Below are 72089 nucleotides of genomic sequence, written 5' to 3'. Positions count from 1 at the left end.
CTCAAAGGGGCATAGCTGTGTCCTATGCTGCAAGAGGGTAAGAGGTAAATTCAGCCATGCTGGGATGAAAATACAAATGATGATTTCAAGTTGTGTTGATATCCATCTTCCTCTTTCTGTAGAGATGCTCATCTCTAGACTTACCCTATGGCAGCAGGTCTAGATCAACAAATGCAGTATAACTATATAGTCTTCGTATGACAATCATTTGAATGTTCTGTTATAGACCTGGGATTGCAAACTTTTTTCTATAAAGGACCAGATGGTCAACATTTTCAGCTTTGCAAGAAGTATGGTATCTGTTGCAACTATTCAGATCTATGGTTGAAGTATGAAAGGAGCATAGGCCATACAGAAATGAATGGACATAGCCTAATTCCAATAAAGACCTATTAACAAAAATAGGTGTCAAGCTGGATTTCATCCATAGGTCATAGTTTGCCGAATCCCATTGGCATATTGTAGTTCAAGGGGTTGCAAAAAGTCGGACACAGCTTAGTGACTGAACAACTGTAGAAAATGGAAGTAAATATATATTCCTAGCAACCTCTCTGTCCAGTGAGAAATATTTTGCTTTGACCTCTCTCTGAACACTCCTTTTCATAACTAGAACTCTTTCTCTTTTAAAGAGAATAATAGGAATAAAAATAATGCCTACCTCATAGGGTTGTTATGAGGATTAAAGAGTTCAGTGTTTGTAGAGTCCTTTGAACAGGATCTGCAACATAGTAAAATTCTGTGCTGTGCTTAGTCACTCAGTTGTGTCCACCTCTTTACGACCCCATGGACTGTAGCCTGCCAGGCTCCTCTATTCATGGGGACTCTCCAGGCAAGAATACTGGAGTGGGTTTCCATTTCTTTCTCCAGGGGATCTTCCTTACGCAGGGATCAAACCTGGGTCTCCTGCATTGCTAGTGAATTCTTTACAACTGAGCCACCAGGGAAACCAGGTTAGGGGAATATTTGAGGAGATAACACCTGAGCAAAGATCTGAAGGAGACAAGAAACAAACAGGATGGCCCTGAGATGGAAATTTTCTTGATGTGTTTGAGAAGATGGCTTAAGTAAAGTGCAAGAGGATAAGAATGGTGTAAAATGGTATAAAATAAGAGCAGAGAGGTCACTGGACTCCAATTGACAACTGGAGGATGATCATTCAGCACTGGGTCTAGATTTCACTCCAGGACTTAACAGACATTGTTGGCTGCCAAACAATGCATACGCCATCTAATTCTAGTACTATCTTTGAATGCAGATAAACATTGCCAAAATCCTTCTACTTACAGACAAATATTGATTTAAGGATGCACATGGAGTCAGATTTAACCAAATTTGTGGTGAAGTCTCACTGAGATCTTCTCTGGAAATGTCCCTCTTTTTTGAAAAGAACTAAATAAGTCTCTCTTCTTCCACGGGATACCTGGGATAGTGGCAGCCATCCTGTGACCAAGGAGGGAGCTAATCTAAGGATAAAAGTAGACCCACCAAGATGGCTGATTAGAAAGGCAGAAATAACCTGGGCTCTAATGAGGTCATTGAACCGCTGAAGTAACCAATCCTACCTTGCAATTCCTTTACCATAAAACAACACAAATGTCCATAGATTGTAAGGCTAACTAAGCTGCTGTGTTTTCAGTTCAGTTCAGCTCACTTCAGTTGCTCAGTCGTGTCCGACTCTTTGTGACCCCAGGGACTGCAGCACGCCAGGCCTCCCTGTCCATCACCAACTCCCAGAGTTTACTCAAACTCATGTGCATTGAGTCGGTGATGCCATCCAACCATCTCATTTTCTGTCAGCCCCTTCTCCTCCCCCTTTCAATCTTTCCCAGCATCAGGGTCTTCTCAAATGAGTCAGTTCTTCACATCAGGTGGCCAAAATATAGGAGTTTCTGCTTCAGCATTAGTCCTTGCAATGAATATTCAGGACTCATTTCCTTTAGGATGGACTGGTTAGATCTCCTTTCTGTCCAAGGGACTCTCAAGAGTCTTTTCCAACACCACCGTTCAAAAGCATCAATTCTTTGACACTCAGCTTTCTTTAGAGTCCAATTCTCACATCCATACATAACCACTGGAAAAACCATAGCTTTGGCTAGACAGACCTTTGTTGACAAAGTAATGTCTCTGCTTTTTAATGTGCTTTTTAGGTTGATCATACCTTTTCTTCCAAGGAGCAAGCGTCTTTTAATTTCATGGCTGCAGTCACCGTCTGCAGTGATTTTGGAGCCCCTCAAAATAACGTCTGTCACTGTTTCCATTGTTTCCCCATCTATTTCCCATGAAGTGATGGGACCAGAGGCCATGATCTTAGTTTTCTGAATGCTGAGTTTTAATATATATAAAACCAATACCAAAAGTAATATAAAGTCACAATGTTATTAAGAAGGCAAGTGTGAATAGAGAAAGAGCATCTGAAACTGAACAAAATCACAATGTAGAATTATACTCACTCATAGAGAGAAACCTAATTCCTGACTTTCCAGTCCAATCCCTGCTTATTAACTCCACTTTAGGATTTGTCCTTGGATGCTTGTGTACTTTCTTATTGTATCCTGTTTGTAAATTCCCTTTTACTTGAATATGCAGAGGATTAGATACCTTCTGGCTGAGAGTCTTAATTTCACTTTTAAACAGGCTGAGTTTGATGGACCTGTGTGTCTGTCAAAGAGGCAATGTCTAATTTGAAGTTAAATATTCACATCTCAGTGAGAGATGCTCGTAAGAGAATCATTAATAGATCTAGGTGCAGAAACTGATGGAATCATCCTGTTAGGATTTGACACATGGAAGGAAAGACAGCTAGCAACATACTAGAGTACTGGAGTTGAAGGTAATATTTGAGAGGATGGTCCCCAGTGTGTGTCATGAGGGAATTAGCATAAAAAACACTTGTAGGGATTTTTTTTCCCCCAAAACACATACTGCAACCCATTGGGGCATTCTGGCCTACTCACAGGAGTAGTGGATACCCGCATGCAACTGGTGGGCAGAATGAGTAGATAAAAATATTGAGAAGAAAAAAATCAAAGGAGAAGAAGCTCTTTACCCCTCTCAATTCACTCATCTGAAACAGAGATTTTCTCATAGTTCATGAATTCTTTATTTAATAAAAATATGATTGATTTATAACATTACGTTAGTTTCATATATAAAGCAGAATGATTCAATATTTTTATAGATTATATTCCATTTAAAGTTATTATGAAATGTTAGCTATATTCTCTGTGTTGTACAATATATCCTTTCTTTTTTCACCTTTTGTGATTGGCTTTTTTTCTACTTTGATTGTATTTATTTTTTAATTGAAGGATAATTGCTTTAAAGAATTTTGTTGGTTTCTGTCAAATATCAACATGAATCAGCCGTGTTTTTCATTCAGTCGTGTCTGACACTTTTTGACCCCATGGACTACAGCATGACAGGCCTCCCTGTCCTTCACCATCTCCAGGAGTTTGCTCAAACTCATGTCCATTGAATCAGTGATGCCATCCAATCATCTCTTCTTATGTCATCCACTTCCCCTCCTGCCTTCAATCTTTCCCAGCATCAGGGTCTTTTCTAATGAATTGGCTATTCGCATCATGGGGTCGCAAAGAGTCAGACACAACTGAGTGACCAACACAACAGGTAAGTCTGAAGTAAAAAAATATGTGTAAGCTAGTACTAGCTCACTGGTAGGTGAAGCTATGTCCCAGGATCTTTGGCTGTAGAAATCTGAGGATCCCAAAACTGGTGTTGGCTCACTAGTAGGCATAGCCAGACCTCAGGGCCACTGGCCGAGGGTCCAAAAATCTCCCAGAGATGGAGCTGGCCTGCTGTAGGCAGAGCCAGGACCCAGGGGTTCTCAGGTCTGTTGACGGTCTGCTGGTTGGTGGGCTGGGTCCTGACCTGCCAGGCTGTGGTGTTGTGATGGCCCTGAGGCTGGTGTCCACCCAGCAGGATGGGCCAGGCCTGTTGCCTACTCAGCAGTGAGTGAAGCTGGATCCTGGCATCTCTGGCTGCAAGGCCCAGAGGCCCTATGTCAGCACACTGGCAGGCAGGACTGAGGCCCAGGAGGTCTCAGAACCAGTGCCAGCTCATTGGTAAGCAGAGCCAGGTCTCTGGTTGCAGAGCCACGGGCATCTTGGAGGTACTGTCACGGCTTATCAATGTGGTGGGCCAGAGCCCGGGAATTTCAGGGCTGATGCCTGGCTCAGTAATGGGTGAGGCTGGTCCTGGGACTAAGGCCACTCCACTGGTGGGCAGAGCTGATCCCAGGGTCTCTGCCTGCAGGGCTCTGGGAGATCTGGGACATGTGTGTTTGCAGTGGGTTATGGAGCCGTGTTCTGGACGTCCTGGTGGACAGGACTGTGCCCTGGGGTGGCCATGAGTTCAGAAGATCTTATGGCAGCAGGACTGCTGGTGGGTGAGGCTGTGTCTCCACGTGACTAGTTGCTTGGTGTCAGGTGTTTCCAATACTGGCACTGAGCGCTGGCTGGGAGGAGTTGGGTCCTGGTGTTCATAGGCTGGAGAGAGAATTCCAAAATGGTGCTTGCTAACACTAGTGTCCACATAGAACAAGGTTCCCAAATGGCCACCCCCAGTGTCTATGTCCCCAGGGTAAGCTTCAGCTGCCTCCCCTCTCAGCAGGCTCTCTAAGATCAGCAGGCGAGTCTGACTCAGGGTACCTTCAAATTGCTATTGATACTTCTTCCCTGTGTCCCAGAGCATGTGAGATTTTATGTGAACCCTTTAAGAGTGGAATCCTCTGAATGTGACTTTTCAAAATTTTTAATAGGGAAGAATAAGAATTCAGGAAGGGGCCTTATCAGATATAGGAAGTTTAGCTTTTCCATTTCAAGAAAGTAAGAAATGATTCTTGCACCTTTATTTATGTTCGGTTTCTTCAAAAAATGCTATCATTATGTTTTCAAACGTATCATTTTATCTCTGAGTCTTAAAGTGAAACAGTCTCCAGCTGAAAATCAGAACACTTAGCTCTTAGTCTCATTTAGTCAGAAGTACATTTTGTTTCATATACTTCTGTTTCTTTAGCTGGAAAACAGGGTTGGGAATCACTCTATGCTTTACAGGAAAGGACCATTCATTGAGAGGATAAAATAAGACAACTTGTTACATGCTAAAGAGAAATCCTCTATAAACTCAACCTCTTATAGTTACTTAATATGAGCTCTTCTCTGGAGGCTGTCTTCACAGATTATTTGCCAGATCAGTCTTAAAAATGTCAGGCATCATGGAAAGGGAAACCTATAAATGAGAAAGTTGGCCACAGTCAGTCCCAAGGGCCTCTCTAGCACTGGCACTGTGGGAACTCTGTGTAATCAGCTGAACCTTTGCAGAGGAAACAGGCTCTCCCTCAGCTGCATCCACCGGCATCACAGAGGTCTGGAGCATGAAGCCAACGCTCCCTGCTGAGCAGCAAAATGTTTGTGTCACCTGCCATCCTGAAGAAAACGGTCATGCTGCTGGAGGACATAATCAATGGAAAGGAAGCCCAGTCACTGCTCCTTCATGCCCTCCTTCTGCCTGCAGATATAAATGTCAACTACTGAGACATCAGAGTGAAAATCTTTAGTAGCACTGTGGTGTTCCAGATAAGTAGAATGACCTGCAACAATAGAGTTTTAGCAAGGATGGCTGATGGTGTTACCTGTTCAGTAAGAAAAGTAAAATATTTTATATTAACTCCAGCTCTCATTTTTGTTTTCTCATAAAAATTCAGGGAAACAGTCATTGTCTGTGATGTTCCAGGCACTGTTCTAGATGACAGAAGTAATCAGAATTGAATCAGAAATATTTGCTCTCCAAGAGTTTATTATCCAGTAAAAGAGAGAGAAGACAAGTACAACATAAAGTCATTACAATATAATGATGATTGGAATATTTGTGTATTTATATATATGTGAAAGTGAATAAAATCTTGGGGCTATTTTTATTCAAAAGCATCTTGGGGTACTATGAGATGTAAAGAGAAGGGCCTATGCATTTAGATTTACTAATGACTTAAGGCAAGGCAATTGCAGTTCTCAGTTGTTAGATTCTTTGTCAGGTAAGATCTACAAACACTGCAATAGAATCTAGGGATAACAGAGGGAGAAAAACGGACAAAATTCCACATTCTTTTTTTTAATTTTAGAGATTTAAATTTTCTTTTAATAAGAAAGATCTGTGAGGAAAATTAAAGGAATCAGGACAATCTGATTCATGTATTAACAGTACTACCTTTGAACTAAAACAGGAGATTATTTCAGCTGAACAAATTGCTGATTCACACATTTTTTTTTTTAAATCACTGAATTAGATAATTGAGTCAAGTGAAATATTATTTGGCTAATTTCATCATTTTGTTGTTGAAGAATAGTTGCAATTCTTCTTTCTGCCCCTGTGGAGATTCATGCATACTCTAGTCTTAATAAACAAAAGTTGATGCTTAGGGAATGTTAATATTCAGTTTAACAGGTTTCAATTCAGCAAAAGTTTATCAAACAGAATTACACATTATGAAGCTTACATGTGAGACACGTACAGGGCAGAGAGAGAGAGCAGTAGTGAGTGGATCTAGGGCAGCCAACAGAGAAATCACTGATCTACCTTGTTTTTTATGAAAAAGAAGCAAATGTAGAGATCAGAGTGACAGGGACTGAGATTCAAAAAGGATGTGATTGTGTAAAATTATTTTGAAAAATTCCAGATTTTCAAGCTTCTGAATATTTTGATTGATTTTAGAGCTGAGAGATCATGGAGGCCTCGAAATAAAACTGATATATTTGATTATACCATTAATTACTTAAAATTGCAATCATGTATACAGCAGTGTTTTGAGCTGTTGCAATAAAAATATGCCTTTGTGATTTATGCAAACAATATACATCAGCAAAATACACATATGAATTCTTATAGCTCTTTAGCAAGCTCCCTTATAGTTTCTACTCCCTATTACCTCCAAGGATAAATTATTATACATACACATTAAGACATAGAAGTATGTCAATAGATTAAAGATGATATAATGTTCAGAGATGGTACCTCTCTGGATCAGAATGACCAATTAATATTTCTCTGGAGGGCCTCTTGAGGGCTTTGAAGTCTCTTATGACATCTGGTCAACTGCTAGTTGGTGAGCAAGGGATATGGGAAGGAAAAGTGTCCTTCCCTGGAGTACCACAGAATTAGAACATGTTGGGCTTTTTCCTGCCAGAGTGCTCTGCCCCGGTGTTCCTTATATCTGGAGCTCTCCTTCCTCCGTTTCCTCATTCGGGCTATTCTACCATGTCCTTTAGTTTTCAGCTGAGTTATTCTTCCCTCTGGAAGCTCTTCCTGACAAAGGCTTTCCCTTTGAACAATGTTCAGTCTTCCTGTCACAGCTCCTACAGCTCCTGTAGTCACTGAGTCAATGGCTACCTTCCTGTCAAACTGTACGTGGGAAAGGATACTGACTTTATTTTGAGCATCGTGTCTGTCTGGCACACAGCGATGCTACTTTTAGGCTTTGTGACTGGCCAGTAAGCTTCCTGCTACAGCGCTCCACTGCCTTCCGAGAAAGGCGAGGGCTGATAAGCAAAGGACTGTGCTTTGCGCTAGGGTGGATGTGAAAATGTCAGTCTGAGGAAGGAGCTAGCAATGTGTTAGGTGGCTTTGTTCAAGGGAACTGGCAGGGTTGAGGAGACTTTGGAAAGAGGAGTAAAACCAGCAAATGTGAGTGCTACACTGAGGTAAGAATCGGGGGCCATCGACCCCTCTTTGTAGTAACTGTGTGTAGAAGGATGATTGTAAGCAGCTTGCTGTGGTGCTTCCAGTGTAAATCTTCTCTTCCATCTCTACAGTGAAATCATCAGTAAACTCTAAATTGCCCACTAATCCTTTTGAGAGGGTCTGGTATTGATGGTGACTCAGAGAGGGAATAAATGCTGCAACTGTTCAGTCAAGAGTAAAGACTAATATGGGGATGTGATGGTAGTGTTCCTTGAAAGGAAAATGAAAAATAGAGAGGTGGTAAAGAGAGAGACCAAATAAAACCCCGAAGCCCTTGAAGTAAAGTGAAAGTCGTTCAGTCATGTCTGACTCTTTGCAACTGCGTGGACTGTTACCTGCCAGGCTCCTCTGTCCATGGGATTCTCCAGGCCAGAATCCTGCAGTGGGTAGTCATTCCTTTCTCCAGGGGATCTTCCCAACCCAGGGATCACAAACCCAGGTCTTCTGCACTGCAGGTGGCTTCTTTACCATCTGAGTCACCAGGGAAGCCCTTGAGGGAAAGGATAATATCAAATCTTTGCACTCATTTTCTCTGTTTTCTAACATCGAGAACAGAAAAAGATTCTTCAGTCAGTCAAAGGAAAAGTGACTTGATATTTGGCGTGAGAGAGAATACTGTGCTGTCCTGTCCCCCCACAAGTTTTGAAGTGTTGGCTGACCAGTCACCAATGTCTGATTGATTTGCGGGGTATTAGGGGGGAGACCGGAGAAGGCAATGGCACCCCACTCGAGTACTCTTGCTTGGAAAATCCCATGGACGGAGGAGCCTGGTAGGCTGCAATCCATGGGGTCGCTAGAGTCGGACACGACTGAGTGACTTCACTTTCACTTTTCACTTTCATGCATTGGAGAAGGAAATGGCAACCCACTCCAGTGTTCTTGCCTGGAGAATCCCAGGGATGGCTGAGCCTGGCGGGCTGGTGCACAGAGTCAGACACGACTGAAGTGACTTAGCAGCAGCAGCAGCAGCAGCAGGGGGGAGACATATAAGGTCCAGAAGCCTTCCCTTACTAAGCTGGATCCAGACTCTTCCTCACTGCTGTCCCATGGGCTCACACTGAGTGCCCTTACATATGTTTTAGACTCAAGCAAGCTGAGACCAAACCTTACTCCTGTCGTGTTTGTAGTTATGAGTCTCACAGTCAGTCATTTAATGTGTGTGTCTTGGTTTTCCCCCCGAAACAGTGTGGTTCCACAGGAGGGCTGTTAAGAAAATTAAAGGTGTTAGCATTTGGTGCCTGAGGCAAAATCGTGTTCAGCACATGCAATTTTCCTTCCCACTCTGGAAAAAGTCAATAATATGCTTTTTGAAGTTTTCTCTCTCCTAGCGTCACAAGTGGCAACAGAAGATGTTGATTCTGAGTCTGCCCTTCTTTTCTTCTAAACCTCAAGTTTGGTACCTGTCAAATCAGTCAGACCCCATTCTTCTTTAATAGTAAATCTAACATTTTTTGAGTGATAGCACATGCCAGGCACTGTTATTTACTTGAGGTTAAATAAAACCGCCACCCAGAAGACCCAGCCTCTATGTAGTACATATTATCAACACTATTTATAGTCAAGGAAATTGAGACACAGAGAAGGCAGAAAAGCTGCCCAAAGTCACATAAGAGTAAGTGACAAAATAGGGATTATAGCCAATAGAAGACTGTTGCAGAATCCAGTTTTTTTCACCTAAATAAGTGAGGAGAATGAAACATACCTTTGATCAATAATTTTAAATGCAAACTGCTATTACTCATATATGACAAGAGAATTAATTATTTCGTAAAGCCAGGCCCCACTTCTTCTAGTAACTGAGAAGCAGAAATCCTCTTGCCCTTTATTATAAGCAGAAACAGCAACAACTTGGGTATTTGTAAGAAATGTAAATTCTAGTCCCCTGTCAGACCAGATCAGAATGATTATTTTAATTAGATTTTAAGAAAAGTGAAAGTGTCAGTACCTCAGTCGTGTCCAACTCTTTGCAGCCCCAAGGACTGTAGCCCACCAAGCTCCTCCATCCATGGGATTTTCCAGGCAAGAATTCTGGAGTGGGAAGCCATTTCCTTCTCCAGGGGATCTTCTCAACCCAGGGATTGAACCCAGGTCTCCTGCGATGCAGGTAGACTCTCTACTGTCTGAGACACCAGGGAGGCCTTAAGATTTTAAGATTTCTACAAATGTTAAAGTTTAGAAAGCATGACTTTTGGTTCTCTGAACATTAATGTCCTTATCTGTAGAATGAGGAGCTTGCACTTGAGTTTCCCCAGTTCTGATCTGGAGCTTGCTTGTGGTTCTCACTCCTGGTGGGACTCATGTGTTCCATGCTGGATGGAGGAATTCATCCATTCTCTTCCATCTGCATCAATTCCCTAAAGTACTTCTTTGGAAGAACTGTAAAAATGAAGCTACAGAGACATAGAAAACAATAACAAAATCTTCATATTTTACTAAATTGAGCAGTTTAGGCAACTTCTTTAGCTGGTTTGCTCTTTGCATAAATTTTCTTTCAATCAGAAATAATTGATCAATCCTTTCTTCATATTTTTTACTGTATGTACTCATTTTAGCTGGGCTTCCCAGGTGGCTCAGTGGAGACACAGAATACAGTTCAATTCCTGGGTTGGGAAGATCCCCTGGAGGTGGAAAAGGCAACCCATTAAAGTATTCTTGCCTGGGAAATCCCATGGAGAGTGGAACCTGGTGGGCTACAGTCTATGGGATTGCAAAGAGTTGAAACAACTTAGTGACTGAGCACTTACTTTAGTTAAATATGTATCAGGGTCAATGTGGCATTATTTAAGATCATTTAGCAGATATTCCCTTCCTCCAATAGAGGATGCAAATGGCCTTTTTGCTTTTACATTCTTCATGATACCCAAGAAGGTTCCCTTTATTTTCCATTACTTAAATGTCATTTTATTACTTTTCCTTGATTTTTATGTTGGTTTGTAAATGGACATTTTGTTTTAAATGGGAGAAGAAAATTTTGATAATTTAATGTGTGTGCTTTATTTAAATAAAATAAAGTAAACTAAATAATATTCTTCAATGTTTTCTGAGCTTCTTGTGACAAACTGGATGGGTTTTTACTGGCAACTAACTGCTCAGACTGAACTTCTAAACTGTTGGACAGGAGCACAATGCCTGATGAGTGACCTGTGTCCAGGGGGCTGCGTTCACAAATTGTAATAAACAGATATAGATTGACATATCACTGGCTCAGTCTATGCACTAATAGGTGACAGATAGATGGATAGATAGGTAGAAATAGGTAGATGGATAAATGACTGTATTTTCTGCAGGTATCCTCAGTAGCTGTTCTCAGCATCATGAGCTTGCAGACCCTGTTGGAGATATGCCCATGATTCATCAGTACACTTTGATCACAATAGATCTGGATCTCTGATAGCAGAGCCTTTGGTAACACTTTGACCTTGTTTTGTCTTCTTTTTGCAGAAGAAATGCATTTCTATAATTGGATGCTTTTATTCTTTGTGTATTTCAAGTGTGATTTTTCTTTAGATGTTATTACTATCTAATTTAATATATCCTATAATTGTCATAGGGGGCTTCCCTGGAGGCTCAAATGGTAAAGAATCTGCCTGCAATGCTGGAGACCCAGGTTCCACCCCTGGGTCGTGAAGATCCCCTGGAGAAGGAAATGGCAAGCCACTCCAGTATTCTTGACAGGAGAATTTCATGGACAGAGGAGCCTGGTGGGCTACAGTCCATGGGTTCCAAGAGTCAGACATGGCTGAGGACTAACACATAACTGTCATAAGCAAAAATATAATGAGTAGAACCAAAATTTTTGCATCAAGCATTCGAGTCAGTAGTTGTGGGATTTTTATTTTTAAAAATATATTTTTTAGTATTTTCTAAGTGTTTTGCACTCTCACAGTTCTAATATTGCCAGTGAATAGGAAGCATGTTAATAATAAATAATCTTAAAATTAGTGTTCCTCATCCCCAGCTCCTCATCTCAAGGAACTGATCCACAAGATTTACTTCTCTGTTCCCTCTTTTCCAGCAAGTGGAAGGAAGAGGATATTTCTGTAAAATAGCCTCGAAGTCAGCTGTAGGCACTTGTGAAGTTGGAAAATGGCCAGTTTCACTCTGAAGTCTTCAAACTCTAATGCAGGCTGGTTTATTTCTAGTCTTTGTCTCCTATCCCCACTTAGAAAACCTTTTGGATGATACTGAGAATGATCTCTTATGATTTTAACTTTTTGACATAAATCACATAATTCATGCTTCTAATTTTCTAATTGCCCTTCCTTTCATAAATGTCATTGCATAATGAAAGAATCACAGGAATACAAAGGACCTCAAAACTTCCTAGTGCTAGAACTTCAACCTTGAACCTCCCAGAAAAAGACTAATAGTGAGCAGACAGCTTAGCCCTTAATACCTCCAGGATAACACATTCCATTAACTTCTTCCCAAGGCTAGCTATTCATCTCTGAATAGGAGAAACTTTTTGTTGGCTTGTTTGTTTTTCTCCAACAGCCAAGCATCAAAGGGTAAGAGAGCTGGTCTTCAGATTTCATCTAAATACTTCACAGACAATAAATGTCTTTTTTTTTAATTTTAGAAGATAGTATTATGCTTTACATTATGTTCATTTAAAAATATGCATACTCTAACATACATTTTACATACATTTTCTAGACAAGTTGGAAAGGTCAGATGTCACCTTGTTTATTTTGCAAATACCATGTAGGTATTCAAAAGTAGATTTATGGTTACCCAGACCCCCTGGCCCAGAACCTTCTATTCTGATCCTGCAAAATTGTTCTAGCCACTGAATTGTTCTGTCTTTCTGGGGCTGCTTTTCATACTCATTGTGAATATTAAAAACCCCTTCCTTGAGTCATTGTTCTCCCCCGGTGCAGTCAAGCGTGCTGCTTGTTCACGGCAGAACGAGCACCATGTGTGCAGAGCTTTCGGAGGTGGAGCCTCTGCACCTCCTCTACACCAACACTTGATTTGGAATCTGGAAGCTTCATGCCTGGTGGGGGTAACAGCAACCTTTCCCCCATAATTAATTTCTGTAAGCTGCAGTTCATTAGAGAGAAGAATGACAGCCTTGAGACACTGACGCTGACTTGCGTGTGACTCCAAATCTCCATCACCTTATTTAAAGGTGGAGTCAGCCATTAATGGTGGCAATAATTCCAACATCTTTTAATACTAACAGCAACTCAACCACCTTAAAATAATTCTGGTGCAAGCAAACTAAGTAATTTAAAGGCAGCTCATGTTCTCTCCAAGTTTTCCATGGCTGCTATTGGGAATACTTGATAATTTATGAAGGCTTATACCATCAAATTAATTACATTTTCCGGATGCCACATGTCTTTTTTTTTTAAATACCAGCCAGCTCTGAATTATGAGTAACAACAACTGCAGCTATTCATTCCTCCAGTTTATGGAAAATAAAACTTGAATCATCTTAGTAATGCCATTATTTCAGGCACAGTCAGTCTAAGATGGGTCAGCAATTTTTTATTCCTCATTCTATGTATTTTTGGTTAAAAATTAGAAGACAGTATTGCAGCTGGGAAGCATTTTTTTTCAGCAAAGTGTGAAAAAACATTGTTAGTCTTTCATAACTACAGAATTTGAGAGAGAAAAACAGTTAGCTGATGGATTATTTGAATTTCTTCTAGAAATGGGAATATGACTAGGTTTATGATTTCACAACACTGGAAAGTCAAAGGCATTCGTGGACAGTCAAAGCCTGATGGCAGTGAAAGTGAATTAAAACGCATATATATGAAATCTAGAAAAATAGTACTTATGAACCTATTTACAGAGAAGAAAGGAGATGCAGACAGAGAGAAAGGTCTAGTGGACATGACAGGGGAAGAAGAGGGCGGGGCAAACTGAGAAAGTAGCATCGACACGCACCCACCATGTGTGCACAGGTAACTAGTGGGGAGCTGCTGGACAACCTGGGGAGCCCAGCCTGGGACTCTGTGACGAGCTAGACGAGCGGGATGGTGGCCGGAGAAGGCTAATTCCTTCCTATGGCTAATTCACATTGATGTACTGCAGAGATCACCACAACATTGAACAGCAATTATCCTCCAAACAAAAAGCGAATTAAGGTGAGGTTCCTACAGATGAGAATCCAAATAGTGGAAAGTTGAGCCCAGAGTCTCGGTCTGTTTCTCTTAATGACTGGTCTTTCCTATTGGATATACCATTAAAGCAGAATGCAGAGGGTTAGTGATCCCAACCTGATTAATTTTTCATTTGATTTTAGTTAAGTTGAGAATAGGATTCAGAAACCCTGACCATGTGCTGAAAACACATTTTTTTTCTCTTGTAACATGAATACAATAATGGAAATTTTTATTTATTTCAACATGTATACAAGGAATCCCTTTTTCCCCTAGCCTTTTGCTTCTCTTCTATCCTCAGCTATTTGTAAAGCCTCCTCAGACAACTGCTTTGTGGTCTTTCATTTCTTTTTCTTTGGTAGGGTTTTGATCACTGCCTCCTATATAATGTTATAAACTTCTGTCCGAGTTCTTCAGGAACTCTGTCTACCAAATCTAATCCCTCAAATCTATTCATCACCTCCACCGTATAATCATAAGGAATTTGATTTAGGTCATACCAGAATGGTCTTGTGGTTTTTCCTACTTTCTTCAAATTAGGACTTAATTTTGCAATAAGGAGCTGATGACCTGAGCCACAGTCAGCTCCAAGACTTTATTTGCTGGCTGTATAGAGGTTCTCCAGCTTAGGCTAGAGAGAACACAATCAATCTGCTTTAGTTCCAGAGTTTCAGAGAATAGCAAGGAGCGGTAAGAAGGCCTTATTAAATGAACAATGCAAAGAAATAAAGAACAACTAGTGATCTCTCTAAAATGGGAATGACTAGAGATTTCCTCAGGAAAATTGGAGCTATCAAGGGAATATTTCACACAAAAGTGAAAGTGAAAGTCACTCAGTTATGTCTGACTCTTTACAACCCTGTGGACTATACAGATCATGGAATTCTCCAGGCTAGAATCCTGGAGTGGGTAACCTTTCCCTTCTCCAGGGGATCTCCCAACACAATGACTGAACCCAGGTCTCCCACATTTCATGCAAGGATGGGCACAATAAAGGACAGAAAAGGCAAGGACATAACAGAAGCAGAAGAGATTAAGGAGAGGTGACAAGAGGTGACACAGATAAACTAAACAAAAGGGGTTTTAATGACCTGGATAACCATGATGGTGTGGTCACTCACTGAGAGACAGATATTCTGGAGTTTGAAGTCAAGTGGGCCTTGGGAAACAATGTGTGTGAGTGTGTTCAGTTGCTCAGTCGTGTTCAACTCTTTGTGATCTCATGGACTGTAGCCCACCAGTCTCTTCTGTCCATGAAATTTTCCAGGCAAGAGTACTAGAGTAGGTTGCCAAGGTGTTCATTTCATGCTCCAGGGGATCTTCCTGACCCAAGAATCAAACCCACGTCTCTTGTGTCTCCTGCATTGGCAGGAGGATTCTTTACCACTGTGCTACCTGGGTAGGCCCAAGGAAGCATTACTATGAACAAAGCTAGTGGAGGTAATTGAATCCCAGGAGAGCTATTTAAAATCCTAATAGATGATGCTGTTAAAGTGCTGCACTCAATATTCCAGCAAATTTAGAAAACTCAGCAGTGGCCACAGGACTGGAAAATGTGTTTTCATTCCAATCCCAAAGAAGAATAATGCCAAAGGATGTTCAAGCTACCATAAAATTGCACTCATTTCACATGCTAGCAAGGTTTTGCTCAAAATCCTTCAAGCAAGTCTTCAGCAGTACATAAACTGAGAACTTCCACATATACAAGTGGCACTTAGAAAAGGCAGAGGAACAGAGATTAAATTGCCAACATTCACTGGATCATGAAGAGCAAAAGAATTCCAGAAAAACATTAACTTATGCTTCATCGACTACACTAAAGGCTTTGACTGTGAGGATCACAACAAACTGTGGAAAATTCTTAAAGAGATGAGAATACCACATCACCTTACCCATCTCCTGAGAAACACATATACAGGTCAAGACATGGAACACCCAACTGGTTCAAAATTGGAAAAGGAGTATGACAAGGCTGTTTATTGTCATCCTACTTATTTAGCTTATATGCGGGGTACATCATATAGAATGCTAGGATGGATGAATCACAAGCTGAAATCAATATTGCTGGGAGAAATATAAACAACCTCAGATATGCCTATGATATCAGTCTAATGGAAAAAAGTGAAGAGGAAATAAAGAGCCTCTTGATGAGGGTGGAAGAGGAGAGTTAAAAAAAAACTAGCTTGAAACTCAAGATTCAAAAAATGGAGAAGCAATGGAAACAGGGAGAGACTTTATTCTCTTGGGCTCCAAAATCACTGCAGATGGTGACTGCAGCCATGAAAATAAAAGATTCTTGATCCTTGGAAGAAAAGCTATGACAAACCTAGACAGTGTATTAAAAAGAAGAGACATTACTTGGCCAACAAAGGTCCATATAATCAAAGCTGACTTTTTCAGCAGTCATGTGTGTATGTGAGATTTGGACCATAAAGAAAGACGGTTAGATAGCATTATAAATCCAATGGACATGAATCTGAGCAAACTCTGGGAGACAGTGGAGGATAGTAGAATCTGGTGTGATGCAGTCCATAGGCTCACAAAGAGCCGTCTTACAGATCGAACAACAACAAGGCAAGGAGTCCCATTGACTTGTGCAATAATTAGAATAGCAGTTAGGAAAAGGAATTTGGGAATCTGACAAGTCTCAGAGATTTGCCTTTTGAGAGCTGTGTGACCTTGAGCAAATTATTTAATCACACTAACTATTAGTGTATCATCTAAACACTGGTTGACACACTAAGTTTCATGGACCAAATTCAGCCCACTTCCTGTTTTTGTAAATAGTTTTACTGGAATGGGGCATGCTTATTCATATACATATCTCTGCTGCTTCTACACAACAAGAGCAGAGTGGGTATCTAAACAGGACATTTTGATGCCCACAAATCTTAAAATATTTGTTGTCTTGTTCTTCACAGAAGAAATTAATCAATCTCTGATTTAAGAAACTGATGTGGTAGTGTCTACCTCATAAGATGATTGTGATGATTAAGTGGGATAATGCGTACATATTGCTTAGGACTTGTCTGGCACATGGTACATTCTCATTAACTGCTGGGTATCACTACTTGCCCTTTGTAGAATTTACACTCAATGCTGGAGGCAGTATGACAAATATGACTCAGCTCCATCCTTAATGACCTTAAACAACATAGTATGATACTGTGACAGAGTAGCACAAGATGCTCAATGGGGACATGCAGGAGCTGTATACAGTACTCACCTCTTCTTTATGTTTATTATGGGATCTATGATATAAAAAATGATGTTTAATGAGGGAGTCAGGATCAAGATGGCAGAGGAGTAGGAAGCAGAGTTCACCTCTCTCCATAGAAATATTGAAAATACATCAACAATTGGAAAGATTTATAGAAAAACAGCTGCTGAGCCCTGACAGAAGACCTCAGCTATCTTTTCATAAGAGAAAAAGAAGGGATCAGGGTGGGATCAGCACCCTGGGGAAAGAATTGTGAAGGAGGAGTTTCCCACACCTTGGGAAGTCTCCTCACTAGCAGAGAGATCATACTGGATGGAGGGGGGCGCAGTTTGGGAGCTTAAGAAGGGAGAGCAGCAATGAGTCTGTGGAAAGCAAGATGGAGAATAATCTGCCCAGAGGGCTGGCACCTCTTCCATGCACTTTTCAACCTGAGATACATCTCTGTTGGTGAGGGCAAGAGTTGAGTGCTGAATCTGACTCCCAAAGCTTAGTCCCAGGAAGAGGGCCAGGGCTGGGTGCAGAAGCAGTGTGGAGAGATCAGATCTTGAGAGATCAGCGTGGAGAGACCAGGTCTTCAGGAAGAAGCCTGAGAGATGCAAGACACCATTATTGGGAGGTGTACACAGGGGAGGGTCGGGGAACACGTAAGAACTTCTTTCCCTGTGAGCACTCAGTGCAACAGGACACTGCCTACAGGAGCTCTGGGGAAGGCTGAGGGTTGCCACCACCACCTTGGGCTCCAATGGCAGGCATTGACTGCCCCTTCCAGACCCTTGGGAAGACACCAGGATCTTCCCCAGCAGGGAAGACTCCATCCCTACTGATCAGGAAGGCACAGACAGATCCAGTCTCTAGGAATTCCACCAGCAGTCCCCAGGACCTGCACACTTTTCCAGGAGGGCACAGACAGCTTCTGCAACTAGAAAATCCTCCAGGGGGTGCTGAAACTTGTCCTGCTGTCCTGGGAGTGCTCAGATAACTCCGTTCACTAGGAAATTTCTCAGCGGGTGCCACGTCCTGACCCCACTGTCCCAGGAAGGCAAAGCTACCTCTTCACATTGAATGCACTGATACTAGGAAATCTGCCAGTGAATGTCAAGACCTGTTCCACTGTCCTAGGAGGGTACAGACAGCTTTGCCCACCAGCAGATTCTGCCAGAGGACTACAAGACCAGTCCTGCTGTCCCAGGAGTGCACTGAAATCTCTTGCTACCAGGAAATCCATCAGTGGGTGTTAGAGCCTGCCCTGTTATCCCAGGAGATGCAAATAACTCTTGCTACTAGGAAATTCACCACTGGGTGTCTGGACCTGCCATGCTGTCCTGGGGTGGTATAGATGGCTACCCCCCACCCACCAGAAAATTTGCCCAGACGAGGGGTTGAAGCCACACCTGAGACCCAAGGACTATGTAACGAATGAAGAAGAGTTAAAATCTCTCCTCACAGTTGCGTGACTGTGGAGTTAAACCTCCACCAATGGTTTCCTAAACCTGGCACTTGCGAAACACCTGCAAAGACAAGCGCTCTTGAGCCGGGAGTGGTCTGACCTTGGCAGCTGTGGGCTCTGTGGGCACGCACACCTGGGAGCTGAGCCAGACCAGAGTTTGAACTGCCTCCATAGCTCCCACAGTGTGTCCAGGGGCACGACTACTTCAGCTCTAGGGCCTGACCTCAGTGAAGCTGTGCTGGTGTCCGAGAGACAACAATGCCTGAAAGTCACCAGGTCCAATTGCAGGCATATGCCAAGCTAAGGTGGACTGAGAGCAGTGCCAACAGCAGTGCACTTTGTGAGCCCAATAAGCAAACGAAAGGGGACACAGCAGAGCACATTTACAGATGACCCTCTCTAGAGGAGAAATACTCAGTGGCTTCTGTCCAGGTGGGAGTGCTCCTTTCCCCCATACCTTGCGCTGTGGATGAGAATCTTAGCTAAGAAAAAGATCTGGAGCCTCTACTCCAACAACTGTGGAGCAGATACTTCCCCTAACAGGGCAGTGACACAGAGCAAAGGAGAGGCCCTATTCAACATCCATGACTGGCTCTGCTCACGACAACACCAATCAAACCCCCTATCAATGGGATAATGACCCAAGCCTCTGGAGCGACCTTACCTTTGGGGTCAGACACTAGAAACAAGAGGAAATATGATCCTGCAGCCTGTGAAAAGGAGACCACAAACACAATAAGCTTGACAAAATGAGATGACAACAAATTTGCAGATGAAGAAGCCAGATAGAAAGCTATAAGAACAACTGAATGAAGGGGAGATAGGCAATCTACCTTAAAAATAATTCAGAGTAATGATAGTAAACATGATCCAAGGCCTCAGAAAAAGAACAGAGGCATGGATCAAGAAGACACAAGAAAAGTTTTTTTAAAACCCAGAAGTACTAAAGAACAAACAAATGGAGATGAACAAGACAATAACTGAAGTGAAAAAATTCACTAGAGGAAATCAATAGCAGAATAACTGAGGCAGAAGAATAGATAAATTACTTGGAAGACAAAATGGTGGAAATCAATGTCATGAACAGAATAAAGAAAAGAAGAATAAAAAGGAATGAGGACAGTCTCAGAGACCTCTGGGACAATATTACATGCATCAATATTCAAATTATTCTACTCCCAGAAGGAGAAAAAGAGATGGCCTGAAAAAACATTTGGAGAGACTCTAGTCAACAAATTCCTTAACATTGGGGAAGGAAATAGTCACTCAATTCCAGGAAGAACAGAGAGTCCCATACAGTATAAACCCAAGGAGAAACACATCAAGTCACATAATAATCAAACTAACAAAAATTAAATACAAATAAAAATATTAAAAACAGTAAGATAAAAACAACAAGAAACACACAAGGGAATATGTATAAGGTTATCAGCTGATTTTTTCAGTAGAAACTCTGCAGGCCAGAAGGGACTGGCAGGATATATTTAAAATGACGAAAGGGAAAAGCCTACAACCAAGAATACTCAACCCAGTAAGACTGTCACTTAGATTTGATGGAAAAATCTAAAGCTTCATAGACAAACAAAAAATAAGAGAATTCAGCACTACAAACCAACTTTACAACAAATGCTACAGGAGCTTCCCTACATGAGAAACACAAGAGAAGAGTACACAAGACTAAGGGAAGAAAAAAGGCCTACAAAAATAAGCCTAAAGCAATGAAGAAAATGGCAATAGGAGCATACATATTAATAATCACCTTAAATGTAGATGGATTAAGGGCACCAACCAAAACACATGTACAGGCTAGGTGGATATGAAAACAAGACCTATATATATGCTGTTGCTTCAAACCTAGGGACACATACAGACTGAAAGTCAGGAGATGGAAAAAGATACTTCATAAAAAAGGGAACCAAAAGAAAGATGGAGTAACAATACCCACATCAGAAAAAAATAGACCTTAAAATAAAGACTGTTACAAGGGACAAGGAAGGACACTACATAATGATCAAAGGATCAATCAAAGAGGATAAAACAATTGTATATATTTATGCATCCAACATACGAACATCTCAAAGTGTAAGGCAAATGCTAATAGCCATAAAAGGGGAAATACAGTGGGGGAAATTAAACACCCTACTTACAGCAATGGATAGCCCATCCAGAAAGAAAATTAAGATGGAAGCACAAGCTTTAAATAACACATTTTACAAGAAGACTTTAATTGATATTTATAGGACATTTCATCTGAAAGCAGCAGAGTACACTTTCTTTTCAATGTTCAACTCTTTGTGATCTCATGGACTCTAACAAGCCCAGATCCCCTTCCTCTATTATCTCCCAGAACTTGCTCAAATTTATATCCACTGAGTCAGTGATGCTATCTAGCCATCTCATCCCCTGCCACCCCTTTTGTCTTCAATCTTTCCCAGCATCAGGATCTTTTCCCATGAGTTGGCCCTTCGCATCAGGTGGCCAAAGTGTTGGAGCTTCAGCTTCAGCAACAGTCCTTCTAGTGAATATTCAGGATTTGATTCCCTTTAGGTTTGACTCATTTGATCTCCTTGCAGTCCACAGGACTCTCAAGAGTGTTCTTCAGAAATCTCATAAGAAATCAGAAATCAATTACAGGGGAAAACCTAAAAAGCATAAACACATGGATCACTGAATAAATGAAAGAGAAAATATTTAAAAATACCTATAAAAATTAAGTGAAAACATGATGACCCCAAATCTATGGGATGCAGCAAAATTAGTTCTAAGAGGGAAGTTTATAGCAATATAATCTTATCTCAAAGAACAAAAAAAAAACTCAAATAAACAAACTAACTTTATATGTAAAGCAAGTAGAGAAAAAAGAATAAGCAAACCCAAAGTTAGTAGAAGGGATCTAATCATAAAAATTAGAGCAGAAATAAATGAAATAGAGACAAAGAAAACAATAGTAAAGATGAATGAATCTAAAAGCTAGTTCTTTGAGAAGATAAACAAAATTGATAAATCTTTTGTTGTAATTGTTCAGTCTCCAAGCCATGTTCAACTCTTTGAGATCCCATGGACTGCAGCATACCAGACTCCGCTGTCCATCACTTTTTACCTATGCTTGCTCAGATTCACGTCCATTGAGTCAGTGATTTAATCTAACCATCTCATCCTCTGCCGTTCCCTTCTCCTTTTGCCTTCAATCTTTTACCCTTTACAAACTCTTCCAAAAATTTTCAGATGAAGGAATCCTCTCAACTTCTTGCTATGAGGCTACCATCACCCTGATAGCAAAATCAGACAAAGACAACACAGAAACAGAAAATTATAGGCCAATATCACTAGTGAACATACACACAAAAATCCTCAATGAAATACTAGGAAACAGAGAACAACAACACATCAAAAGGATCATACACCATGATCAAATGAGATTTATCCCAGGGATGCAAGGATTCTTCAATATATTCAAGTCAATCAATGTGATATACCATATCAACAAATTAAAGAATCAAATCTATATGATCATCTCAATAGATGCAGAAAAATCTTTTGAAAATTTAACACCATTTTATGATTAAAACAGTTTCCAGAAAACAGGCTTAGAAGGAACTTCAGTTTAGTTCAGTTCAGTTCAGTCACTCAGTCGTGTCCGACTCTTTGCGACTCCATGAATAGCAGCACGCCAGGCCTCCCTGTCCATCACCAGCTCCCGGAGTTCACCCAGATTCACGTCCATAGAATCAGTGATGCCATCCAGCCATCTCATCCTCTGTCGTCCCCTTCTCCTCCTGCCCCCAATCCTTCCCAGCATCAGAGTCTTTTCCAATGAGTCAACTCTTCGCATGAGGTGGCCAAAGTACTGGAGTTTCAGCTTTAGCATCATTCCTTCCAAAGAAATCCCAGGGCTGATCTTCTTCACAAGGGACTAGTTTGATCTCCTTGCAGTCCAAGGGACTCTCAAGAGTCTTCTCCAACACCACAGTTCAAAAGCATCAATTCTTCAGCACTCAGCCTTCTTCACAGTCCAATTCTCACATCCATACATGACCACAGGAAAAACCATAGCCTTGACTAGACGGACCTTTGTTGGCAAGGTAATGTGTCTGCTTTTGAATATGCTATCTAGGTTGGACATAACTTTCCTTCCAAGGAGTAAGCATCTTTTAATTTCATGGCTGCAGTCACCATCTGCAGTGATTTTCGAGCCCCCCAAAATAAAGTCTGACACTGTTTCCACTGTTTCCCCATCTATTTCCCATGAAGTGATGGGACCAGATGCCATGATCTTCATTTTCTGAACGTTGAGCTTTAAGCCAACTTTTTCGCTCTCCACTTTCACTTTCATCAAGAGGCTTTTGAGCTCCTCTTCACTTTCTGCCATAATGGTGGTGTCATCTGCATATCTGAGGTTATTGATATTTCTCCCCTCAATCTTGATTCCAGCTTACCTCAACATATAAAGATCATATACAACAAACCCACAGCAAACATCATTCTCAATGCTGAAAAGCTGAAAAAAATTTCTTCTAAGCTCAGAAATAAGACCGGGATGTTCATTCTTTCCACTGTTATTCAACATAGTTTTGGAATTCTTAACCACAGCAATCAGAGAAAAAAAAGAAATACAAGGAATCCAAATCAGAAAAGAAGTAAAATTGTCACTATTTGCAGATGACATGATATTGTATGTATGTATGGATGTGAGAGTTGGACTATAAAGAAATTTGAGTGCTGAAGAATTGATACTTTTGAACTGTGGTGTTGGAGAAGACTCTTGAGACTCCCTGGGACTGCAAGGAGATCCAACCAGTCCATCCTAAAGGAAATCAGTCTTGAATATTCATTGGAAGGACTGATGCTGAAGCTGAAACTCCAACACTTTGGCCACCTGATGGAAAGAACTGACTCATTGGAAAAGACCCTGATGCTGGGAAAGATTGAAGGCGAGAGGAGAAGGGGATGACAGAGGATGACATGGTTGGATGGCATCACTGACACAATGGACATGAGTTTGAGTAGGCTCCAGGAGTTGATGATGGACAGGGAAGCCTGGTGTGCTGCAGTCCATGAGGTCACAATGAGTTGGACATGACTGAGTGACTGAACTGAATTGATGATACTGTACATAGAGAATCCTGAAGATGCTACCAGAAAATTACTAGAGCTCATCAAAGGAATTGGTAAATTTTCAGGATACAAAGTTAATACACAGAAATCTTTTCCATTCCTATATGTTAACAATGAAGGATCAGAAAGAGAAATTAAGGAAACATTATCATTTACCATTGCAACAAAAGAATAAAATACCTAGAAATAAATCTACCTAAGAAGGCAAAATTTTGTACTCAGAAAACTATAAGATATTGATGAAAGATATCAAAGATGACACCTACAGATGGAGAGATTTACCATATTCTTGGATCAGAAGAATCAATATTGTGAACATGATTATGCTACCCAAAGTAACTTACATATTTGATGCAATGCATATCAAGTTACCAATAGCATTATCCCAGAAGTAAAACCAAAAATTATTACAGTTTGTGTGAAGACACAAAAGACCTTCCATAGTCTAAACAATCTTAAGAATGAAAAACAGAGCTGGAGGAATCAGGCTCCCTGACTTGAGACAATATTACAAAGATACTGTAATACAGCATGCTACTGGCACAAAAACACAAATATAAATCAACAGAACAAGATATAAAGTCCAGAGATAAGCTTGGGCACCTATGGTCACCTAATCTATGACACAGGAGGCAAGAATATACAATAGAGAAAAGACCGTCTCTTCAATAAGTGTTGCTGGGAAAACTGGACAGGTACTTGGAAAAAATGAAATTAGGACACTCCCTAATACCACACACACACACACACACACACACCCTCAAAATGGATTAAAGAACTAACCAGACTGTAAAAAATTCTTAGTGGAAAACCTAGGCAGAATGCTCTTTGACATAAATCACAGCAAGATCTCTTTTGATCCCTCTCCTAGAATAGTAGAAATTAAATCCTAACTGGTTAGGCTATATAACCTTGATTATATATCAATGGATTGTATCTACTAATATATTATTAAGGATTTTTACATATATGTTGAACTCTAGTTATCTTTTCTTATGGTGTTTTGTCTGGCTTTGTTATTACACTAATAATGGATCACAGAATAAGTTGGGAAGTGTGACTAGTGAGCCCAGTGCCAGGTTTTGATATGGATGGTCACTTGACACCTGAATCGGTTATGACACGTGACTGGAGTAACAGCGGTGAAGGAGCATGGCATAACGAAGTAGATGGCAGAGATCCTTATTCTACAGTGATGTGTTCTTGATTTCGTTGCTTCACATGAGGCCATCCCATTCTTTATTTTGAGGGGTTCTGATTATACTATAAGGATAAGACAGATGTTGTCCAGAGCCTTGCTATTAGAAATATGCAAAAAAATATATAAGCTATATGCCAGCATCATTGACATCACCTGGGAGCTTATTAGAAACACAGATTTTTAGGCCTCAATCAGATCGGAAATATTAAAGAAGTTGTTCTAATTACAAACGTTAGGTGTTTCATGGAATTGAAAGGTCAAGAAGGAAAAAAAGGGTCCAATCAGATATAACTGTAGGTATGAGACTTTCCCCTCTTGTCATCTTGGATTTGTGGCAACTTTATCTGGATATTGAACATACAGTATTCATGAATTGTTTTCATAAAGCAACATTATTTTATACTCTCATTCTCCTTTTGTCTTTAATTACTGGTGTTAGTTTTCCATGATTGGATGAAAATCTGGCATTACCATGACCTTCTGGTCAGGCACTTTCTAGTATATTTAAATCAGAAAAGTCTCAACTCAGAAATTAGGATGTTCAGGTCCTTCACTCAAGTGCATGTCTTCCTTCTCATCCCACAACTAGGAGGGGCTCTTACAGTGAGCAGTCATCCCGGAAGAGGACAGTGTGGTCAGCTTCTTCCCTCTTTTTGGATCAACTTGTCCCCTGCTTGATAGCCGTTGATTTTTCATGAGGGAAGGTTGGGGTGAGGAGGTCAGAGGTGATATGGGAAGAGGACAGAGAAGTATAATAAAGCTTTCCTTTCCCTCGTACCATCTTGCTCCCAGTTTGGCCAAATTTCAGTTACTCTGTGCTGAGGCCTGTTTGGGCCTTTAAATATTCCTCTTGGACACAGAGTCCCTATCTCATGTGATCTTGAAAACTTTGCCTCAACAAATCATAGGGATACAGGCCACTTCTGGCTCTGCAACACATCTCAACCTGGGAGCAGCCAGCCAGCCTGTCTACCTTTATATTGAACAGGCAAAATGTGACACGAGTCCACTGTGAATGTTCCAACTGCAGGAGGCACAAATTAAGTACTTTCAGAGGTCTTGGGAAGCCCTTCTCATTAGGCCTCAGAATGATGGAATTCACAGCACACTGTATTTCATTCTAGGAGTTTATTTCTAAAATTCCTTCCAGATCTCCATGTAGCCTGGCCCAAATTGTAAAGCAGGTGAAGAGCTAATATTCATGAAACCAATTTTCAGATGTTTTCCTTTGTATATTTATATCTTATATATATATATATATGTATGTATACTTATCTTGACCTTTCAATTCCATGAAGCACCTAATGTTTGTAATTAGAACAACTTGTAATGTTGGTGACTGTCACAGAGCACACGGCTGCCATGCACGTGGGCTTGTTCATGAACCAGTAAGACCTGCCACGGCCAACAGGAGGTGTGGTAGAACAGGGGAGAAGCTGGAAGAACTGTAGCTCTCTTGAAGTAGAGATTGTGAATTAATGAAATTTTGGTACAAATGTTTGTGAGGTCTCATTTGTTACTCAAAGGATTATAAGGCCTAAAGAAAAAAAATGGGTTTGGAATTATAAGGTCAGTTTCATCAATAACTGAGTGGAGTTGATGAATATTGAGAAGAAACTCAAAAAATAGGATTTAAAGTCATCAAGAATAGGTCAAGCTTGCTAAGGAATCCAAAACTCATGAAAGAGCAAAATTTGCTCCTTTTTTTCCCCTCTGCTGTTTCTCTCATTCTGAATGGAGGAAGCACTGCAGCGATTATTTTAGTCTCAAACCACTGACATATGGTGAACAGAACACATAGAAGCTAACTTTAACCTTTTCATCTCCCAGAAATGGTTACATCTTTTTCAATGGAATTAGCATTAATGCATATGCACCTTTAAAATATCTGTTAACAACATTAACCACTCTTACTGTGACATTTCTTTCTCTATATATCGACGCCACTTTTGAATTTTCATATTTGTTCTGCCAACTTTCAAAAATTCTTAATCTCCTTCCATTCTTTGCATTTCCTTTCTCACCTTATTCACTTTTCAAAATGAAAAGGAAAGAATATTTGCGGGGAAAAAAGCATACAACTTTCTTCAAATGTTTTCCCACTAGCAAAAAATGATGTTTGCTTTACTTTTCCTTTGGACAAATATGTCATTTGAGTTAACTGCATGAAGACTCAGTCCCATGTAAATACTTTGTGTTCAGTTTAATGCCTCAGTGTCTGAATCTAAGTCTGGGAAGACAGGGAAAGTATCATCAGAGATGTTTGGGCTGTAGGCCAAAGAAGAGAATCAGACTGCCACATGAAACACCACTCAAAACTGAGAACAGGACTCATCTGTGAAACATATGTTTGGAGAAAAAAGTGCTTTTCTTCTTTGTAGTAGCATTACCTTTGATACACTCCCCATTTGGCAGTCTTGACTAATAAAATATTAAAAAAAAATCTTGTGAAATTCTTGGTTTTCATCCTTACCTGCTTTAAACCCATCAGATTCAGCAATTTTCTTTTCTGAAAATTATGATTAGTGGTCATTAACAGAGGTGTGTAGGGCACATATGTGCTGATGTGAAGTCAGGTGAAGCAGACTTAAGTGTTTCTGGAGGATGGAGAGGTTGAGGTTAGCTTCTGTCCATTTGACTAACCATATGTCAGTGGAGCATGACTGAAATAAATGGGGCACACGAGGACAGTCTTCAGTCAAACAACATGATTCAGTTTATTACCAAGGTGAAAGCAGGGACCAGTGGCCGCCATGCTGTGAAATTGCATTTTCTGCTACATTTGTGCCACCTCTCTGAACTGAGGAGCGAGGTCATGTCCTATCACCTTAAGCAGATACGCAAGTCGGTGGCGGCCTTCCAGGCAGCAGCATCTGGGTGACACTTCCCAGGACAAAAAGGGCCCCAGGAACTGAGCCTCAAACAACAGCACATCTGTTTCAGATGTGGAAATGTGGTGTTCACGTGAGCATGTCCTTGATGACTGTTTAGTTGCTGATTTCAAATTTCATCGTTTTTCAGGAGTATTGGTATAATGCTGTAATTGCTTTTTGTGAGCAGTATTCTGAAGGCTGCATGTTTCTCAGAGGGAGCGTATTTTGGGAACTGGTCAGGTAGACCCTGGATATAAAATGCGTTCTTTTGAAATACAGTATGTATATATCTTATAATTACTCAATGAACAAGCTCGTAGCATTCTCTAGTTTCTGATATGAGAATAATTAAATGTCTTTCTCTGTTTTGTTCTGGTTTGGGAGCTCTTGGCAGTTCATTGACCTCAAAAAAAAAAAAGAAGGTAAATTGATAAAGCAATTGCCTTAGTGACAGATAAATGAAAATTCACACCAAAATATTCTATTGATGCATTCAGGAAAGTTGGTGATCTCCTGGGACTGAGTCAGATGTGGGACCAGAGGTTAAACACCTCTTATTAATGGATCTTTGGAAGAGTAGCTACTTAAAAGTGAAATAATTCATCTGATAAGTTAACTGAGCTTCAAGTTAGCCCCCAAATGCTAGGTTTATCCTTGCTGTCCAAATTAATTACCTCCAAATGATAGCTTGGATGACTCGCTTCAGTTCAGGCAAGAAGGACAGAAAACAAAAGAACAGGAGAGCCAAGTGGAAAAACAATCGAATGAAAATTCTCATGATGATGAGTGCAAAACAAAGCCAAAGGTGTCTCAGCACAATAACAGTGATGTACCTACCATTGCTCTATATTTATCTCCGCAGATAATTTATCTCCACAGAGAGTATACTGTTTGAAAGAAGCTTGAGCAGTCTTGGCTATAATGTCTGCATAATATATATTGTCAGAGTTAGAATGGAAATCACATGCTTATCTTTTCCCATTTGATCGCTAATACACAAGAGTTAACTTCCCTGGTAGCTCAGACGGTAAAGCATCTGCCTACAATGCTGGAGACCTGGGTTCAATCCCTTGTTCGGGAAGATCCTCTGGAGAAGGAAATGGCAACCCACTCCAGTACTCTTGCCTGGAAAATCCCATGGACGTAGGAGCCTGGTGGGCTACAGTCAGTCTGTGGGGTCGCAAAGAGTCGGACACGGCTGAGCGACGTCACTTTGACTTTCGCTTTCACACAAGAGTTAAATTGAACAGAAACAAAGTGGGCAGAATATGGTGGCTGCAAATTTTGAGGATAGAACTTCAAATATTCCAAAAATAAGTGATTTTTAAATAGTGAAAGAATTTTGCTGTGAAGACTGAAGCACCAAATACAGTTTCAGCCCAGGCAGAAGAATGGGAATAACAAAACTCAGCAGTAGCCAGACTCAGAACTGGCTTTTCAGGACCAGGGAGGAATCGAGGGCAATGAGGCAGCACTCAGGAGTGGGTCAGTTCTGCATTTGAAGACTGACCTGCAGCTTCCCCAGACTTCAGAATCCTCATCAGTCACGTCTGACTTCTGTCTCAGAGTTGAGCTATGATATTAACAATCCTATTATTCTTAGTCCACAGGTTAGAAAAGTGAGGCCCACAGAATTCTTTCACAATGTGTACATATATCAAATCATCACATTGCACACTTTAAATATCTTAACCTGGTTAAAGGCTGGGAATAAGTGAGGACTGAGCAGGAGATGGACCCATGACAGTCTGACCCCATGACAGTCTGACCCCTGCACATGTTCTCAGCAGACATTCTCTACCGCCTTTCAATGATGTCAATAATTAACAGCACACTCAAAAGTGTCAATAACGCTAAAGGTGTTACTTTGAGTTTCCACGATGTGTAGAATGGCATGAGTGATTAATAAGCTTTCCAATACAGTTTCGACTGAAACAAGCTAGTTCCTAATTGTGCACAAAATTTGATTTTCAGAAGGAAAGATCCTTAACTAAAACTATCGTTTTAAATGTTAGTATCTCTTTTCTTGTATTTAATTATTTTGTGATCATTAAAATAATAAATACTGGGTTGGCCAAAAAGTTCAAATGGGTTTTGAACAGAACCCAAAACAAAATGGTATTTTTTCTGTCAGATGTTACAGAAAATCCAAGAAAACTTTTTGGCCAACCCAATACTTACTTTACAAATTTGAGTAAGGCAAGAAAATAGATAGTGGAAATAAGAAAAAAATCACATAGTTTTGGCAACTAGACGAAATTATTTTAAATATTTTTTGGATTGTCCTATTGCATGTATGTTGTACATACACTTAGGGTGTCAATGTATGTGTGTAGATGCTAGAAAGATACTTGTCCAAGAACACACAAAAATGGAAGGTAAAACTAAGATTTTAACTCAGGTCTGCCTGAAATAGATTTTTCGATATATCAGATCAGACCAGATCAGTCACTCAGTCGTGTCCGACTCTTTGAGACCCCATGAATCCCAGCACACCAGGCCTCCCTGTCCATCACCAACTCCTGGAGTTCACTCAGACTCACGTCCATCGAGTCAGTGATGCCATCCAGCCATCTCATCCTCTGTCGTCCCCTTCTCCTCCTGCCTCCAATCCCTCCCAGCATCAGAGTCTTTTCCAGTGAGTCAACTCTTCGCATCAGGTGGCCAAAGTACTGGAGTTTCAGCTTTAGCATCATTCCTTCCAAAGAAATCCCAGGGCTGATCTCCTTCAGAATGGACTGGTTGGATCTCCTTGCAGTCCAAGGGACTCTCAAGAGTCTTCTCCAACACCACAGTTCAAAAGCATCAATTCTTCGGCGCTTAGCCTTCTTCACAGTCCAACTCTCACATCCATACATGACCAGAGGAAAAACCATAGCCTTGACTAGACGGACCTTTGTTGGCAAAGTAATGTCTCTGCTTTTGAATATGCTATCTAGGTTGGTCATAACTTTCCTTCCAAGGAGTAAGCATCTTTTAATTTCATGGCTGCAGTCACCATCTGTAGTGATTTTGGAGCCCAGAAAAATAAATCTGACACTGTTTCCCCATCTATTTCCCTTGAAGTGGTGGGACCGGATGCCATGATCTTCATTTTCTGAGTGTTGAGCTTTAAGCCAACTTTTGCACTCTCCACTTTCACTTTCATCAAGAGGCTTTTGAGTTCCTCTTCACTTTCTGCCATAAGGGTGGTGTCACCTGCGTATCTGAGGTTATTGATATTTCTCCCGGCAATCTTGATTCCAGCTTGCGTTTCTTCCAGTCCAGCGTTTCTCAAGATGTACTCTGCATAGAAGTTAAATAAACAGGGTGACAATATACAGCTTTGACGAACTCCTTTTTCTATTTGGAACCAGTCTGTTGTTCCATGTCCAGTTCTAACTGTTGCTTCCTGACCTGCATACAAATTTCTCAAGAGGCAGATCAGGTGGTCTGGTATTCCCATCTCTTTCAGAATTGTCCACAGTTTATTGTGATCCACACAGTCAAAGGCTTTGGCATAGTCAATAAAGCAGAAATAGATGTTTTTCTGGAACTCTCTTGCTTTTTCCATGATCCAGCGGATGTTGGCAATTTGATCTCTGGTTCCTCTGCCTTTTCTAAAACCAGCTTGAACATCAGGAAGTTCACAGTTCACATATTGCTGAAGCCTGGCTTGGAGAATTTTGAGCATTACTTTACTAGCATGTGAGATGAGTGCAATTGTGTGGTAGTTTGAGCATTCTTTGGCATTGCCTTTCTTTGGGATTGGAATGAAAACTGACCTTTTCCAGTCCTGTGGCCACTGCTGAGTTTTCCAAATTTGCTGTCATATTGAGTGCAGCACTTTCACAGCATAATCTTTCAGGATTTGGAATAGCTTAACTGGAATTCCATCACCTCCACTAGCTTTGTTCGTAGTGATGCTTTCTAAGGCCCACTTGACTTCACATTCCAGGATGTCTGGCTCTAGGTCAGTGATCACACCATCGTGATTATCTGGGTCGTGAAGATCTTTTTTGTATAGTTCTTCTGTGTATTCTTGCCATCTCTTCTTAATATCTTCTGTTTCTGTTAGGTCCATACCATTTCTGTCCTTTATCGAGCTCATCTTTGCATGAAATATTCCTTTGGTATCTCTGATTTTCTTGAAGAGATATCTAGTCTTTCCCATTCTGTTGTTTTCCTCTATTTCTTTTCAGTGATCGCTGAGGAAGGCTTTCTTATCTCTTCTTGCTATTCTTTGGAACTCTGTATTCAGATGTTTATATCTTTCCTTTTCTTCTTCGCTTTTCGCTTCTCTTCTTTTCACAGCTATTTGTAAGGCCTCCCCAGATAGCCATTTTGCTTTTTTGCATTTCTTTTCTATGGGGATGGTCTTGATCCTGTTTCCTGTACAATGTCACGAACCTCATTCCTATAAATATGTACATATCCCCAAACACATATTTCTTTGTATTACATGTAAAATTTTACTTAAATATTATTGCTATTCATTACAGTATGCATCTAGTCTTCAAAGATGACTTTTGCATTTATCTTAAGTTTTATATCCATTCTAGAAATTATGTAGATACATTTTAACCTATCTCATTGTTCACTTCCCTTCTCTAGACCTATAGTTATCCATTCTTGAGGTTTTTTTTAACCACTTTGTTGAGGTATAATTGACAAAAAGCATATTTTAAGTATATACAGCTTGATGAGTTTGGAGATAAGTATATATAATATCCATGAACCATCACCACAATCTACGTCATACTCAGTACCTCATCACCTCCAAAAGTTTCCTCCTGTTCTCTCTTTTTTTTTCCAGCTTTATTGGGGTATCATTGACAAAACTGTAAGATATTTAAAGCGTACAATATGATGATTTGATATATATACACATTGTGAAAGAATTCTCTCCATCAAATTAGTTAACATGTTTATCATTTCATAATTTTACCTTTTGTGTGTGTGTGAGAATGAGCACATTCTACTCTTGGCGAATTTTGATTATAGAATATTGTTATCAACTATAATAAAGTTAGCACCTCAGATCTTATTTTATAACTAAAAGTTGTACCCTTTATCAACCTCTCCCTGTTTGTCCTACTCCGCAACTCAAGTGCCTTCCCAGGTGGCACAGCAGTAAAAAACCTGCCTGCCAACGCAGGAGATGCGGGTCTGGTCCCTGGGCCGGGAAGACCCCTGGAGGAGAAAATGGCAACCCACTCCAGTATTCTTGCCTCAAAAATTCCATGGACAGAGGAACCTGGCAGGCTAGAGTCTATGATGTCACAAAGAGTGGGACACAAGTGAGCAGACACCCACATGCAAACTCTAGTAACCACTTTTCTATTCTTTGCTTCTTTTCAACTTTCTATTTTTAAAGATTTCACATAAGTGATACCATGTGATTTTTGTCTTTCTATCTGGCTTATTTTACTTAACATAATGACCTCCAGGTTCACCCATGTTATAAGAAATGACATAATTTCCTTTGTATATAATTATAAATATAAATGAAAATATACATATATATCTATAATGTATATATAAATATGACATCAGGGCTTCCCTTGAAGTTCAGTCAGTAAAGAAACTGCCTGCAATGCAGGAGACCTGGGTTTGATTCCTGGGTGGGGAAGACCCCCTGGAGAAGGAAATGGCAACCCACTCCAGTATTCTTGTCTGGAGAATCCCATGGGCAGAGGAGCCTGACAGGCTATAGTCTAAGAGGTGACAAGAGTGGGACTCGACTCAGCAACTACAACCATAAAACCACTAAATATGAGATACTAGTACAAATGTTCCTTCAGGATAATGATTTCCTTTTCTTTGGATGTATACTCAGAAGTGGGACTGCTGGATGATATGATAGTTATTTTTTTTAGTTTCTTGAGGAAACTCCATACTGATTTCCATAGTGGCTGCACCACTTTACATTCTTACCAACAATATACAAGGTTTTGCTTTGTTTTCTCTTCACATTTTCAACAGCATTCATTATCTTTTCTCTTTTTGATAATAGATATCCTAACAGGCTTGAATTGCCTTCTTCACTTATTTTACTTTACTTTTATTTTATGAATGCTAACCATAAAATCTACCTTCTTAGTAAATTTTAAGTATACTGTATAGTATTGCTAATTGTGGGCACAATTTGAATTTCTTATTTTGATTAGTGTCAACTTCTTAGAGGCCATGTTCAAATATTGTTCAGAAAATACTTAAAGGCTATATTTTCTGACTCCCTTGGATGTCTGAAATATTAGGTCTGGACACAGTGATGAACATCTTAAATACATGTCCTATATCCACTGGATCTGATCTTGCTTCTCATCAAGATATTGATCTCTTTACCTTGTTCCTCAGAACTCTATATGGAAATATTTAATCTGTCCTCCACTAAATCCACTTTCTGTTGTATCCAGTATATCGTAGAAAGACTACATTATAATTTTAATTGAAAATCATCTTTCACATTATAAATTTTATCTGAGATATTTTATATTTATGGCATAACACTGTATTTTATTTGATTTACTATATAGTTTGTACAAGAAAGTCCAAATTAAAAATTTTTTAAATATATCTTTCCCTATAGTAAATCTGTTTCAAGGGAAGGCACTTATGGTTATCTCAGGACTTTTTTTTTTTTTAATCATTGAATAATTTTCAAAAGTATGGTGATTTCTTTCCGTTTATCCTTGCATGGGGAAGTCCATGTTAACTAAGGATTGACTTAAAGTAAGTTTGGAATTGAGACTGATGTGGGCCTCTGTCTAATTATTTTATTTTCAAATAAAAAAGATTAAAAAAAAAAACTACCATAGTTTTATTTGACTGACTTTGGTATTCTGTAGACTGGGGTGAAAAGGGAGTTTAAGTCAGAACACTGGGCAGTCATTGCAGGTAAACTTGCCTCTGGTCCAAAGCATTTCCCATTCTACGGTGCTTGATCTCTCCTCACCTCTAGCCACTGCCTCTCTGAGTTAAGGGCTGTCAGTGATATCCTCCTGGGTCTCCTCCATCTGCTTTCAAATACTCTTTTATTATAAGACATTAATAATTAAATGACTGTACTCAACTCACTATCTTGCCCAGAAGTCCAGAACTGTGGCATGTACATTAAAATTTAAGTTGTGAGATAGGACTTGGGAGCCAGATAACCTGGTTATACCTCTTTTAGCTATATGCCTTTTCAGAAATGATCTAACACTTCTGAGGCTCAGTCTCCCAATTTGTAAATTGGGAGAGACTATTTTCTCTTCTGCAAGCTGCTGGAAGGCTTCTGTGAGATACCTACCAAGGCACCACCAGTCCATGGCAAAAACCTCCAATCAACAGTGCTGTGATTTCTGGCTGAGCCAGACTTCCTGTTGTTTAGTTGCTAAGTCTTGTCCGAGTCTTTTGTGACCCTGTAGACTGTAGCCTGCCAGGTTTCTCTTCCATGGGATTCCTCAGGCAAGAATAGTGGAATAAGTCACCCTTTCCTTCTCCAGGAGACTCCTACTAGAATCAAAGCATGCCACAGACCCACCACTTCTGATCAACATTCAGTCCCTTCTTTAGTTACTAGTCTCTGTGATGCTCTTGTATTTTGCACAGCTCTTAGTGAACACTTAGTTACCACTTGCACTCAGTAGGTACTCAATAAATGCTTTAAAAAATAGTGTAAATGAACCTATTAAAAATTTGGGGTGCATTTGGGGATTCAGTGAGTCATCTTCTGAGCCAGTTTCTCATGTCTTGTTTTTACTTAGCTTTTTCACCTGGATGCATTTTAATAGGGAGAGAATTAAAGTATAAGGCCACTGGGAGTGAGAGCCTGAGGAGCAACTAAACTAAAGAGAGGAATGAGGGAACGTTATTTGTTATGAGCATGATATCAAGAACAGGAAGTCCTGGATGTAACCCCTACCTCTTTTTTGCACGTGACCCATCCCCTGTGAGATCAGTAGAAATCTTGTCCTTTCCTGAACTCTGACACTAATTCCTGTCCTACACGGCCTTGGACGTGGGAAATAGAAGGAAAAGGTGGATTTAATGAAGTTGTTTCTGTCACCAAACATGTTTCAGTTGCCTTTGTGCTGTATCCTGTCATTACCCAGCCATATGGTGTTAAAAAAACACACTCTAAAATGTGATTTTATAAAAAACTACTTTGCAGTTGTAATGAGTAATGGTGATCTGCTTCACAGCTAGAAATGCATGACAGTGGCTCCTATGATATCACCAAACTTCAACATGCATTAGAGAACCAGCAGAGAGGAAGAAAGGAAGCGGATCTCTCCTCCTATCTTTCTATAAACCACAGTGAGTACCTCCAATAGTTTAAGTCAGAAGGGAGCACTGGGGCAGTAGTCATCATGAGGCCATCAGATGCCTGAGTGAAGCTTTTAGAACTTCCCCTCTCCATGGCTCCTTATTCCACCTTTAAAGTTGAATCTGTGTGTCTAGACTTAGACTAGGCCATATTAGCTTCCCTCCAGCCACAAGGCTCATTACAACAGAGGCCTGCAGTGTCTCCTTATGGTTGGCTCTCCAGCCCCATCAATCAGGTAAGACATAGCTGACACTGAGCTGGAGAAGTTTGAGTTGGATTAACTGATCCTCTCCATTAAGCAAAAACGATTAGGAGAAACTGCCCTAATAGGCTGGGTTATCTACATGTGTAAACATCCTGGGAGAGATTTCTCCATCTTTGCGGTAGATCAATAGCATTGACTGCTGGTAAAGAATCTGCCCGCAATGCTGGAGACCTGGGTTCGATCCCTGGGTTGGGAAGATCCCCTGGAAAAGGGAAAGGTTACCCACTCCAGTATTCTGGCCTGGAGAATTCCATGAACTGTATAGTCCATGGGGTGGCAAAGAGTCAGACTTGACTGAGTGACTTTCACTTCACTTCATGGCCCAAGAAGACACACTAACACTTCGAGACTGCAGGAAGAACCCCAGCCATAGTGGCCATCTCCTCTGCCCTAGAATTCAAGATGTAAGGATGCTGAAGGGTAGTATTTCTGGAACACTCTTGCTCTGATGCCAACTTACACAGCTAGAGGACCTCAGATTCCTCATCTTCAAAATGAAAGTAATGGACTAGATGCCTTTCTAAGGTTGTCAGGCTTTGACATTTTATGAGTTGATGATGCACAAATTTGCTCAAACATTACTTTGTATATTGCTTGCTATCTTTCTAGCCATTAATACAACCCACAGATATAAAATAACAAAATCCCTTCACCCTGTTAAAAGATAGATTGAGGCATATTAAAAATGTTATCCATTGGAATCAGGCAGCACCAGACCATAAGTGGTAGCGATGCTGTACCAACTGGAGCTGGGCAGAAACTTTATAGAGAAGAAAGAAAAGTGAAGTCTCTCAGTTGTATCCAACTCTTTGCAACCTCGTGGACTGTAGTCTACCAGGCTTCTCCGTCCATGGGTTTTTCCAGGCAAGAAGCGATCGAACCCAGGTATCCCACATTGCGGACAGATGCTTTACCCTCTGAGCCACCAGGGAAGCCCTTTATAGAGAAGAGGCTGAAACAAAGTAAGGAAATTATTGATTGGCTATAGCTTAAAGCCTGGTTGGCTCTTTGTGATTGGTTATTCCCAGGTTTCAGTTTCCTAACCCTGAAGCATTTACAGGCTTGGATTTTGGTTTTACTTGTGCAAGTTGCCTAGCATTAGAGCCCCACTCAGTCTAATGGTGTCCTTGTTTAATCAACGTTAACACCACTCACTTTTTCTTCGGAGGAAAAGCTCAGACTAAGCTGCTCTTATCCTCCTGAGGCAGAGGAAGCTCTGAGACTGAGACCTGGGTTTTCCCGTAGCGATTGCTCCACGTTCTATCTTTTTTTTTTTCTTTACTTTATAAAGGGTTTGTCTTTTTTCAGCTAAATAACAAAGGGAAGTCTGCTTAAAACCCTTGAACCAGTTTCCATGTTTATAACGTGAGAGTCGGTTTTTTGTAGATAGAATTCATGTATGAAAAGTGCCTGGGAACGCAGCAGGTCCTGGATAATCCACAGGCAAGCATCTGTGCTGTGACATTGGGTGATTCACTCTCCCTCCATTCTTGTTTCTTCACATTTAACGGGTGGACCAAGGGCTGGATGAGCTCATAACCTGCCCTGGTCCCCATTTCTTGGGTTTTTGCAGAGTCCCAGGGTGCCAGCGAAATATATTCTATTTATTTGATGCATTTCAGCCTCACTTCCTCAATTTGGGGTCTCCATACAGTTTTACTTTTGGAAACACTTTGTTCTGTGACAAAAGTTTTGTAAAAATACAGGATAATTGTTAAAGTTTCTCTCTTTTGACAGTAATTCAATGCCTTTAACAAAATTTATAATCCTTTTGTACCTAAATGCTTATATGTGTTGTTAAACCATAATGTAAAAATATATAAACATTTTCACATGTTCTACCAGATCAAATATGGTATGTATGATAATAATTAGAACCACCAACCTAGCATATTGCGAAAAAGTTTCACATATGCATTTAATTTTAGTTTCTGATTTTCAAATACGCATTCAGGGAAAGGAGGAAGTGGCTTTCTACTTCTTTGCTGCTAACAGAACGTGCGTGTGTTTTGGCAAGTTTCCTAGGGAACATCTGTCTAAAAGGGAACATGGGGGAGTTAATCCACCTCTACCAAGCCAGGGAAACTGCTTTATGTCCCATGCTATCTCTGTTAAACTTCTTAACTGTGTATCCCTTTGAGCAGAGCCACGGAACTCATCTCTTTGAATAAAAAAGCAGATCATAAGCAAAACTCAAACTGGTTTATTTACAGAAGAACTTAGTTGGTAAACAACTTAGACTCTTTTTCCAAAAGAATTATTTGTAGAAAACTCCAATGCTGGGGTGGTGATAGGGTTATGGGGTGGGGTTTGTAAATGGCTTGCGGATGTTTCCAATGAGTCACACAAAAGGAATGAATGGAAAAAAGCCCCTTAGAATTGGGTTGTGGGGGTGGAGAAGGGATGGGATGGAGAATGAAGCAAAATAGCACTTTGACATTGCCTCAGTTCTGGTTGGAGGAAGCATGATGAAGGATTTGAAAAAAATAATAAAGAGTCCAACAACTTAGAGTAACTGGCTGGGCAGCTCTAAATAGAATGGGATTAGGTCTTCCCTTTCTCAGCTAGGTTTGACTGCTGCTGCTGCTAAGTCGCTTCAGTCGTGTCTGACTCTATGCGACCCCATAGATGGCAGCCCACCAGGCTCTGCCGTCCCTAGGAGTCTCCAGGCAAGAACACTGGAGTGGGTTGCCATTTCCTTCTCCAGTGCATGAAAGTGAAAAGTGAAAGTGAAGTCACTCAGTCATGTCCGACTCTTTGTGACCCCATGGACTGCAGCCTACCAGGCTCCTCTGTCCATGGGATTGTCCAGGCAAGAGTACTGGAGTGGGGGTGCCATCGCCTTTGGAATATGCTAATGGTTCACAGATGAAGAAAGACTAAGTGACAGAATGAATAGCTACAAGTTACTGGAAACTTAGTGGGAATGTTAGAATTTGAACTCAACGCCTTTCTCTAAATTCCGACGTTCATTTTTAAACTGCATACAGAAGTTTTTCCCCACTTCATAATTAACCATCCCACAAACAAGGAAATTTAAGACTGCGGGGGCAGGTAGAGGACAAGACACAAAGGTAAATTTGAATTTTGAATAACATTTTTTTTTTTTTTTAATTTGCTACATCTGCTAACTCTGGTCAGACAGGAACGTAAATTGACAGAACACCACAATAAGACCAAATCAGGCAAGCTGACCTAAAACAAGACGGATGTAAAAGACAAAGCTAGAGAGAGAAATCATGTAAATGGGTAGAAACAGGAAACAGCAATCTCCTAAGGGAAGAACAAAGTGGTGGGGGGCCTGAGGATGGATGGTAAAGAAAAATCAGGAGCTGAAAGATCCAGCAGAAAGAAGCCAAAGCTGAACAAGAGAGACAAAGTAATTCAGCAGAACTTTGATAAAGCACATACAGAGGCCTCATCACCAGAGTGATTATATTAGTTTAGGCTGCCATAGCAAAGTACCACAGACTAGGTGGCTTTAGCAACAGAAATTCACTTCCTCACAATTCTGGAGGTTAGAAGTCTGAGATCGAGGCATCAGCAGGGTTGATTTCTTCTGAGGTTTCTCTCCTTTGCTGGAGGATGGCCATAATCTTCCAGTGTCTTCTCATGGTCTTTCTCTGTGAGCGTCTTATCTTTTCCTCTTATTAAGATGCCTTGTCATGTTGCATTAAGGCCAACCCACATGACTTCAAGCCCTGTCTCTAAATACAGTCACATTCTGAACTACTGGGGGCTAGGACTTCAACATAGAATTTTAAGAGGACATAACTCTGTACATCACATGTTATACTTTCCAAATTGCTATCAATTCAGTTCAGTTCTGTGCCGGTGTCCAGCCCCGGTGGATCCAGGGAAACGCGAAGGGGAGATGGTGTCGGCTTCAATCAAGAAACAACTGCTAGATTAAATATTAACTAGAGGCTTATAGCAATGGCACGCCACTCCAGTACTCTTGCCTGGAAAATACTATGGACGGAGGAGCCTGGTAGGCTGCAGTCCCTGGGGTCGCTGAGGGTCGGACAAGACTGAGCAACTTCACTTTCACTTTTCACTTTCATGCACTGGAGAAGGAAATGGAAACTCACTCCAGTGTTCTTTCCTGGAGAATCCCAGGGATGGGGGAGCCTGGTGGGCTGTCATCTATGGGGTTGCACAGAGTCGGACACGACTGAAGTGACTTAGCAGCAGAGGCTTATAGAGTGGTTAAGTGAGGATAGCTAGGCTTATAGAGTGGTTAAGTGAGGATAGCTCAGCAGGGAAATTCAGTGGAGAAAAGAGTCTGAATAACTTGGTTTACGCAGAAAACCAATAAAATTTCAGACAAGAAATTTGCGTCACCTATGTAGGCCGCAGGCGTCCTTCCGTTCTCCTGAAGGAGAAGAGACACTGAAGCCTCCCCCGTCGGATCTTAGAAGCCCGGGCAATATTAGTAGGCTTGACGAACCTCCACGTTCCAGAGGGGATTCAGCTAGAAGGTGAAAGAAAGAATGACACGAGGAGATCAGTCTTTCGAGGAACTGATCCCATTTTTTATTTTTCCAGGGTCTGTTTTTATACAATGAGATGTTATACAGAAGTCACGCGGGGTCAGCAGTCCTGACTTTTATTAAAGTCAGGTGCTTCATACAAATGTATACAGAGGTCTTAGGGGTGTTACATCATCTTCTGGCCAGGGGCCTGCTGACAATTTATGACCCTCTCCTTGTGACAACGGTCAGTCAACCAGAACACTTATTTCCCCAGGGATGATTATTCTTAAAACAGACACCACCTTCTGAAGGTACCAGATAAATTTACATTCCTATAGGGTGAGGGTATAGTGGGTTTTAATTAAGGAAAGAATTTGCTTAGCCTAAGGTCTAACGTGATTAATATCAAAGGTTAATACTTATTTCTTCTATGTATTCATTAATGTGTGTAAGGGCAGGGGATGTGGAGACTTAGCAACAAACATTGGCTCAACAAATGAAAAACCCTTCACCAATACAATTTCTAATCAGCCCACTATACTTATACTAATAGTTTTCTAACTTCTCTAAAGAACCTGTTTTTAGAAGGTTTAAAGCATCTCGTGCCTCTCACGGTTGGGAGGCTGTGAACAATCACATGTGGCTGGACAAGCCTGTCAGGCAGGCTAGAGAACCTTCAGAGGAGTTAGTAGGTTGAAACACTCTTGTCACGCCCAGAAATTTTTATTAACTGGAGCGCTAAGTTAACTCCTTCTCTGAAAGAGGTGGTGGGGGACAGCCCCCCATAAAGTCAGAGGTGTAGGTGAGAGCACAAAGTAGTAAAGTAGGCAGACTCTGATTTTGGGGGTAGATGCTCGAGAATTTCCAGGGGGACTCCTGAGGCTCGATCCCACCTTTGCGTATGTCGAGTCTCCTTCCTCATGACCTTTGCCATGGGCGGAGTTCCTCACGCTGGCTCCCAGCAGTTCTGCAAGTATTTATCAATACTTAATACAGGCAATACTGTTCATGGGGTTCTCAAGGCGAGAGTACTGAAGTGGTTTGCCATTCCCTTCTCCAGTGGACCACATTCTGTCAGATCTCTCCACCATGATGCGCCCATCTTGGGTTGCCCCACGGGCATGGCTCAGTTTCATTGAGTTAGACAAGACTGTGGTCCCAGTGTGATTAGATTGACTAGTTTTTTGTGAGTATGGGTTCAGTGTGTCTGCCCTCTGATGCCTTCTTGCAACACCTACCATCTTACTTGGGTTTCTCTTACCTTGGGCGTGGGGTATCTCTTCATGGCTGCTCCAGCAAAGCACAGCCACTGCTCCTTACCTTGGACGAGGGGTATCTCCTCACCACCACCCTTCCTGGCCTTCAGTGTGGGATAGCTCCTCTAGGCCCTCCTGCGCCCATGCAGCCACTGCTCCTTGGACGTGGGGTTGGTCCTCCCGGCCACTGCCCCTGGCCTTGGGTGTGGGGTAGCTCTTCCTGGCTGCTGCCCCTGGCCTCAGATGTGGGGTAGCTCCTCCTGGCCACGGCCCCTGACCTCGGACTTGGGTAGCTCTTCTCGGGCGTTCCTGGGCTGTTGCAGCCTGGCACTCTGAGCCGCTGCCCCTGACCTTGGACGTGGGAAGCTCCTCTTGGACGCGCTTAGTGCCCCGGTCAGTTGCAGCTGCCCATGCTTAGTGCGCCGATTGCAGCCGCCGTATTCTTGCCTTGAGAACCCCATGAACAGTATGAAAAGGCAAAATGATAGGATACTGAGGGAGGAACTCCCCAGGTCAGTAGGTGCCCAATATGCTACTGGAGATCAGTGGAGAAATAACTCCAGAAAGAATGAAGGGATGGAGACAAAGCAAAAACAATACCCAGCTGTGGATGTGACTGGTGATGGAAGTAAAGCCCGATGCTATAAACAGCAATATTGCATAGGAGCCTGGAATGTTAGGTCTATGAATCAATGCAAATTGGAAATGGTCAAACAGGAGATGGCGAGTGAACATCGCATTCTAGGAATCAGCAAACTAAAATAGACTGGAATGGGGGAATTTAATTCAGATGACCATTATATGTATTACTGCAGGCAGGAATCCCTCAGAAGAAATGGAGTGGCCATCATGATCAACAAAAGAGTCCGAAATGCAGTACTTGGATGCAACCTCAAAAACGACAGAATGATCTCTGTTCATTTCCAAGGAAAACCATTCAAAATCACAGTAATCCAAGTCTATGCTCCAACTAGTAACACTGAAGAAGCTGAAGTTGAATGGTTCTATGAAGACCTACAAGACCTTTTAGAACTAACACCCAAAAAAGATGTCCTTTTCATTATAGGGGACTGGAATGCAAAAGTAGGAAGTCAAGAAACACCTGGAGTAACAGGCAAATTTGGCCTTGGAATATGGAATGAAGCAGGGCAAAGACTAATAGAGTGTTGCCAAGAAAATGCACTGGTCATAGCAAACACCCTCTTCCAACAACACAAGAGAAGACTCTACACATGGACATCACCAGATGGTCAACACCGGAATGAGATTAATTATATTCTTTGCAGCCAAAGATGGAGAAGCTCTATACAGTCAACAAAAACAAGACCAGGAGCTGACGGTGGCTCAGATCATGAACACCTTATTACCAAATTCAGACTTAAATTGAAAAAATAGGGAAAACCACTAGATCATTCAGATATGACCTAAATCAAATCCCTTATGATTATACAGTGGAAGTGAGAAATAGATGTAAGGGCCTAGATCTGATAGATAGAGTGCCTGATGAACTATGGAATGAGGTTCGTGACATTGTACAGGAGACAGGGATCAAGACCATCCCCATGGAAAAGAAATGCAAAAAAAGCCAAATGGCTGTCTGGGGGACGCCTTAAAAATAGCTGTGAAAAGCAGAGAAGTGAAAAGCAAAGGAGAAAAGGAAAGATATAAGCATCTGAATGCAGAGTTCCTAAGAATAGCAAGAAGAGATAAGAAAGCCTTCCTCAGCGATCAATGCAAAGAAATAGAGGAAAACAACAGAATGGGAAAGACTAGGGATCTCTTCAAGAAAACTAGAGATACCAAGGGAACATTTCATGCAAAGATGGGCTCGATAAAGGACAGAAATTGTATGGACCTAACAGAAGCAGAAGATATTAAGAAGAGGTGGCAAGAATACACAGAAGAACTTTTAAAAAAATATCTTCACAACCCAGATAATCACGATGGTGTGATCACTCATTTAGAGCCAGATATCCTGGAATGTGAAGTCAAGTGGGTCTTAGAAAGCATCACTACAAACAAAGCTAGTGGAGGTGATGGAATTCCAGTTGAGCTCTTTCAAATCCTGAAAGATGATGCTGTGAAAGTGCTGCACTCAATATGCCAGCAAATTTGGAAAACTCAGCAGTGTCCAAAGGACTGTAAGTCAGTTTTCATTCCAATCCCAAAGAAAGGTAATGCCAAAGAATGCTCAAACTACTGCACAATTGCACTCATCTCACACGTTAGTAAAGTAATGCTCAAAATTCTCCAAGCCAGGCCTCAGCAATATGTGAACCGTGAACTTCCTGATGTTCAAGTTGGCTTTAGAAAAGGCAGAGGAACCAGAGATCAAATTGCCAACATCTGCTGGATCATGGAAAAAGCAAGAGAGTTCCAGAAAAACATCTATTTCTGCTTTATTGACTATGCCAAAGCCTTTGACTGTGTGGACCACAACAAACTCTGGAAAATTCTGAAAGAGATGGGAATACCAGACCACCTGACCTGCCTCTTGAGAAATCTGTATGCAGGTAGGATGCAGCGGTTAGAACTGGACATGGAACAACAGACTGGTTCCAAACAGGAAAAGGAGTTTGTCAAGGCTGTACATTGTCACCCTGCTTATTTAGCTTATATGCAGAGTACATCATGAGAAATACTGGACTGGAAGAAACACAAGCTGGAATCAAGATTGCTGGGAGAAATATCAATAACCTCAGATATGCAGATGACACCACCCTTATGGCAGAAAGTGAAGAGGAACTCAAAAGCCTCTTGATGAAAGTGAAAGTGGAGAGTGAAAAAGTTGGCTTAAAGCTCAACATTCAGAAAATGAAGATCATGGCATCTGGTCCCCGGTCCCATCACTTCATGGGAAATAGATGGGGAAACAGTGTCAGACTTTATTTTTCTGGGCTCCAAAATCCCTACAGATGGTGACTGCAGCCATGAAATTAAAAGACGCTTACTCCTTGGATGGAAAGTTATGACCAACCTAGATAGCATATTGAAAAGCAGAGGCATTACTTTGTCAACAAAGGTGCGTCCAGTCAAGGCTATGGTTTTTCCTGTGGTCATGTATGGATGTGAGAGTTGGACTGTGAAGAAGGCTGAGCACTGAAGAATTGATGCTTTTGAACTGTGGTGTTGGAGAAGACTCTTGAGAGTCCCTTGGACTGCAAGGAGATCCAACCAGTCCATTCTGAAGGAGATCAGCCCTGGGATTTCTTTGGAAGGAATGATGCTAAAGCTGAAACTCCAGTACTTTGGCCATATGATGCGAAGAGTTGACTCATTGGAAAAGACTCTGATGCTGGCAGGGATTGGAGGCAGGAGGAGAAGGGGACGACAGAGGATGAGATGGCTGGATGGCATCACTGACTCGATGGACGTGAGTCTGGGTGAACTCCGGGAGTTGGTGATGGACAGGGAGGCCTGGCATGCTGCGATTCATGGGGTTGCAAAGAGTCAGACATGACTGAGTGACTGAATTGAATACAGGCAATCTTGTGCCAGGTTTTGGGGAAACAAAAATTAATAGAACATGATTCTGGCCTTCAAATGCACCATGTAGTGGGAAGTCAGACACACACATGAAAGTATTGGTTTAGGGAACACAGATCTAGGTCAGGTCCTGAAGGGCTCACCAGCTAAGTAAACTCAAGACAGTGTTCTGATCTAATAAAAGGTGGACTTACATCTAGTAGCTGAAATTGAGCCCTTAATCTTGAACCCTCTAAGTTCAAGTTCCCTGGGCTTGAGTCTACCCAGACTTTGGGGTTCACGAAGGTGGTGGAAACTAGAGAGAAGAGGAGGGATGGGGCGGGGCTTCCACACTGACTCCTCCCCTCCACCGGCTCTTGCTGCTCATCTGACACTTGATAAGGGTGCAAAGAATCGTAATAGTGGAATAACATGGTGGCGGTGGCCTGAAGAGACAGTGGCTGAAAAGGGGGCCCAGGAGTGGCTTACCAGAGATCATAGAGGAGGCAGGAGCAGGGTAGTCAGGGTAGTGACCTGTGGCCAGAGTTCCTAGCTTGGTGAGGCCATGATGAAACGGTGTGGCCCACTTGGGGTGGCAGGGCTGGCAGGGCCTGGACAATAATGCAGAGGAGCCAGAGCCCTGCAGAGAGTGGGCCATGCAGGCAGCAGGTCGGGCCCATGGCCACAGTGAGCCTGGGGAGCTCGATCCTCCTGGGGGCCCCCCAACCTTGGCTCCAGCCTTCCCCAGACCCTCTTCCAAGGGACGCCTGCAGGGCCTTTGTCATGACCCCCAGGTGTCACGGTGATTGACTTTGGCAGGTGAAAGTTTGCATGCTCAAGGACGACCAGCAGTGGTACAACCGGGGCTCCAGGCACGTCGTGGAGAAACTGAAGGACATGTCCCTGCTAGTCAAGGCCTGACCAAATGAGATCCCCTGGAGAAGGAAGTTGCAAACCACTTCAGGATTCTTGCTCTGAGAACACATGAGCACAATGACTCATGATATGAGCCCCCCAGTTCAGTAGGTACCCAGTATGCGACTGAGGAAGAGCGGAGAAACAGCTCCATAAAGAAGGAAGAGACTGGGCTAAAGCAGAAATGTCGCTCAGTTGTGGATATGTCAGGTGGTAAAAGTAAAGTCCAGTGCTGAAAAAGAATAATATCGCATAGGAACCAAGAATGTTAGGTCCATGAATCAAGGTAAATTGGACACGGATAAGCAGGAGAAGACAAAAGTGAACATCAACATTTTAAGAATCAGAGAACTAAAATGGACGGGAATGGGCAACTTTAATTGAGATGACAGTTATATCTACTACTGTGGGCAAGAATCCCATAGAAGAAATGGACTAGCCCTCATAGTCAACAAAAGAGTTCAAAACGCAGTACTTGGGTGCAATTCTCAAAAATGACAGAATGATCTTGGTTCGTTTCCAAGGCAAGGCATTCAACATCACAGTAATCCAAGTCTATGCCCTGACCCCTAATGCTGAAGAAGCTGATTTGACTGGTTCTATGAAACCTACAAGATCTACTAGAATTAACACCAAAAAAGATATCCTTTTCATCATAGGGGATTGGAATGCAAAAGTAGGAAGTCAAGAGATACCTGGAGTAGCAGGCAAGTATGGCCTTAGAGTACACAATGAAGCAGGGTAAAGGCTAACTGTTTTGCCAAGATAATTCACTGGTCATAGCAAACACCCACTTCCAACAACACAAGAAACGACTCTACACATGGATATCACCAGATGGTCAATATGAAAATCAGAATAATTATATTCTTTGCAGCCAAAAATGGAGAAGCTCTATAAGTCAGCAAAAACAAGACCTGGAGCTGTCTGTGTCTCAGATCATCAGCATCCTATTGCAGAATTCAGACTCAAATTTTTTTAAAAAGTAGGGAAAACCACTAGGCCATTCAGGTATGACCCAAATCAAATCTCTTATGATTATACAGTGGAGATGATCTATAGAATCAAAGGAATAGACCTGGTATATAGAATGCCTGAAGAACTGTGGACAGAGGTTTGTAACACTGCATAGGATGCAGTGACCAAAACCATCCCAAGAAAAAGAAATGCAACCAGGCAAAATGGTTGTCTGAGGAGGCCTTATAAATAGAAAAGAAGAGAAGGAAAAGGCAAAGGAGAAAGGGAAAGAAATATCCAACTGAATGCAGAGTGCCAAAGAATAGCAAGGAGAGGTAAGAAAGCCTACTTAAGGGAACACTGCAAAGAAACAGAGGAAAACAATCGAATGGGAAAGACTAGAGATCTCTTCAAGAAAATTAGAGATATCAAGCGAACATTTCATGCAGACTTGAGCACATAAATGACAGAAATGGTAAGGGTCTAAAAGAATCCTTTGACTATGTGGATCACCAAAAAAAAAAAAAAAATGTGGAAAATTTTTGAAGCGATGGGAATACCAGGCCACCTTACCTTCCTCCTAAGAAATCTGTATGCAGGTCAAGAAGCAATAGTTAGAACAGGACATGGTACAATGGACTGGTTCCAAATTGGGAAAGAAGTACGTCAAGACTGTATATTGTCACCTGCTTATTTAATCTATGTGCAGAGTACATCATGCAAAATGCCAGGTTGTGCGAAGCACAAGCTGGGATCAAGATTTCTGGGAGAAATATCAATAACTTCAGATATGCAGATGACACCCACCTTATGGCAGAAAGCAAAGAGAAATTAAAGAGCCTCTTGATGAATGTGAAAGAGGAGAGTCAAAAAGCTGGCTTAAAAGTCAATATTCAAAAAACAAAGATCATGGCATCCAGTCCCATCAGTTCATGGGAAATAGATGGGGAAACAATGGAAACAGTAACAGACTTTATTTTCTTGGGTTCCAAAATCACTGCATATGGTGGCTGCAGCCATAAAATTAAAAGAGACTTGATCCTTGTGAAAAGTTGCTGAAATGATCCATGAATGAAGCTGAGATTCTTGGCCTCCAGAGGAGAGGAATTTGATCCAGGGCCAGAGACGAGGCTTGATCACTCAGCTTTTTGTGTAAAAAAGTTTTATTAAAGTATAAAAGAGATAAGAGAAAGCTACTGACATAGATTCAGAAGGGGACAGAAAGAGTGCCCCTTTGCTAGTTTTTAGCAAGGAGTTGTATATCTGTTAGCAAGCTGCTAATTAGAGAAGGGAAACATCTCAAAACTGAGAGAGTTGCCCCAGGCCCCTCACCCACAACAGGCATTTGAGATAGCATTGGCACAAGGAGAGTCATCCCGGGCAATAAAACAATTGACATGAATCTTGAAGAAAGGCAGATTTTAGAGCAAATACATCATTCATTAACATAGCTTAAGGAAGACATTTCCATGAGAAAAAATGCTTTGGTTAGCTCAAGGAAGGTTTGAGATAAAATTAAGTTCAGGGGGAACCAGGTGTCACCATGACAACACAGGATTAGCAGAGAAAAGAAAAAAATATGTCTGCCACTTGCAATTTTATTTCCTCCTGCCTCTTGGGGACCTCTGGCTTCCCTACTAAGGCTATTAACACACTCACTTGGAAGTAAAGCTACGATAAACCTAAACAGCTTATTAAGAAGCAGAGACATTATTTTCAGACCAAGATCTGTCTAGTCAAAGCTATAGTTTTTCCAGTACATGTATGGATGTGAGAGTTGGACCATAAATAAGGCTGAGCACCTGAGCACCGAAGAACTGATGCTTCATCTGTGGTGTTGGAGAAGACTCTTGAGAGTCCCTTGGACTACAAGGAGATCAAACCAGTCAATCCTAAAGGAAATCAGTCCTGAATATTCATTAGAGGGACTGATGCTGACGCTGAAGCTCCAATACTTTGGCCACCTGATGCAAGGTGCAGACTCATTGGAAAAGACTGTGATGCTGGGAAAAATTGAGGTCAGGAGGAAAATGGGATGACAGAGGATGAGACTGTTGGATGGCATCACCTACTCCATGAACATGAGTTTGAACAGGCTCTGGGAGATGGTGAAGGACTGGAAAGTCTGACGTGCTGCAGTCCGTGGGGTCGCAAAGAGTCAGAGATGACTGAATGACTGAACGACAATAACGGTGGAGCAATAGACTGGTTCAAAATCAAGAAAGGAGTGGGTTAAGCTGTATACTGTCACCTAATTATTTAACTTGTATGTAGAGTACATCACACAAATGCCAGGCTGAATGAATCACAAGCTGGAATGCAGATAGCCAGGAGAAATATCAACAACCTCAGAGATGCAGATGTTACCACCCTAATGGCAGTAAGTAAAGAGGAACTACAGAGACTCTTGTTGAGGATGAAAGAGGAAAGCGAAAAAGCTGGCTTAAAACTCAACATTCAAAAAACTAAGATAATGTCATCCAGCCCCATCGTTTCATAGCAAATGGGCTAAGTCACTTCAGCCGTCTCCAACTCTATGTGACCCTATGGACTCTAGCGTGCTAGATTCCTCTGTCCATGGGATTCTCCAGGCAAGAATACTGGAGTGGGTTGCCATTTCCTCCTCCAGGGGATCTTCCAACCCAGGGTTTGAACCCACGTCTCTTTTGTCTCCTGCGTTCTTAGGCGAGTTTTTAACACTAGCACCACATGATGTGAGCAGTGACAGATCTTATTTTCTTGCATTCCAAAATCACTGTGGAAGGCGACTGCCACCATGAAATTGAAAGAAGCTTTCTTCTTGAAAGGAAAGCTATGACAAACCTATGTGTGCTCAGTTGTTCAGTTATGTCCAACTCTTTGTAACCCATGGACTGTAGCCCGCCGGGATCCTCTGCCCATGGGGTTTCTCCAAGCAAGAACATTGGAGTGGCCATGCCCTCTTCAGGGGATCTTCCCAACCCAGGGTTCGAACCCAGGTCTCCCACATTGCACGTAGATTCTTTACCATCTGAGACACCAGGGAAGACCATGAAAAACCTAAAGAGCATATTAAAAAGCAGAGACGTCACTTTGCTGATACAGTTCTGTATGGTCAAAGCTATAGTTTTTCAAGTAGTCATGTATGGATGTGATAGTTGGGCCATATAGAAGGCTGAGCACTGAAGAAGTGATGCTTTTGAACTGTGGTGCTGGAGAAAACTCTTGGGAGTTCCTTGGACTGCAAGGAGATCAAACCAGTCAATCCTAAATGAAATCAATTCTGAATATTCATTGTTAGGACTGATTCTGAAGCTGAAGCTCTGATACCTTCACCACCTGCTTGGAAGGGTTGACTCACTGAAAAAGACCCTGTGGGTGATAGAAGGGAGGGACAGAGGATGAGATGGTTGGAGGGCATCACCGACTCAGTGCACATGAGTTTGAGTGAACTCATGGAAATAGTGAAGAACAGGGAATTCTGGCACGTGGCAGTCCATGGGGTCACAAAGAGTCAGTCACTGTTTAGTGCCTGAACAATAAGAAGAAAATATTCATAGCAGTCTTCAACTTATATTTGTTTGTTTATTCATCCACTTAAAATAATACAGTTGTTGCACAGTGCTAGGTAGTATCTTCAGGCCTGTGTTTTTTTGCCCTCTGCCGCCTTTGCTCTCTATTCAGAATACAGACCATATTTTGACTGATTTACAACCTCAGTCCTAATGATTTACATTATTTACATGTTCTCACATAGGGTTGGATTCCCAAGAAACAGAGCAGTAATTTTAGCACATCAAGTGATGCTTGAAAGAGTGATATTCTGAGGGAGGCAGGATAGGGCAGGATGGGGCAAATCTCTATTAGAAAGTTATCCCAGATGATGTCCAGCTTCAAGCTGATCCGTTGGGTTTCTCTAGGGCATGAATTGCAGCATGATCAAGGGGACAGGTCCTGTGTGCACTAATGTGAGTCAGTTATTGGCAGCAGGCCGACCCTATGCGTCTGTGTATGTATGTGTGTGTGTAAGCATGTGTATGCATCACAGTTACGTTCAGAGAGAACACTCTTGCTTAGATCAGCTTAGATAAGTTCTCTGGAAAAGACAACTAAGCCATTAGCCATCAAAAGCTGGGGGCTAGTTATACTGACCAGAAAAAGGTGATGTTTCCTAGGGGCACTGGGAGCATCCACTGCTCTCACTCCACCACCATTAAAATGTTCCTGTTTATTTATTGGGACTTCCCTGGTGGCCCAGTGCTTAAGACTTCTCTTCCCTGGTGGCTCAGACAGTAAAGCGTCTGCCTGCAATGCGGGAGACCCAGGGTCAGTCCCTGGGTCGGGAAGATACCCTGGAGAAGGAAATGGCAACCCACTCCAGTAGTCTTTCCTGGGAAATCCCATGGATAGAGGAGCCTGGTGGGCAACATACAGTCCGTGGGGTCGCAAAGAGTCGGACATGACTGAGCGACTTCAGTTTCTTTCTTTCTTTTATTTATTTATTACTTAAGGGTAGTATGAAACGCTGTTCAGCATGTTCATGCAGTTGACTAGTTTTGTGTGGATTTCACAAAACACTTTCACAGCCTTGATTATTGCTGCTGAGTCTCTGCTTTAGGAATACATGCGTTGCATGCATTTAACGGTTTCTAAATGGAATGAGATCAGAATGAAATAAGAATACCCTACAAGCTATTTTAAATAGCAACTAGTAAATAAAAACATCTGGTAGATGATTAAGAGCCACATCCTGAAGCTCAGCAAAGATTGTGGGATGCACCTCTAAGGAGGAGTATATACTCTGGCAGCTTTTTCAGTGATTTTGGTCCAACTGGGAGCTCAGGAAATGTAGGCAAGAGGATGTGGAGTCATTCGGAGCTCAGTGGGATGAGAGGGCACAGAGTATGTCTCCTCCTGTTTTACTGATCTTTATACTGTGTTCTGTTTATACGCTTTGGACGGGTAGTTATGAAAAACCAGATATTACATTCGTTGACTGTGAATGTGACACCAACATCTGCTTGCCTTGGCTTGACGCCTCTGGTAGGAACTATTGGGAATGCTTTAGCCTACACCTTCCCTTTGGAAACAGTATGAACAAAAAGAAAACATCAAAGGCCTGAAACACCTGTGTAACCTCTTCTGTGCCATGAAACATCCACATAAACTGATTTTGAAAATGAAGCCCTCTGTTTTTGCTTTCCTTTGAAGATGCTGAAATGGAGTGATCACCCAGGATCCTGAGGGCCTGTGAAGTTCTTATCTCCTGCCTGGCTATCCTGAGTTATCAGGGAAAAAAAATCCCTTAGTGACTCTAAAAACAAGAGCAAACAACAGAACTGTTGAATGTCAAAAAGTATCATTCTTCCAGCCTCACCATGGCCTCACTTCAAAAGGCCAAAGCAAATAAAATGTTTTGGTACCATTTTAGTAATGTGTATTTCAAGCAAACCCCACTGTGCCTTTATGACTTTATTCTCAGTTGTCCAAAATGAGATATAACTTCTTTTAATAGCTTTTAAAACAGAGGGGCAAATGACATACAATGAATGCATTCTGTTTGAAATCAATTTCTTTCATTGTTTTATTAAATTAAATGCTCTGAGCTAGAGGATATTATTTTCCCGTTGTATTTTTGCAAAACCGCTCACTCTTAGAGCTCTGTGGCTGTGGGTTCTGGATTGCCATCATTGTTTTTCTCTCCTACTGTCCTGGCTATGAGGACTTAACCTCACCGTTCAGTAGCAGGGTGTCACCACAAGGAAGGTAAAATAAACAGATGATTAAATACCCCACATGTAGCAAGGGGGCAATATTGCAATAGCAACTATTGCTACCCATATACCTCAACAGTATGTGCTACAGTAAGGAAAATGGATAGCATGATTATAGTAGCTCCAATTATGTGAATTAGACTGCATACACTCATCAATAAAAACTGTGCTGCAGAGAAACTCTATAAGCCTGGCGCTGAGCCCTTAATGCTACTATATTCTTGGGTAACATTTACCCTCTCACAACTTTTTTCTTCCTCTTATAATACTTCTGTTGGAAAAAATTCAGAGGTGTGTCACCCCACATTTCTAGGGAAGCCAGAGAATCTACACTTGCTATGTTCCTCTGTGTTTTAGTTCCTTTCTCTTCAAACCTCAAATGAAAAACATTAACATGTTCCATTTGACTAATTAAAATCCTTCTTAAGAAAATGGTTTAGCTTTTCAGTTTACTCCGAAACACACTGTCTGCTTTGATATCACCCATAATAGAGAAGCCCTGAGGGAAATGGTTATCAAAAGCTGTTATTTACATAGCAGGTTGCATTTCAGTTCAATTCAGTTCAGTTCAGTTCAGTTGCTCAGTTGTGTCTGACTCTATGCTACTGAATGGACTGCAGCATGCCAGGCCTCCCTATCAACTCTCAGAGTTTACTCAAACTTATGTCCATTGAGTCGGTGATGCCATCCAATCATCTCATCCTCTGTCGTCCCCTTTTCCTCCTGCCTTCAATCTTTCCCAGCATCAAGGTCTTTTCTAATGAGTCAGTTCTTCTCATCAGGTGGCCAAAGTATTGGAGTTTCAGCTTCAGCATCAGTCCTTCCAATGAATATTCAGAACTGATAGCCTTTAGGATGGACTGGTTGGATCTCTTTGCAGTCCAAGGGACTCTCAAGAGTCTTCTCCAACACCACAGTTCAAAAGCATCAATTCTTTGGCGCTCAGCTTTCTTTATAGTCCAACTCTCACATCCATACATGACTACCAGAAAAACCATAGCTTTGACTAGATGAATCTTTGTTGGCAAAGTAATGTCTCTGCTCTTTAATATGCTGTATAGGTTGGTCGTAGATAACCTTTCTATGCTCCTTCCAAGGAGCAAACGTCTTTTAATTTCATGGCTGCAATCACCATCTGCAGTGATTTTGGAGCCCCCCAAAATAAAGTCTGTCATTGCTTTCACTGTTTCCCCATGTATTTGCCATGAAGTGATGGGACCAGATGTGATGACCTTAGTTTCCTGAATGTTGAGCTTTAAGCCAACTTTTTCACTCTCCTGTTTCACTTCTATGCATTTGGGGGCATTAAATATAGGGGGATCTGATACTGCTCCATACGACATCTGGTTGTTTTAAAGAAGAAGGTCATGGATTGCAAAGATATGGAAGATACTAAAAGACATATCATAGCAAAAATTAAATGCTGAGAAAGGGAAAATTGTATTTGTAAGCTAATTAGAACTACTTAAATTTTAAAGCGAAGAAAGTGAAGTCGCTCAGTCGTGTCCGACTCTTTGCGACCCCATGGACTGTAGCCTACCAGGCTCCTCTGTCTGTGGGATTTTCCAGGCAAGAGTACTGGAGTGGGTTGCCATTTCCTTCTCCAGGGGACCTTCCTGACCCAGGGATCGAACCCAGGTCTCCTGCATTGCAGACAGATGCCTTACCCTCTGAGCCACCATAATGCAATTATTTAAATATGAATCAATCAAAAGCTCATCAATAAAAAAGTAGTTTAAAGCCTAAGTCAATCAAGGTATTAATATGTGAAGAGTAAAAAGAGCCTGAATCTAGTTCAAATATTATCTATGAGGTATTGTCATAATTGGTGCTTCCCAGGTGACTCAGTAGGTAAAGAATTTGCTGGAATGCAGGAAACACAGGAGACCTGATGTTCGATCCTTGGGTCAAGATGATCCCCTTGAGAAGGACAGGGCAGCCCACTCCAGTGCTTTTGCCTGGAGAATCCCATGGACAGAGGAGCCTGGAGGGCTGCAGTCCATGAGTAGTGTAGTAAATAATTACTTTCAGGAGAAAAAAAAGTATCCTTAAAGATTGCCAAGAAATTCACGAAAGAGTGCCAAGAAATTAACAATCTAAATGAACTGTTTATAAAATCAAAGTATAAGATTAGTATACAATCAAAGTAACAAAGTAGGATTTTGCTTATTTAAAAATGAGTCAAGTCAGTTAAGTTCCACCTCTGCACCTCACTCCACTCCCTCTTGGGTCTTTATGCTCTCATTTCAGCAGTTACCCACTTTCTCACTTTCCACTTCTTATTTTATATCTGTTCTTTCCACACACACTCTGCTCAAGATTTTTCAGTTTAAAATGATTTCCTCTTACCCTGACTTCTCTTTCTTTCTCAAAATCCACTTCTTTCTCTTCTTGCTCGATCTCTTGAAGAGTGAAAGTTGCTCAGTCATGCCTGACTCTTTGGGAACCCATGGACTATACAGTCTGTTGAATTCTCCAGGCCAGAATACTGGAGTGGGTAGCCGTTTCCTTTTCCAGGGGATCTTCCCAACCCAGGGATTGAACCCAGGTCTCCCACATTGGAGGTGGATTCTTTCCCACCTGAGCCACCAGGGAAGTCCAAGAATACTGGAATGGGTAGCCTATCCCTTCTCCAGTGGATCTTCCCAACCCAGGAATCAAACTGGGGTCTCCTGCATTGCAGGCAGATTCTTTACCAACTGAGCTATCACGGAAGCCCCAGATCTCTTGAAAGGATGGATGATAATCAACTCTAAGATTCTCACTTCTACTATCAGTGCTAAGTAAAAATTGCAGAGAATTAGTTTTTAATAAATCAGCATTCACTTGTGTGAACAAGGCTAAATTCTCTTTGGTTCTGCTTTAGTTAACAATGCAATTATGTTGATTCTTTGAACAGGTAATCCTAAAATAGACTTTTTATATGCCATTGTATGAGGTTTGTTTCCCATAACATTGCCTATTGACCAAAAAGAAACACTAAGGAAAGAATAAGTGTACTAAGAATATAAATGAGAGAAGTGTGGCCTATAAAAATATCAAAAAATAAAAATATATGCCCTGGAGGGAAAGCCTTTAAAAAATTACTGAACTGATTTTGTGTAGACAAGAAAAGCTAAGAGTCGGTGACTAACCACCTGTAATTATGTGAAAGATTATTAATTGGAAGGAGGATGTTGCCAGCTGCTCTCTGCTCTGCTGAGGGTAAAAGGATGAGATTAAATTACAGCCAGAGAGAGTATGCTAGACTTAAGAGAAAAACATTGTAGTTTTGGAAGAGGGTGATATTCTCTGGGCTTCCCTGATGGCTCAGTTGGTAAAGAATCTGCCTGCAATGCAGGAGACCCCGGTTCAATTCCTGGGTCAGGAAGATCTGCTGGAGAAGGGATAGGCTACCCACTCCAGTATCCTTGGGCTTTCCTGCTGGCTCAGCTGGTCAAGAATCCTCCTGCAGTGCGGGAGACCTGGGTTCAATTCCTGGATTGGAAAGATCCCCTGATGAAGGGATGGATTATCAAGGAATGGTGTAAAATCCTCACTATAAAATTGTAAAAAGTTTGAAAATGACCCACTATTCTCTGTCTCAGTTAGTCTAGGTAAATTTTCTGTAAACATAAATATCTGCTAAAGAATTGTTACTAGATTATTCTCTGCTTGTGAAGTATAGCTGAATATATAGCAATGTGGATAAGATGAAAAGATTGCATTTTAGTTTCTGATAAATATTCTCTTTGCCTAGAGCATAGTTTTTTGTTTTTTTTTTTACCTTTTCTTACCTCAATCCCTTTTGGTTTTTTAGCTGTTAATTTAAATACAAATGCCTCAAGGTAGAAAGATTGATTGATTGACATTTTCTGATCCCTTCTAAGCTTTATTATTCTAATTTTTTCAGTTTTCACAGTGTGATGAGAACATAACAGAAAACCCATGTTCTTTGTCTTTCTAATTATCAGGGGTCTATGAAGATACATGCTTTGGTCCATCATCTCCTACAGAAACACTCATAACACCATGAAGGTTAATATATTGGTACAAAAATGCATGCCTTAGAAAGTAAGCTTATGCGTGTGCTTCTCTCTTTCAGAGATAGTATTGGGTTGAGCAAAAAGTCCCTTCAGTTTTTAAATAAATTAAAAGACTCACTTTACATTTTCACCAAGAAATTTATTGAACAACATATTCACTGTTTTATTTCACTATTTTCTGCCACTTTTCAGGCAACTTTATAACTCCATCTTCCCAAAACTTTTAATCTTTTTGAGCAAAGAACTGCTCCAAGTGTCTTTTACAGCCTTCCAGGGAGTGGAATCTTTTTTCGTTAAAAGAATGTTATAAAGACTAAAACAAATGGAAATTTTAAGGTGCGGTATCTGGTGGATTGCTGTTGCTGCTGTTGTGCAGTCACTAAGTGTTCTCCGACTCTGCAACCCCGTGGATGGCAATATGCCAGGCCTCTGTGTCATTTATTATCTCTGAGTTTTCCCAAATTCACGTCTATGGAGTTGGTGATTCTATCCAACCATCTCACCCTCTGCTGCCCTCTTCTTTTACCTTCAGTCTTTCCCAGCATCAGGGTCTTTTCCAATGAGTCAGTTCTTTGCATCAGGTGGCCAAAGTATTGAAGCTTCAGCTTCAGCATCTGTCCTTCCAATGAGTATTCAGGGTTGATTCCTGGTGAATACGGTGGATGAGTCAGACTCCCCAGCCAAACGATAACAGTTTTTGCTGGTTGTCAAAGAAATGTGGTCTTATGTTATCCTAATGGAATATTATATGTATTAATAAATATATATTAATAATTTACAATGAATTCTGGATGCTTTTTGTCAAGTGATGCCTTCCTTTGGTGTAATTGGGAGCAGTACTTCCTGGAATTAACCATTTGGTTTTCCAGAAGGAGCTCATAATAGAGGACTCCCTTTCTATCTCACCGTATGCACGACATCACCCTCTTTGGATGAAGACTGGACTTTAGTGTGGCTGGTGGTGGTTCATTTCACCTACCCCACAACCTCTTCCTTTCCAAGTTATTGTACAGTATTAACTTTTCATCACCCATCACAATTTGTTTTAAAATCAGAATGTTTTCATTATGCTTAAGTAAAGAATCGCATGCGGAAATGTGGTCAGGAAGGTGGAACCTTAACTTAGGTGGACCTAAACATTAAAGTGATTAACATAACCAACCTAGTTCAAATAATTTTCAACACTTGATTTGGCTATTTTCAGTATGTCGGTTATCTCCCACATGGTATAGCGTTGATTATTTTCAATTAATGTCTCCATTTGATCTATCAACTTCAACTGGTCTACCAGATTATGGAGCATGGTCCAATAAGACACCTCCAGCACAAAACTTTGCAAACCACTTTTGACACATTAGATCAGTCACTGCACCTTCTCCATACACTGTAGAACTTTTTTTTTTTTTTTGCATTTCAGTTGTGTTTTTACCTTTCTTGAAATAATAGAGCATGACAGGCTGAAAATATTACTTCTTTTCTTCCGTGCTCAATATTAAAATGGCTACACAAAAATGCACCAATTTTGATGTTTTCTTTTTTTAAATGCACACAGATATGACAACCGTCACAGTAACATTGTTTGGAATGACATTAAAGACAACTAAGTGGTCCTAGAGCCATGTTATGGAAAAAAGACCCCTGGGTCAGGAAGATTCCCTAGAGAAGGAAATGGCAACCCATTATTCTTCCCTAGAAGACCTCATGGACAGAGAAACCTGGTGGACTAGAGTCCATGGGGTCACAAGAATTGGACACAACTTAGTGACTAAATCACTACTGCAGAAGAACACAAAAAAGTTTCAAATGGAGTATACAGCTTGTGCAAAGGCCCTGAGGTAGGAGGGATTTATGAAATAAAAGACTACTGTAAGGAGAGTAATAAGATGAAATGAGATAAAAAGGCTGGGATTAAATTGTGCAGAAAAATAGTGACTAATAGATGCAGAATGTTATGGATACTATTTTAATACTAATGAACTTAGACATTCAAAATGCTAAGAAATTTGGAAAACTCAGCAATGGCCACAGGAATGGAAAAAGTCAATTTTCATTCCAATCCCAAAGAAAGGCAATGCCAAAATATGTTCAGACTACTGCACAATTAAACTCATTTTCCCATGCTAGCAAAGTACTGCTCAGAATTCTCCAAGCTAGGCTTCAATAGCACACTTACCGAGAACTTTCAGGTGTTCAAGCTGGATTTAGAAAAGGCAGAGGAACCAGAGATCAAATTGCCAACATCTGCTGGATCATCAAAAAAGCAAGAGAGTTCCAGAAAAACATCTACTTCTGCTTCACTGACTACACTAAAGCCTTTGACTGTGTTCAGTTTGGTTTCGGAGAAGGCAATGGCAACCCACTCCAGTACTCTTGCCTGGAAAAGTCCATGGATGGAGGAGCCTGGTAGGCTGCAGTCCATGGGGTCACTGAGAGTCAGACACGACTGAGCGACTTCACTTTCACTTTTCACTTGCATGTGTTGGAGAAGGAAATGGCAACCCACTCCAGTGTTCTTGCCTGGAGAATCCCAGGGATGGGGGAGCCTGGTGGGCTGCCATCTATGGGTTCGCACAGAGTCAGACATGACTGAAGCGACTTAGCAGCAGCAGCAGCAGTTCAGTTTAGTTGCTCAGTGTGTCTGACTCTTTGCAACCCCGTGGACTACAGCACTCCAGGCCTCCCTGTCCATCACCAACTCCCAGAGTCTACCCAAATTCATGTACATTAAGTTGGTGATGCCATCCAACCATCTCATCCTCTGTCGTCCCCTTTTCCACCTACTCTCAATCTTTCCCAGCATCAGGGTCTTTTCAAATGAGTCAGCTCCTCGAATCAGGTGGCCAAAGTATTGGAGTTTCAGCTTCAGGATCAGTCCTTCCAATGAATACCTGGGACTGATCTTTAGGATGGACTGGTTGGATCTCCTTGCAGTCCACAGGGCTCTCAAGAGTCTTCTCCAACACCACAGTTCAAAAGCATCAATTCTTCGGCACTCAGCTTTCTTTACAGTCTAACTCTCACATCCACACATGACTACTGGAAAAACCATAGCCTTGACAAGATGGACCTTTGTCGACAAAGTAATGTCTCTGCTTTTTAATATAGTGTCTAGGTTGGTCATAACTTTCCTTCCAAGGAGTAAGCATCTTTTCATATCCTGGCTGTAGTCACTATCTGTGTAGATCACAACAAACTATGGAAAAATCTTGAAGAGCTAGGAATACCACACCATCTTATCTGCCTCCTGAGAAACCTATAATGCAGGTCAATAAGCAACAGTTAGAACTGTACATGGAACAATGGACTGGTTCAAAATTGGGAAAAGAGTATGTTAAGCCTGTATATTGTTACCCTGTTTATGTAACTTATATGCAGAGTACATCATGGGAAATTCTGGGCTGGATGAAGCACAAGCTGGGATCAAGATTGCTGGGAGACATATCAATAACCTCAAATATGCAGATGATACCACCCTAATGGCAGAAAGTGAAGAGGAACTAAAGAGCCTCTTTATGAAGCTGAAAGAGGAGAGTGAAAAAGCTAGGTTAAAACTCTACATTCAGAAAACTAAGATCATGGCATCAGGTCCCATCACTTCATGGCAAACAGATGGGGAAACAGTGAGAGATTTTATTTTCTTGGGCTCCAAAATCACTGCAGATGGTGACTGCAACCATGAAATGAAAAGATACTTGTTCCTTGGTAGAAAAGCTATGACAAACCTAGACAGCATATTAAAAACAGATACATTGCTTTTCCAACAAGGTCCATCTAGTCAAAGTTATGATTTTTCCAGTAGTCATGTATGGATGTGATGGTTGGACCATAAAGAAGGCTGAGCACCAAAGAATTGATGGTTTTGAACTGTGGTGTTGGAGATGATTTCTGAGAGTCCCTTGGACTGCAAGGAGATCAAATCAGTCAATCCTAAAGGAAATTAACCCTGAATATTCATTGGAAGGACTGACGCTGAAACTGAAGCTCCAATTTTTTGGCCACCAGATGGGAAGAGCTGACTCATTAGAAAAGATCCTGATGCTGGGAGAGATTGAAGGCAGGAGGAAAAGGGGACGACAGAGGATGAGATGGTTGGATGGCATCACTGACTCGATATACATGAATTTGAACAAGCTGCAGGTGATGGTGAAGGACAGGGTAGTCTGGCTTGCTGTACTCCATGAGGTTGCAAAGAGTCGGAGTTGACTGAGCAACTGAACAACAATGAACATAGGGAAGCTATTGAAGGGTTTTCAGTGTGAGAGTGAAATAATGAAAACTGTATTTGAAAACCATCACTATGGCTACAGTATAAAGAATGGATTTACTTGGATCAAGATTCCAGCAGGAAATCAGTGAGAAGGCTATTGCAGTAGTATAGTTGAAGACGGTGAATTGACGAGAGTGTTAACAGTGAAAACAGAGAGAAGTGGAAATTTTTAAAGGCATTTAGAAGGTAAATATTTTCAAAGTAAACAAGAGATACTTAGAAATACTTTATTTGGACTATAATTTGGGGGTGTGGAAAAGGAAACTACTGCAAATGACTTCCAGTATCACAGGAAACAATAAAAAAGAACTGTTTTCAGTCAGGGCTTGCAGACTTTTTTAAAAACTAAGGGTACAGATAGTAAATGTTTTGGGATTTAGGGGACATGTAAGTTCTGTCACAATTATTTGCCTTTGCTGGAAAAGAGCGCAGTCATAGACAATGTGTAAATGAATGGGTTTGGCTGTGTTCCAATAAAACTTTATTTACAAAAACAGATAGGGGACCATATTTGGCCCTGGGGCATAATTTATCTACCCATTTTAGATGATGAACAGTCTGCTTACACAAACTGTTTACATTAATGTCCTTGGATAATAAAAAAGAAATTTAAATTGTGTTAAGTGTTTTCCAGTGAATGAAAGTCATGAATATTCGAAATACTTTGAGAGAATCTAGAGAAAATTACTGAAGGCAATTTTGATGCTTAAAGGCTTCCTTGGGCTTCCTTGATAGTGCAACTGGTAAAGAGTCCACCTGCAATGCAGGAGACCCCGGTTGGATTCCTGGGTGGGGAAGACCTGCTGGAGAAGGGATAGGCTACCCACTCCAGTATTCTTGGGTTTCCTTCCTGACTTAGCTGGTAAAGAATCCACCTGTAATGTGGGAGACCCAAGCTCAATCCCTGAGATGGGAAGATCCCCTGGAAAAGGAAAGTCTACCCACTCCAGTATTCTGGCCTGGAGAATTCCATGGACTGTATAGTCCATGGGGTCGCAAAGAATCAGACATGACTGAACTACTTCCACTTCCCATCAAACCAGATATGGAATACATTTCATCCTGATAACACAGGATGAAATAGAAGTTTCAACATTAATATTGTTAGCTTCAAAACGGTCAGGTTTAAGGAGACTTGAGTTACGTCTCTGGTCGGGAAGATCCCCTGGAGAAGGGAAAGGCAACCCACTCCAGTGTTCTTGCCTGGAGAATCTCATGGACAAAGGAGTCTGGCAGGCTACAGTCCATGGGGTTGCAAAGAGTCAGACATGGCTGAGAGACTTCACTTTTGCTTTCTCTTTTTGAGTTACATTCATCTCATTACAAAGAACTGAGGCAGCAACAGGTATTTGCATTATGATATCTCTCTCTATATCACTATTATATCATCTTGCTAGTGAACGACATTTCTCTGAGTTGTAATAACTATAGAAAGAAAAGGGTATCTCATCCCAGAATTTGTGATAACCTCTCTAAAACTTGTATTCTTGGCAACAAGTGTTTGGGTAGATGAAGACAGGTAAGACCAAGTACAATTATGCAAACTCCAAGAAGACTTTGACAGAAATATCCTTTTATTCAGAAGAATTTTCTTAGCAGTTCTACAGAATGAAAATGGAAAATTTATTCAGTAGAAAAAGTTGTCTTGAAAGTGCATATTTGTATTACAAGCAGTGTTAAGCAGCTTTAGAGTCTGTGTCCAGATTTCAAACCAGATATACAACCAAATTCTTCTGCTACTTGGACCATGAAATCTTAGGAAGCCTGAAAATCATGGAGTTCAGTTCAATGACAACATAATTTTATCTTTACAAAGATAGTTTCTAGAAATTATATGAATATTCCTTCATTTAATATCTAACCTAATAATACATAAGGGCTTCCCTGATAGCTCAGTTGGTAAAGAATCCACCTGCAATGTAGGAGACCTGGGTTTGATCCCTGGGTTGGGAAGATCCCCTGGAGAAGGGAAAGGCTACCCACTCCAGTATTCTGGCCTGGAGAATTCCACAGACTGTACAGTCCATGGGGTGGCAAAGAGTCGGACACAACTGAGCGACTTTCACTAGCACTTCATTAGCACTAATAATACATAAACACAAGTTATGTACAGAACTTTCTGTACCTTTATGTACGGAAAGATATGTTAGATAAATTGACGTCAGATCAATTAGAAAGCTATTTTGCAAAGAGTTCTTTAGTTTTATGAGCTGAGAAAGCAGAATTTTAAAGAATCTCTATTTAATTAATTTTTATTGGAGCACAGTTGATGTACAATGCTGTGTTAGTTTCTGCAGTACAGCAGAGTGACTCAGTTATACATGCATATATTTGTTGTTGTTCAGTCACCCAGTTATGTCCGACTCTTTGCAACCCCATGGACTGCAGCACGCCAGGCCTCCCTGTCCCTCACCATCTCCTGGAGTTTGCCCAAGTTCATGTTCATTGCATTGGTGATGCCATTCAGCCATCTCATCCTCTGACATATTCCTGCTCTTTTTTAGATTCTTTTCTCATATAGGTCATTACAGAGTATTGAACAGAGTTCTCTGTGTTATACAGTAGGGTCTTATTAGTTATCTATTTTATAACAGATGTTTTAAAATTTTTCATTCATTTAAGCACTATACTCAGAATCAATGCATTGTCTTAGCAAATTATCTCCTAGAGAGCAGGCATGGAAACATTATTTTTTTTTAATTGAGGTATATTTGACTTACAGTATAATGTTAGTTTTGGGCGATTCTATAGTTTTATAGATTATAATCTAAGGGAGCTGACCTAACAGGTGTTTTCCTCTTTGTATGATTTTCTGAGATTATGAAATTTGCATTAAATTGTGGGTCATAGGCATCTCTTTTGGAACCAGCTAAGCATATAAGCAGAAAAGGTTTTCTGATACTCCAGTGCTACGTGGTAAAGCCAGAATTTAAAACAACAAGAAACAAACAAAGAAAAATCCATGCAGTGCTAACTATTTAAAACCATGTGAACTAGGCTAATGTGCTTTTCCTACTGTGTGTGTGTGTTGGTTGCTCAGTCATATCCAACTCTTTGTGACCCTAGACTGTCACCCACCAGGCTCCTCTGTCCGTGAGCCTCCAGGGAAGCCTTTTCCTACTAAGTCATTATAAAAATATTATTTATGCTTTTCACAGTAGCAGCAGCAGGCCTATCGCCCAGAAGTGAAGACAGAGATGAAGCAAGAAGCACCCACCAGCTTCCTCCCACCCGAAGCATCTCAACACAAACCAGACAGCAATTCCAGAGTCGCAAGAGGCCTTATGAAGAAAACCGGGGACGAGGGTACTTTGAGCACCGAGAGGATAGGAGGGGGCGATCTCCTCAGCTTCCGGCTGAAGAGGATGAAGATGACTTTGATGACACCCTTGTGGCCATTGACACATACAACTGCGACCTCCACTTCAAGGTGGCCCGAGACCGGAGTAGTGGCTACCCACTCACGACTGAAGGCTTTGCATACCTGTGGTCAGGAGCCCGTGCCAGCTATGGGGTCAGAAGGGGCCGTGTGTGCTTTGAGATGAAGATCAATGAGGAAATCTCTGTGAAGCACCTTCCGTCTACAGAGCCCGACCCACACGTGGTCCGCATTGGTTGGTCCCTGGACTCTTGCAGCACTCAGCTAAGCAAAGAGCCTTTCTCCTATGGCTACTGAGGCACTGGGAAGAAGTCCACCAATAGCCGCTTTGAAAACTATGGAGACAGGTTTGCAGAGAATGACGTAATTGGCTGCTTTGCGTGGCTCAGAGGACAAAGCGTCTGCCTGCAATGCACGAGACCCGGGTTTGATCCCTGAGTTGGGAAGATACCCTGGAGAAGGAAATGGCAACCCACTCCAGTATTTTTGCCTAGAGAATCCCATGGACAGAGGAGCCTGACGGGCTACAGTCCACGGGGTCACAAAGAGTCGGACACCACTGAGCGACTTCACACACACACACACACACATTCAAAGGCAAACCTAATCCTTAACTCCAAACTTTTCACTTTTTTTGTCCTGGCTAAAAAGTATAGATCAATTGATTTTTTGTTTGCTTACATGCATCTTCCCTGTAGCTCAGACAGTAAAGAATCTGCCTGCAATGCAGGAGACCTGTGTTCGATCCCTGAGTTGGAAAGATCCTCTGGAGAAGGGAATGGCAACCCACTCCAGTGTTCTTGCCTGGAGAATCCCATGGACGGAGGAGCCTGGCAGGCTACAGTCCAAGGGATTGCAGAGTCAGACATGACTGAGTGACTAACACTACTACTACTTACTATTTCAATGGCAAAGTTGGTACTTTCTGGGTACATATTACAAAACTACATGAGGGGAGGGGACAAAAAGTCTTTACATGTACGACAAACTCTGCTCTTAAAGAAATTAATGAAGGAAGTGGAGTATAAATTAAGAATTAATAATAAATGAGAATTTATGGTAAATAATAAATGAATATTCAGTTGCTGCTAAGTCACTTCAGTCATGTCCGACTCTGTGTGACCCCATAGACGGCAGCCCACCAGGCTCCCCCATCCCTGGGATTCTCCAGAATATTCAGTTAGAGAAGCTTAAAATATTCAAGGAAAATGGTTGTGGAATTTCCTGGAAACTCCTCAAAGAAGGTAGAAAGTTGGCCTCAAAAAGTTTGAAAGACAGATGGGATTAAGAGAGCTAGTCAAGGGGGCAGATATGTCATGTGGGATGCATAATGGAAGTCACGCTGAGTCTGGAACACACAGGACAGGCTTGGGAGACTTACAAAGAAACCAACATGGACAGGGCAGGGTTTATTTGAAAATCGGGCAATGGCACCCCACTCCAGTACTCTTGCCTGGAAAATCCCATGGACGGAGGAGCCTGGTGGGCTGCAGCCCATGGGGTTGCTAAGAGTCGGACACGACTGAGCGACTTCACTTTCACTTTCATGCATTGGAGAAGGAAATGGCAACTCACTCTGGTGTTTTTACCTGCAGAAACCCAGGGACGGGGAAGCCTGGTGGGCTGTCGTCTATGGGGTCGCACAGAGTCGGACACGACTGAAGCGACTTAGTAGCAGCAGTAGCAAAGAGAGCTGAAGAGGTCCAGTGACTCATCAGCACATGGATTTGGACCCATTGCATGGCCGCATCTTAGAACTAAGTGATGGGCAGGTTGTTGCTTCTTAGTTGCCAAGTCGTGTCTGACTCTTTCGGGACCCCATGGCCTATAGCCCACCAGACTCCTCTGTCCATGGGATTTCCCAGATAAGAAAACTGGAATGAGTTGCCATTTCTTTCTTCAGGGGATTTTCCTCACCCAGGGATCAAGCCCTCGCCCCCTACATTGGCAGGTTTATTCTTTACCCCTGAGCCACCAATGGGCAGAAGGAGTCAATAAAATAAAAACAGAAAAATTAAAAGAAAATACTTCCACATAATCTTTGAGTGAGAAGAGTTATTTAGAAGTAGGAAAGATTTTTCCAATTAAGCACCAATTGGAGAAGAGAAAATCAAAATTTTGATGATTAGTTGGTCAATGGAGATGGTAAGAAGAGTAATCTCCATAGACTGTTGGTGATAGAAACTGGATTGAAATAAATTTAGGATGGATGAAGCCTGACTAAACTAATGATAATAGTGCCATTCTGGAAGCTGTATTTTCTAGATGAAGTAAATCACTTGGCACACTTTATTTTTTTATTTCCTTTTCCTTCCAACGTTCCATTTAAGTTACTTGAAAGGTGCTTAAAAGAGTACATTTATAGATAGCAGTGCTGCAAAATATTAAAACATGACTCCAATTCTTATTTAGAAGAAAAGTTATAGGGGTTAATAAATTGATTGATGTTCACAGAAAAAAAATAAGTTAAAGTGTTTATTGAAATTTTAATGGTCATCTTATTAGGTGTCTATACCTGCATCCATATCTGTTAATATAGATCACTGAGTATCATTCTCAGACAAATAGAATTTAAAGTATATGTGGGAAAATAGGTGAATTGGGCTGACACAACTTTGGAGGAAACATAACCTAGTTCCTTAAACTAATCAATGTATTCCTTTGCTTACCAAGTCCCAGAAAACAGAGACCACCAGAGAGCTAAGGAAGACCATATGAAAGAGGGAACTAAAGACAAATATTTCTAGGAAATAGATGTACAGAAAAGAAAGATATCTTTAAAATTTTAGTTATTTCAGAGAGAGTCAAAAAGACATTGAATTCATAAAGTGAAACAAAATTCAAGTAAAAATAGCAATCAGAAGAGAGTAAAGGATTCCTGAAAATTAAACATATTTGCTAAAATTTTTAAAAAATTAATAAAAGAACTGAGTAAGTGAATGGACATTGCTAAAGAATGTAAACTAAAGTATTTTAGTTATAAAATAAATAAGACATGGAATGAAATATACAGTAAAAGGAATGTGGTCAACCATAGTGTAATAACTTTGCATGGGGACAGATGGTTACTAGTCTTACAGTGAACATTTCAGAATATATGCAAATGTCAAGTCACTACTATGATTTGATATTTGAAATGAAGATAATGTGCATCACTATATTTCAATAAAAAAGGAACTCCTCTTGACTGAAATAAAAACAGGAAAATATATTCTTTTTAATGGCTGAGTAATACTCCCTTGTGTATATGTACCACAGCTTTCTTATCCATTCATCTGCTGATGGACATCTAGGTTGCTTCCATGTCCTGGCTATTATAAACAGTGCTGCGATGAACATTGGGGTACACGTGTCTCTTTCCCTTCTGGTTTCCTCAGTGTGTATGCCCAGCAGTGGGATTGCTGGATCATAAGGCAGTTCTATTTCCAGTTTTTTAAGGAATCTCCACACTGTTCTCCATAGTGGCTGTATTAGTTTGCATTCCCACCAACAGTGTAAGAGGGTTCCCTTTTCTCCACACCCTCTCCAGCATTTATTGCTTGTAGACTTTTGGATCGCAGCCATTCTGACTGGCTTGAAATGGTACCTCATAGTGGTTTTGATTTGCATTTCTCTGATAATGAGTGATGTTGAGCATCTTTTCATGTGTTTGTTAGCCATCTGTATGTCTTCTTTGGAGAAATGTCTCTTTAGTTCTTTGGCCCATTTTTTGATTGGGTCATTTACTTTTCTGGAGTTGAGCTGTAGGAGTTGCTTGTTTATTTTTGAGATTAGTTGTTTGTCAGTTGCTTCATTTGCTATTATTTTCTCCCATTCTGAAGGCTGTCTTTTCACCTTGCTAATAGTTTCCTTTGTTGTGCAGAAGCTTTTAAGTTTAATTAGGTCCCATTTGTTTATTTTTGCTTTTATTTCCAATATTCTGGGAGGTGGGTCATAGAGGATCCTGCTGTGATGTATGTCGGAGAGTGTTTTGCCTATGTTCTCCTCTAGGATACATTTGAATCAGTTCTAATGAGGTGGATGAAACTGGAGCCTATTATACAGAGTGAAGTAAGCCAGAAAGAAAAATACCAATAGAGTATACTAACACATCTATATGGAATTTAGAAAGATGGTAACAATAACCCTGTATATGAGACAGCAAAAGAGACATTGATGTATAGAACAGTCTTTTGGACTCTGTGGGAGAGGCAGAGGGTGGGATGATTTGGGAGAATGGCATTGAGACATGTATACTATCATGTATGAAACGAGTCTCCAGTCCAGGTTCGATGCACGATAGTGGATGCTTGGGGCTTGTGCATTGGGACGACCCAGAGGGAGGGTATGGAGAGGGAGGAGGGAGGAGGGTTCAGGATGGGGAACACATGTATACCTGTGGCAGATTCATTTCGATATTTGGCAAAACCAATACAATATTGTAAAGTTTAAAAATAAAATAAATAATAAAAAATAAATAAATAAAAAATAAAATAAAACTTCCCACAAAGAAAAAAAAATAAAAAAATAAAAACAGGAAAATATTTCAGCACATATGTCAGGGTAAAATAAATTAAAACTATGAAGAAAAACTTTTAGGAGATATTGAGGGCAGTTCCAGGGTGTCTAATATTTCTGATCTAGGAGAGAAGAGGAATGAGAAATATAAACAATCGAGAAATAGTTTTTTTAAAAGGATGAGGTTGAAATTAGGAGTCTTCATATTGAAAAGATAACTGAGTATCTAGTAGTAAAATGAAACAAAGAAAATTCACTCACTCATTCTTTATCAAATATTTTATTCGATATTTTATTATATGTTAGATATGTTAGAGACATAACCATAAAGCAAAAAGGCCAAATTCAGCTTTTAAGGGTCATCTACCCTAAAGAAAAGAGATAGAATTAGTGAATTAACAAATATAGCCAAAATTAAAAACCAATAAACTCTCTGAAGAAAGTCATATGGAAAATGAGGTGATAACTGTACAAAGCCACTTTACACAGGATGTCAGCAAAGGTGTCTCTGAGGAAGCAATATTTGCTATAAGATCTGAATGGCAAGAAAGTGCCAGCCATGAACATTCTGAGAGAAGAGCGTGCCCAGCAGAAGGAAGATCTTTAAATGTCCCGGAGAATTTTCCAAATGCCAAGGCTTAAGAAAAAAAAGGAACCTATCAGCAACCTTGGAGTGGGAATAACACTGGAATCAGAACTCTTGTCTATAAAACTATGCTGCTGCTGCTGCTGCGTCGCTTCAGTCATATCCGACTCTGTGTGACCCTGTAGACAGTAGCCCACCAGGCTCCCCCATCCCTGGGATTCTCCAGGCAAGAATTAGGCTAGTAAAAGAAAAAAAAAAAAATTTGCACCTAGGATTTTATAAAAGGTCAAACTGTCATTCAAGTATTTTTCAGACATGCAAGGACATAGATCTCATTCTGGGAGTAAAAAAAAACAAACAAACTTGAGTATGTATTCCAACAAAATGAGAAAAGTATGACATGGGGTACAGAATCAGTCAAATAAATCAACAAAGCTTGCTATGTCTAAATAATTATTGATAGTGTAGCTTTGAAGTTTAGTTCAATGTTTGATTGTTCTGACCAAAGCTACAGAAAAAAAAAACACCCCAAACTTTAGTGGTATAAAACAGCAATAATCATTTATTATTAATTTATATAACAGTTATCAGATTGACTCAGCTCAGCTTCTCATTTACGGTCTCTAATATGGTTGCAGTCAGGTGATTAATGGAGGTGAAAGTGAAGTCACTCAGTCGTGTCCAACTCTTTGTGACCCCGTGGACTGTAGCCCACCAGGCTCCTCCATCCATGGGATTCTCCAGGCAAGAATACTGGAGTGGGTTGCCATTTCCTTCTCCAGAGGATCTTCCTGACCCAGGGATTGAACCCAGGTCTCCCACATTGCAGACGGACGCTTTAACCTCTGGGCCACCAGGGAAGTAGTCATGTGATTAATGGAGGTAGAGGCATCTAAATGGCTTCTTCACTCATCTTAAGGACTTGGCGCTGGGTAACAGCTGGGGCCTCAGCTGAGACTGTCAGCTGAAACACCTTGATATAAGCTCTCTGCGTGGCCTGAGCTCAAAGCACAGAAGTTAGGTTCTAAGAGCAATTATCCCAAGAAAGCAAACCAGGTAGAAGCCGTGTCTCCTACAACCTGGCCTCAGAAGTCATACAAAACCTTATCTTCTTTAGCAGTGAGTCGTTAACACCAGGTCAAATTCAGACGAAGAGGTATTAGACCTGTACGTGTTTTAAAACCACCACAGTGAGGAAGGGTAGTTTAAGGACTGTCACAATACAAGAAAGGATTAATAATCATCTAGTGATGAGCAACAGAAAAGAAGCAAAACATACTCAAACTCTGCTCTTGAGAGGAAAAGTTATTAGGATGAATAAATGATCATTGTTGACACTGAAAAATGTTTAGATATGTTTATTAAAATTGCAGTAGTCCTTGTGGTATGTATCTATATCTTTTTATACATAATTTTCTCCAATGAAGTACTTATTTCGTTAAAGAATTCATCTTGAACATTCTCCCTTTATCCCAAGTTGTATCTATGTATTCACTTTCAAGGCTTGTATCATCAGGCTACACCCTCATTTTCACCTCACTGCCCCAGTCAGAAGTTCTCTGACTCAGAGCCTTCCCCCTTTACAGTGGCAATCTATGAAGCTTCACAGTTTCTTTTAATGTTCCATCATTCAAAGAAGCCTCCTGAATTTATCTTATCCAAATGACATTATTCCCTGATAGCTCAGTTGGTAAAGAATCCACCTGCAGTGCAGGAGATCTGGGTTCAATCCCTGGGTTGGAAAGATGCCCCAGAGAAGAGAAAGGCTACCCACTCCAGTATTCTGACCTGGAGAATTTCATGGACTGTACAGTCTGTGGGGTCACAAAGAAGTCACAGAGTCACTCAGACAGGACTGAGCGAGTTTCACTTTCACCTTTATTGAGGTTCACCTATGCCTGTTACCAAACCCCGAATCCTGTCAGCACTGGGATTACTCCGCCTCACATTCTGACTGTAACTCTCATCTTCAACTTTTACTGTATCACCGTTACATTCAGTTCAGTTCAGTTCAGTCGCTCAGTTGCGTCTGACTCTTTGTCACCCCATGGACTGCAGCATGCCAGTCCATCGAGTTGGTGATGCCATCCAGCCATCTCATCCTCTGTCACCCCCTTCTCCTCCTGCCTCCAATCCCTCCCAGCATCAGGGTCTTTTCCAATGAGTCAACTCTTCACATGAGGTGGCCCAAAGACTGGAGTTTTAGCTTCAGCATCAGTCCTTCCAATAAACCAC

At 41.1% G+C, this 72089-nt stretch overlaps 1 long non-coding RNA gene and 1 pseudogene across 1 annotated transcript; one reads left to right on the top strand and one right to left on the bottom strand.

Moving 5' to 3' along the window:
* Window positions 1–20733: 20733 nt before the first annotated feature.
* On the bottom strand, window positions 20734–21865 carry LOC133260240 (uncharacterized). The gene is made up of 2 exons (XR_009740702.1): window positions 21633–21865; window positions 20734–21174 (listed from the first exon to the last, which is right to left on the bottom strand). It is a non-coding gene; the product is annotated as an uncharacterized LOC133260240 (long non-coding RNA).
* A 23944-nt stretch (window positions 21866–45809) lies between these two features.
* Window positions 45810–65224, top strand: LOC133260187 (heterogeneous nuclear ribonucleoprotein U-like protein 1; annotated as a pseudogene).
* Window positions 65225–72089: the final 6865 nt, after the last annotated feature.

Source organism: Bos javanicus, chromosome 14 (assembly GCF_032452875.1).
Source record: "Bos javanicus breed banteng chromosome 14, ARS-OSU_banteng_1.0, whole genome shotgun sequence".
Classification (NCBI taxonomy): Eukaryota; Metazoa; Chordata; class Mammalia; order Artiodactyla; family Bovidae; genus Bos; species Bos javanicus.
Note: the sequence above shows the minus strand (reverse complement) of the source record. Positions and strands in the feature narration are given on the sequence as shown.